Below are 72,089 nucleotides of genomic sequence, written 5' to 3' on the forward strand. Positions count from 1 at the left end.
CGACCCTGGTAACAGCACTGTGCCAATATATGCTAACATGGTGAGACCATAAGGATGATGTGTGCTTGCCACCGTTCTTGCATATGGTTGTGGAAAGAGGCAGAAGTCCCAAATGCACTGAAGCCTCATGTTCCAAATGGAATGGGCTACGTGTACATGTGTGCATGCATGTTGTAGCTAATACATAGGACTCTCTCCCTTAATACTTCCTGCCATCTCCAGCTGCTACCCCATTGTATGTTAAGCTAGTGAATTCTTAGATGCACATACCTCAAGTTGCACATGGAAATGGATCCTACCATCCCTGGTTAACAGGGGCGTTGCTAGGGGGGGGCTAAGGGGGCTATAGCCCCTGATCTTTTGGTTGTAGCCCCGGTTAGAATCTCAGGAGCTACAGCCAAAAGACTAGCTAGCCCCCAGTCCCAACAGTTCCGACATCAGCATAGCCCCGGGTCTTTTCCAGACCTAGTAACTCCCCTGCTGGTTAACCAATAAGTATTGCAAAAAAACGCAGTGTCACAGGCTGTCAGGCTGTGACACTGTGTTAGACAATGTATCTCCAGCATTAATGTATAACAGCCCCATTCTGTACAGATAAATATAGAACTACACGCCCCAGAGTTCACATTGCATTGTCGTAAACTAATTGGTTGTGATCGCATGTGTGTGATATCTCTCTCCAGGTGTTGTCTTGAACATCATAAGACTCACCTTTCACATCCACTGCCAGTCTCACCTGTTGCTTACATGTTTGTCTAACCAGGACTTTCTGCAATACGCTCACACCCAAATGTTGTAACCAATTGATCATCTGATCCTCTATTTTCATGTAATATGCAACCGAGCAAGACCTTTGAGTGCATGTACCATTGCGTGCACACCCACTGTGACCCTGACACATTGAAGCTGGGTTATTGACATAGAAACCATAATTCCATGTTCTTCTTTACACAATCCCTTGCACAAATACGTTGCACACAAATACGGCAGCGCTAGTATACATAGACCCGGTCATAATTGAGCCTCAGAAATTATACTAATCTAGTATAAAGTGTTTTATGAATGTGAAGCTGTGCCTACATTCAAAAGCTTAATTCACTGGTCAGGTTAGACAGCACGATGGATTATTTTACATTTGAGGAAAAAGCTACACATTATCCTGTTTAATGTCCTGTGAGGTCACGAGGTCCAGCATTTCATCAAAAGGATACTGTGCACTTCTGCATTTAACACGGGAAATAAAAACGGTATTTAGCATAGGGCAGAAGGTGTTGTAATAATATTTATAATGCAAAAAAAAAGCCAGAACCACATTGTCTCATATTTAAGTATTCCCATTGCAATATCAATATGCATTTACAATTGTTCATGCTTATTAGCTCAGCAAAAGTGCAGACTTGCTGTCAGATTTGCTGTGTATTGGCAATAAGAAAATTCCCCTCAACAGTTAAAACGGGGTTTTCAATATGAAAAAAGAGAAGGGTGATCTCGAAATGTCAATGTAGACACGCAATCAATTGCTTAATGTGTGCCATGCGTGCTTAGGAAAAACTGAAAGAACGGATAATCTATGTATCTCCAAATGTTACCTGCTTCTTGCCTTTCACACAAATGTTGTGTCTTGTCTAAACTCATTTGGATAAGATTCTGCATCTGTTAGTTATTAGTAATATGCTTTTGTAATGTGTGCCCTAGATAACAGCGCCTCTTTTTTCCAACTCATGTGCTATTTCTGAAATAACGTTGCCCTTCTCTTTTTCATCTTCTTTGACGTGTGTTGCTACCCTTTCCCTGCCATCAATACAAAAGTCAAAGTTGCTCTTCTCATTTGCACACTTCAAATACAATTCTGATGCATCTTTTTAGAAATGTCAACTTTCCATCTGCAAAGAAAATCCATTCATCGTCCAATTACGTTCACCATTAGTCGGGAGAATAGCAAATCACATGCGTTGGTTCAAAGAAACCCAAATGTATTTGCAATTGAACAGAAATAGCCTTTGAAATACCGTCATGGAAGAGCAAATAAAATGCAGTTGTGTTTTTACTTGTTTAGATGCTTCTTTGTCATTATCCTCAGAGTCATTTGCGGTACAAACCTTCATCTTGCACAAATAATGTAAAATGTCGGCCAATATCTATTCTTCATACAATGAGTTGGTTTAAGCCTTCACAAGTACAGCCCTGATCACGTACTGGCAATGCGCTGCAGATAACATGTCAGTGTAGCACAAACTCATACAATATTGTATTTGTAAGAATGTATTTAACAACAGGCCATTACGTTATTTACAAACATATTTTGTGCCACTATAAAACTGTATATGATTGATGTAGCACCATAATAATGGTTGAACAATAGGAATTGCAGAAAATATTCATTAAAATAAGCAAGGGTGTGTGTGATATGGCTGCTCTCAGTAGATTTATGGTCTGTGCCGAAGAGAATGCCACCACACGTATGTGTGAATACATCTCGCAGAAAACACGTACACATGCATGTGCAAGATCGGTGCTGTTTTTGAATGCTTAGTTAATATTTCATATTATTCTTATATGGTATATCAAGTATATGTATTAGGTCCAAGAAAATATATTTAACCATAAATCGGACTGTAATACAAAGCTGCCACCTATCATGCCTGCATTAGGCGACCATCAGGACTAGTTAAACAAATATACTATATGATGCAATGACATATACAACATGAAATTATTACTCAAATTATTACTCAAGTAATTGAAAATAAGTGCAAATATCAGAAAGAAAATACAATCACATAATACTTTCCTAACGTTTATATGGTGGCACGCTGAAAATCTGAATATGCAGAATAGAAAGAAGCCTCATTTAGTCCAATCAAAAGCAAGGCTTCAATGAGGTCCTAGAAATGGAAACATGTGGACTACAAAATATAGTCATGCAAACCTTAATTCCATGGTGAGGTTCTGCTAGTTTGGAATCAAACGGGAAGATTGCTGCCATGTTAATAAATATAATGTATTTTCATAAGGTTGATACGCCTGCTCACAGAAGGTTCTGTGTGACTGTCAGGACAACAACATTGTTTGGAAATGCAAAAATGGCAGCCAGTTTTAAATGTTTTTCAGAAGATATCATAAACAAGATTCTAATAATAACTGTGTGTAATGACTATGCGTAGTTCATACTGCATTCGCAATTCTGCTGAGCCAGTTTGTATCAGTAGTAGATTAATTTATTGGAATGTGTGTGGTCTGTCCCCAAATCGTTTCCTAAAAAGGTCTGGTGGTTATTTCTATTGAGGTACAGTTAGTCCATCATAGCGTCCTTTCTAAGCTTTATTTGTAAACTAGCAAAAAGTACCCATTCTTCGAACTGGATCCTGTAGGTCGCTGATCCGATTCATGTATCATTTGATGTGCTTTGCACTCTTAAGTGAACTGCACTGTGAATGGGTGTGTGTGGCTAGCTAACATACCCTGGAGCAGACGTTGGGGGAGGGTGGGAGTTGGTGTATTCTGCATACTGGGACCTTCTGTGCTCCTCACCTGTCATCTAACCCTGGCATGGTGCAGTTTCTTGCTGTGCAAAAATCTTGGAAAGTGTGCATCCTAGGGCTTTAAACCCTGGTTTTCCAGGTCCCCTAGGGACCCAGGGTTCTGTTCCTCCTGTCGAGATTGGTCCTTCTACTACCACATTCGTGTTTATCCAATTTCAGGAAATTGTCTCATGTGTGAAGGTGCAGAAAGCTGGGGAAAGGTGTGGGATCCCAACATCATGTAGCCCATAATGTCTGGAGCGCCCAACTGGTAAATATGCAAAATGTGGTACAGATTGGTGAAACGTTGTGGAATTGTATAAGGAACAACACTTCCCCAAGCCACAAACCCAGACGTTTAGAGTTTTGCTGAAATCCGGGGAAAGGGGTGGAGTGTCCAAATGTCATGCATCCCGTATTGTCCAGAGGGTCCTAGCAGGTATCTATGCACACATTGGTGCAGATTGGCGAAACAGTGTGGAATTGTATAAGGAGCAGTGCTTCACCAGGTCAGAAACCAACAAACAAATTAGAGTTTTGCAGAAATCAATGTTGCCACTTTGCTCTGTCCTTCATTCAACAGTCAGACTGTGGTATTCTTCTAATCTATCCATAGTTCTATTTCAACTTTAGTGGTTTCCTATTAGAGGCATGTATGCCTTTAAATGTGTTCATGCTCTGGCCCTGGCTCTCTGCCTTCCTTGAGTTCCCTCTATCACTCCCCACCCCCTGGTTCTTTGCTCTTCATCTCAGTTTGTTCTTTCAGGTCGTCACCCACCCTGCGCCTCATCTCACTTCCATTCCTTTCAATTACTTTGCCTAAACTATGGCATTACCTTCCTCTGGACATTCGGTCTGGTTCTAAACTTGCTCTTTTCAACAAACGTCTTAAACTACATTTCTTGCATTCTGCCTTTCCTGGTTATGTGTTTTCCTGATGGTTGGCAGTCTCATGTTTGTTCATTCTTCTTCATGTGCGAATGATCATGTTTTCATTTTTTTCCACAATGTTTTATCTTGTGTAGCACCTTGGATAAAGGTGCTAGATAAATACCATAAATGTTTTTTAAAGATAAAAATGTCATTTATAGCTGATTTCCATGTGTTGCACTTTCCACATAAGTAAAACCTACATGGATTCAGTGGTGTTGCACATTCCATGTTTGCAAAATCTACATGGCTTTTCTGCTGTTAGTGACACGTGTGTGTTTGAAGTAATTTCAGCATGGGCCCCAGGTGTTTTCTCGAATCTTTATCTTTATCAAAAAGTGATATGGGGCATTTTTTGGGGAACAAACTACAGCTCTCCTGATTACAAATAATGTATGGAGTTAATGTTCTAATTCTAAAGAATGGCACATTATCGACTTACAATTTCCTTTATCACACAGCAGAAAAACAATAATTTGGGAAAGAAAAAAACTCCTACTCCAATAATCCTGAAGTCCAGGTCCTTTTCTCTTCTCCCAAAACACAACAATCTCAATCCATGTTTAGCTAGAGATGGTCCTCTTTCAGTCAACAGTCCTTCTCCTTTCTTGCTGCTTCCACTTCCAGAACATAAGTATGGATAACCTTTTCTCCATTAGGTGGCTGTTTTTAATGTGGGCCCATGAGGGACGGGATCCTTGGTCCGTAGGCCTACAGGGTGGGTTGTCTCTACAGAGGAATCTGAAATCAACCCCCATCGAGTTTATCAATTACTCTGTTGCCTTCAGAGATTTTGTTTATTCTCTAAATCATTCCATTGATCTTTGAGAAAAGGAACCTTTGAGCTGTTCATTTTATTCAGAAGAAAAGAGGGGTAGCAAGTTCAGTGCTCCTCTTCTCTGCTGTGTGGCCCCTCAGTGATGCCTTTACCTAACTAGAAGTGTGGCTACATTTTGCATGAAAAACCTAGTGCCCACTTAACCATCTCTAAAACTATAGTCCAATATAAAAATCCTATTTATTGCAGAAAAACTGGGGGCGGGGGAATCCATCTCACAACAAACAAAATAGAGTGGAGAGAAAAACGTCCTTGAAGAAAATTGATCCAGTAGAACAGAAACCTCCCTTCTCTTCATATACTTAAATCCTTAGGTACAAATATTAACAACTCTGGTACTACTGGATCTGTCTGCTACATACAACATGGTCATTCACCATCACCTAATACAAGGACATGCGACCCATGACAAGCAACTATCTTAAAAAAACATTCTGCATTGGTGGGAATTTCAAATCCACCAGCACAATTTGATGTGCAGCCCCACAGGGCTCCATCACATTAGTGAAGTTGATCAATATTCATGGAATCTAATTGCTGGACTGAACAAATCTTTCACTACACTTTGCATTTAAATGTAGATGCCTTACAGATACTGCTAAACCTAGATAACAGCAAAATCACTAGCCAATTTAACACCAACCTTCTCTAGAAGGTTCAGGAATAGACGATACAAATGGATTCAATTGATGGGCACATCTTGACCTTTGTATAACAAGTGAAAAATATAGAAGTGATTTTGATAACCAACTCCCCTTCCAAAGCCAAATTAACTTCCTGAGCCTGATTTGCAAAACATTTTCAATGAGAATTTCCCATTGATAAATGCTTTTGTAAATCATGCCCACTATCTCAAAGGTCAAACCTCCAAATGCACATTCTAATGAAACGTGTTAGCTTGAAATGACCCGGAAACATTATGTTAGCAGAGCCTTAATACTCACACGTCAAGGCTATTGCAACAGGCTGTATTTAGGTCTAAACAAATGCCTAATGCCAGAATTAAACTGATGGGAAAAAAAAAGAAAATGACCAAACGTACTCCGTCGCTCCAAAGGTGGAAGCTTTCAAATGTCTTCCAATGGGTCATAAAGTATACTCAAAGGCCATAGGTCACATTTAACCTAAACAAACATTGCCTAAGTTATCTAAATCCCTTCATCACCAATTATGTTCTGAGGAGATCATTAAAATCATCATTGACCAATATTCTAACTCCCCCATTGTTCCAAAGACAGAGGGCCTGATTTACAAAAGCATTTTACAATGGGACAATCCCATAGAAAAAACTTTTGTACATCAGGGCCCAGAGACTCACAGAGATCCCCATTAGCCGTGGAATCTAAATGTGGGAACAGTCTCCCACCTAACCTCAAAATGGAACCCATGTACAAGAAATTTATAAGAAAACTGAAAATGTGGCCTACTAAAAGGTTATATAAAAAACCTACTTTGATATTACATACAGAACCAGACATAAATGTTCTCCCATGCACCTATCCAATAGCTACATGCACGTTCAAATCAACTTCTGTGCACTTCCAAGCACTTCTAGCTTAAACTGTTAACCAGAAATGTGCTGTCCTTTCTCTGAGAATGGTTATATGAGCTGTACCCCTGACCAGCAGTCTGCAAAATTACATCAGTTGAACTATGAAATCTGAAACCCAAATAGCCATACTTTGATCACATCGTAATTAACCCCGATCCCATGTCCTTACTCCACCACCTGTCACTATTGCTGTGCTTTATCTGATATATCAAATAAATAGTACAGTACCTCGAATTTCTTCATTCATAATTTAGAATCGATGACAGAGATAGAAAGATAAATGCCTCAAACAGGAAAGCCACAATTTGGAAAGACCTGTGTCAATTAGCCAATCATTACAATAGTTCACAATGTTGGGATCCTCAATAAGGAGGCACTTAATCTTGAAATCCTGGAGATGTAGTTTGATCCCTGACTCTCGTTATTGTTGAAGGGAACACAAAGGTGAAAAGTGCACACCATTTAACATCACTTTCTCATTTCACGTAAGTCCTCCCATTGGATCACTGTGATACACTCGGTATGGTACAAATGATCTACAGCCATTCTGTTGATTTAAAATCAAAATACCCAACACACTGAATCACTACACACACTTGCAACTTGGGACATAGCAGTTGATGCAAAAAAGAGGAATCACGCCAGCTGCCATTAACGGTAAATGCCATGAAGTAAGGAAGCTGGCATGGCTAATTCTAGATGAACAGAACCAACAGTCCTGGGGCCTGATTCACAGATGCAATTTATAATACGTGGCAGCCTGCAATATCCATATAAAAGCATGGAAATAATGTTCTTAGTGCAGTCTATTTGTGACATCACAACTGACCTGTAAATGAAAATGACATTACAACTGTTCCATCACCAGTTACTACACTTCATTTGTGATGCCACAATGCTTGCTCCTTGAGCTAGCAAAGGTCAGTGCTCCAGCTGTCACTGCAGCAGTTAATTTAAGCTCTTACAAACTTTTGAAATGCTTTGCTTGTTTAATACTTTTCTGGGACACTACATCCATTATTTGCCAAGGAACTGTTTATGGTAGAATGTTTTATGTGTGCACTGCTGAGCTTTAACACATGGGAACAAGGAGATGCCTGGTATCACTTATCTTAAAGTACCAAATTAAAACCCTTTGATGCCTTTTATTAAAATGTTTAAACTATTTTTCTGCGACACATTCAAAGCTGCACATAAGTTTTTTTTAAAATCCAAACAGATCCCACATGGATTATATAGATCAGCAAATGGAAGATTGTTTACATTAGATTAAGCAAGAGGCGAGGTATTAAAGGGGATGACAGTGGGCCTGATTTACAAATGTTTTTTACAATTGTGAAATTCCATTGGAAATCACTTTGTAAATCAGGCCCTGGGTGTGGCCATGTATTATAAGTAATACATTATCTCCTACCGTATTCAAAAAGGATATTGCATGTTAAACTGGAGTACTGTGATCATATAAAGGAACTCGACCTTCAGCCCATTATATTTGGTCAGTGATTTGCAATATCCTTATACCATATGTTAAGGGGTACTTTATGCCATACATAATACATGGCAGCCTGCAACATCCATATAAAAGCCTGGCTATAATGTCCTTATTACAGGGTAGTTGTGGCATCACAACTGATCTGTAATATGAAAATGACATCATACCCTCTGTGTAATCAGTTATTATGCTCCAATTGTGATGTCAGAATGCATGCTGCTTGAGCCAGCACAGAGCAGACCTCCAGCTGCCCCTGCAGCACTTAATTCATGTTGTGACAAGCTTTCCAAATTGCTGGCTTGTAAAATAGTTTTCTATGATACTTTGCAGACAGTAATTGACAAGGAACTGTTTATGGTAATTACTTCATTTGTGCACTTCTGGAGTTTAAAACATGATCATGAATCTGCATGGTTTTACTTATTTTAAAGCGCAAAATGAAAACATGTTTCCGATGCATTTTCTTAAACTGCTTCAACTATTGTTCTGCAACACATTAGAAGCTGCTTATTAGCTTTTTTAAATCCAAACATATTCTACAATGATTATACGGAGCAGCAAATTGAAGATCTCTTACAGTAGATTCAGCAAGAGGCCAGGCAGTAAAGGTGATGACGGAATCTGACCAGGCATTATAAGAAACAAAACACCTCTTACTGTACATAAAAATGATATTGCAGTCAACCTCAGAATTCCGTGGCCTTATAAAGGAACTCTGGCTTTTGCAACATGCCTATCTTTGGTCACGGAACTCCTCTCTGACTTGCAATATCCTTATAATGTACTGTATGGGGTACTTTAATCCCATATGTACTGGTGCAATGCCATTGGAAAACACTGTGTGAATTAAGCCCTTGTGTCTGTGTCAAGAAACTTGGTCCATATTACATAAACTTGGCATCGGTGCCATTGCAATTACCACTTTTGCCAAAGTGCAAAAGAAATATTCCTCCAATACATTTTTGCACTTCACACTAATGCTAAGACTAGAGCAAACATTGCCCTGGTGCAAACATGGGTTGGGCAATTTTTGCCCCAGTGCTTATTGCATTTACGCTGGTGCAAGATGAGTGTAATACTTCAGGTCTACAAATGCTCTAAGGAGCTCAAAAATATGCTGTTCTACCAATTATGGGCATGATTTACAAAGCATTTTGCAATGGGATTGCACCATTGACCCGCTCTGAAACACTTGTTTAAGAGCGCAATATAAATAAGGCGTTTTTAAATCAGGCCGTGTGTGTCTGCATCAGTAGTCGCTATGCAAAGTCTGACTCACTAACTATTACACATCCACCCGTGCTCCTCCCCACTCCCTTTGAAAGCCTAATGATCTAGAGCAACCTTTGTCTGCTAAGTGGGACCGACAAAAAAAACGTCAGTGAATACTTTATTATTATTTTTTAGATCAATAATGTAACTGTCTGACTATAGGAATATTTTTCGTTTCCATGAACAGATTGCTTCACCGGCACATCACAGAATAATATTGTAAACACCATTGCTGTTTTTTTTTTAAATACCCAGAAAAAGACTTGCTTTGCTGTTTGTCAACCCAGAAATTGTCTAAATTAACCTGCAGTTTTTAAAGGTAATTACAATGCGCGTATATTAATAATAGATTGGATTACTGTTTGTTTGAAAGCTGGAAGTAAAATTGAATTACCCACCCTTAATGTCATCCTTGTTACCAGTAATGTGTGCACGTTGCTAAATGTGTTATATATATTCTGCGTCTTCTAAATAATTCAAACAAATGTGAGGGACATGTCATCAAGTATCCAGTTAAATTTGATGGGATCGAAGGATGATAGTTTATGTGCTAAAAACAAAGGGATGCTGCTGACATTTGGAGGCATTGATCTAAGATGACGTATTCTTTTAGGCTTTGATTTTTTTCGTAGTCTTTTTTGTTTTTTCTTGTTCCGCAATTACTAGAGGATAGTCTGACAATACAGCATTGTTATGTATTCACTATACAGATTAAGTTAATGAATCATTGCACACTGATGGCATTTACTGTTCACATGTCTTCATCAAACTCAAGCATATTTAGTATATAATATCATGTGTGTGGTGTCTAGCTGCAACGCTGAAATATGTATCATCGACTACACATAGAAATAGTCAGTGATCCTAAAAAGCTATACGTTTTCATTGACAGAAACTCATAAAGGAAATGCTCAGAATGTGTACCTGCGCTAATGTAAATCCCTTAACCTTATTTAAAGATTGTAGGATATATTTGAGGGCTGAGTCTATTTAGATGATAATGTGGCACTTCATTTAGTTTCGGATATCATTGTGAAATGTTATTTAAAATCATTGTAGCTAGAAGTAGGTGTTTCACAATGACCATTCATATGTACACTTATTCGGTTTGTGTAATTTGTGTGTGTTAATATCCCTTGGGACATGGCACACGGGCTGTGTGTTGCATGAGAAGGGATATTTATGACTCCAAAATAATATGGTGAAAGATATGTTCCTTTTCTTAAGTTGCCATAAAGTTGACTGTGTTTGTATGAGCTATGTATTGAGCTTTTTGCTCCCAGTTCCTGATATCTGATTGGATAAAACATGTGTTTTTCCACAAAAATACAATTTAAAACGACATGCTTGTGTTGTGTCTTATTTCTGTTGACCAAAATGTAACAATTGCATTACTTTTTTTTCTTCAATCTTCACAGTTTGACTTTAGGGTGTGCTGTAATATCTTAGTGTTAACAATATTCTATATAGTACTGCTGCACATGTATGCATGATAAAAATGTATGCATGGAGGCTAATTATTTCAATTAGTAGAGAAAACAACACAATCATATAATGGGCTTTTTATTTTTGTTCAGATTATAACAGCTTTTGTTTGAAATCCCTATATGTTTTTCTCTCTACAAAATATTACATTCATGACCTGATGGTATGGCTATTTATCAAATGTCCAACAATGGGGTTAGTCGGCTGGAATTTGTGTGAAGAATTGCCCAAAACTAAAATACTGATGAGCTTAATTAACAAATGTGCTTCACTAATACGCCCTATTCTAAAATAGGAAATGTGCACTTAGTCATTATAACACTGTCAACATGTTTCAATCAGATCGTAAATTAGGTTTTCATCAGGACAAAACATGCACAATTTTTTTTCTTTTTTGGCAACCCTTGAATTTCCAGCTGGATTGCTTAATAAGGTTTATATGTTCTTACTGATGGCATTGATAATCCTGCCCCTTCATGTTCCTCTTTTTTTATTTTTTGTGGACTATTATCTATAATTACCATGCATTATTGGTTAATGTTATTTATACTTTCCCCTCCAATGCCCTTTCTTTTCATAAAAAAGGTTATACGGTGTAAATAATGTCACACTTATGAATTAAAGCATATAGTCAGACATATAAACACATTTAAAGTTACAACACATTTCTAGCAATAGAGTAGATGTCCTAACACATTTTCTTACTTTCAGTGGGCTTGCAACCTCTGGAATGGCAACAATTTCCTAGCTGTGATGATCCACTGGAGTTAAAATGTTTCTATTGTCATAAGGTTAATTCCTACTGGGCTTTAATTTTCCATGCTGCGGAAAGAAAAGATCCAACATGTTTATTGTACCTGCCGGTCTAAGTTGCAAAGTAGTAGCATCATAGCCTAGTTTGTTGACCAGTTCCCTTCTATTCTCAATCGGTGCTGTATTTTGTTGTTATTAAGATAATTATACAAAAGACCCCATATCAAAAAAGGCAATATATTCAGTGTAATTTTCAAGTGACAACTGCAAGGATGAATTTTGCTCAGTTTCCATTCCTGTTTGTTGTAAGATAATGGAAGCTTGTGATATTGGGCTGATGCAGAAATGTTTAGAATTGTGTTTGCACTGTCAGAATTGAACTTCTCGGCTTGTTTTGTTTTCATCTTTTGTAGGACCATAATTCCTGTGCCTATCATTCCACTATTGAGAAGCAAAAGATCTGGCATTCCTAATGAGCATACTTCTGCCTGAAGATGTTTGACATAGGTGGAAGGTTGAACGACATTAAATTCCTCTCTTCATGCTTTATAAAAATGTACTTTGGCGAAAATAAACTATTCACAGCATACCTTTCTGGGGAACTGTGGGCCCTGTCAGCTGTAGATTTGTAGGCCACATCATTCACAAAAAAGCAGCATTTGGAAAACCTTTGGAGGAGCAGCATCCACTTCCAAAAAGATCTTTTTTTTTATCTCCATAGTTCCCACATGTATGTCGAACCTCTACAATTTGGCACCATATATTTCTACACTTCCAATGTATGCCTGGAAAATCCCAACTATCTAGGATGAGATAGTATTCCCTGGTGTTCTTGCTATTATTTTTATGGCTTTCTCAGTCGTATCAGCCTTTTTTTACTGCAGAAAGTTCATGTGATTGCCTACGTGTGTTCACTGAAATTAAGCTAACCCTTCAACAGCAGGAATTTAATACATTGATGCATATAATTAAATAGGGCAAACTCTCATGGGCCAAATCTCTTAAGGGTTCACAGCCTACTAGAATGCCAGTGGATGCGATCAAATTGAATATCAGAGACTGGGAACAACTAGAAGTATTATTAATCAATTAAGTATTAAGATCACTGTTGATGCTAACTATTTGCAAATTGGAAATTTTTAGTCCAAACTGTTATTTTATTTTATTGTTTAAAGTGCAGACCTAGCTCAAGAGAAGCAGAGCCCTGTACAGAATGTCGGAAGCCAGAGTCTGGGATGCATTTTTTAACAGCAGTGCAATACTGTGAGTTGAGGTCTGTGCGTTGGTATGTGCACCCAATGGAATGAGTCGGGTGTTTTTGAAAAATATTTGCGAAATTGGAGAATTGTGGGGATATGCTGAGCAGACAGTGGGATTGAGTTGCAGAGGGTGGGTCAGTGACAAAAGATTGATTATTTGTGGGTCATCTCTTTGTGGATGACTTGTGATTCAAGACGTTTGGTGGATTTGCTCTGCAAGGAGTGTGTGCCACCAGATATGTGGAGCTTATCTGTAAGGTACGCTTCTGTGCTACTTGTGACTGCTTTGTAGATGATACGTACAGTCTTGAATAGTATGCTGACCTGGAGAGGAAGCCAATGTGGTTCACGAAGGACGGGGGCGATTCAGGCAAATTTCCAGGCACCTGCAAAAAGACATGCTCTAGCGTGGTGAGCTGTATTTAGGGGAGCCAAGTGATCAGCTGGGATCCCTGTGAGGAGGGCAATTCCCCCACTGATGTGCAAGACCACCAGGGCCTGCACCAAGAACCAGAGGTCCTGTGTCGGGATGACGGATTTGATTTTGCAAAGGGTGGAGTTTTGGAGTCAGGCTTTTTGGGCCTTCTTGGCTTTGTGTTTCTGGAAGGAACCGCTGCTGTAAATGGACAAGCATAAGAATGCTGCTTAGTTCGAGAGTTGTGAATCAAATCCTTCTACGGGCATAACATTGAGTGATTGTTGGATAAGTTGTTGTTTAGCAGACAGAACGATAAGGGCGAGTTTGGTCTTGAATAGGTTTAGTTTGAGGTAGGCAAACAACGTCAAGGACTGAATGATGGCTTGGTAGTTGCGCCAGTGAATGATTCCTTGCATGCTATTGACTGACATGAACAACTTTCATCCAATTATTTGTGGATGCATATATTAAGATCTTTGAGAAGAAAGCCCAGAAAGCTCCAATTCAAGGTTAACAAGGATTGGTGAGAGGATGTAGCCTTTGGGGACTCTGCCAGAGACCCGGAGTCAGTTAGAACACAACACGTTAGTCCAGACCGCCTAGTGTCTGATGAGAGGAAGGAGGTAAACAATTCAGGACGATGCCAGATATCCCTATCCTGTCAACAAGGTGGGAGAGGAGGATGCAGTGGTTGACAGTGTTGAATGCAGCCGAGAAGTCAAACGATGTAGAGGCATGAGTCACACTAATCATGATTTGGAGGGCATCATCCACCATCTGCATGGTAGCTGTCTCGACGCTACACTTTGGGCAGAAGCCTGACTGATAGTCATTTAGGAGGTGAAGTTCTATTCTGACAAGTAGTTGTGTAGCGACTACTTTTTCCAAAATGTTGCCAATAAACGTGAGGTTCATAATGGACCAGTCATCTGGATTTGGGGTTGTTTTTTCAGACGGGGTCATATCAGACCAGTCTTGATGGTGTCCGAGAATTACCCTGCTGTGTCGGAGGCATCAATGATGCTTAGGAGCACTTTGAGCACCAGATTTGTCAATTGTTTAATGATTGCAGCCTGGATGATATTGGCACAGTAATATGTAGGTTTTTAGGAGATCTGGGAGGGAGAGGAAAGATTTAGGTCCTGAGGAGAAGTGTGCTTTCTAGAGGGCAGGGGACACTGATGCTGTGGGTGGTTGATTCACAACTTTTGTCTATTTTTGCCGATTGACACATTTGTTGATTCTGTCACATTTTTCTTGATTTGCATGGTCTCTGAGTTGGGTGGGGGCTTGGTACAGTGCTTTACTGCTTCAAATAGGACTTTGCTCCTGTTAGAGGCTGCCACAGTCGTGGTAGATTAGTAAGCAGCTTTCGATAATCAGAATCAAATTGTTGGTGCAGAGAGATTTGAGCTTGGTGAGATCCCCATGGTTATGTTTTTGCACAACCATCTCTCTATTGCTACTGAGCATTTGTTCGAGATGAGCTTAGGCGTGTACAGAGGGGTGGATGGTTTGTTCTTAGCATGGCTGTTTTGAGGGGGGCATGAGTGACCACTAGTTTCATAGCAGAATTGTTGCATAGCAGACCTGAGGCATTCCCTGTGGTGGTGAAGTCTGCAAAGCTTGCTTCTAGATCATTGACCAGGAAGGATTTTAATGTGTGGCATTGAGTGAAGGGGTGTTTAGCCTGATGTGTGTGGGCCTTAGTCGAGTGAGTGACCGATAGTTGAATGGTGGCATGATCAGACCACTTGAGTGGGATAGGGTCTGCACAGGCGGTGAGGGGGATGATGTGAAGACTAAGTGTTGGATTTTGTCTTTGTTGTGCGTGGGGAGAGCATAATTTGCTTAAGGTCCATGCAACTGCTCAGTTTGAAAAGTGTGCTTCAATTGTGATTGCCAGCCTGTGACTCTGGATGTTAACATTAATGAGAAAGATATTATTAGAGTGTGCTAATTTGGCAGAGGAGAGTAGGATGAGATGTCAACAACGAGTCACTCCTCTGAGGTGGTCTGTAGATGATGTGGAAGGTGATGGAATCATTGTGTGATAAAGGGCACCAGCAGGTGAGTGATTCACACAAGCTTGTTCTGGGAGAGGTTAAGCTGGATCATGGCCAATCTCTTCTGTTTATGGTTGCCACTCCACCTCCTCCCCTTCCTGGCTGTTTGGCACGTTCGATGCAGTAGCCTTGGGGTACGTGAATGTTGAAAGCATGGAGGAGGCAGGGGTACACCATGCTTCAGTGATGAACAGGGCATCAAGGTTGATGTGTGAGATGAGGTCAGCGATCGCTGCAACATGAGCAACTGCTTAGTGAGCATTGATGAACACGGGAGTGTGTATGCATGTTGTACGTGGGTGTTGGATGGTGCAAAGGTGGTATTGATGCGGTTCACTAGGGTAGCATGCTGGTGCTCCCCAGGGTGTTTGCCTTTTGAACTCTAGTGAGGGTGCGTATGGGATGGGAGCACAAAAACACATAGTGATGTCTTTTGGCAAGTAGCAGTAGTATTGACTGCTTTGTCAGTGAAATGCAGGATAGCGGTTCTGCCCCTTGGATCTATCAGGCCCAAACAGGCACAATTAGGCAAAGTCATTGTCTTAGTCCATCATTTTCTGAGGATTCTGGTGATGAGGATACCTAATGAGGACTGGTGAAATAGGTGGTGGGTGGATCAGCTGAGTGGGAGGGCCTCATCGCGTGACCAACAATCTACTCAATGCTGTCTGCCTGGGTGTGGTGCAGTGTCTTTAACTAGAGGCCTGGAAGGCATAAAAACTGGTGTTTGGTGGAGAAGCTGAGTGGCAGGGCCTGATCATGTGACCAGTATCCTAGTTAATGCTGCCTGCCTGGTGCTGGCCAGAGTCCTTAATTAGATGCCTTGAAGTTGCATACATTGGTGTTATTCAGAGCAGCTCAGTGGCAGTGCTTGGACATGTGACCAGTTGCCTACTCTGGAGCTGGCCTGCAGTTCTTAAGTAGAGTTCTGGAAGGCGTGAAAACAGGTGGATTGAAGAGCAGCTGATTGGCAGGGCCTGGTCATGTGACCGGTGGCCTAATCAAAGTTGTCTGATTGGAGCTGGCTTAGAGTCAAGTTAAAATAATGAAACAGAAAGTATCACTTGGTCATCATATTGATATATGAAGAGAAATAGTTTTAAAATACAGGTATTCAAAGAATGGGGAGGAAAATAAACTTTATTTAAAAAATGTGAGGACGGCACTGTGCAAAGAGGTTTAGCTGTGGATTAATGTACATTAACACCAAGGGGCGATGGGGTCAGCCAATCATAACCATGTTGCTGGGAATACAAGCTTTACTCCATACGAAAGCTCATGTTCCAAGCAGACCACCTGCTTTTCTCCCCCAAAATGCCATTTCCTCTCCTTTCTGAAATGTGGTCTGAACTTGCCCTTGCTCAGTCCCCTTCCCATGTCCCCAAAACCTTCACTTCTTCCCTGTACTCCGAATCTAACCCTCACATCTTCCATGCATCCCTTTGCTTGTCCTCACACTTACCTTGCGGTTTCATCACTTGCCGGACCTGCTGTGCCCCCATGAACATAGAAAAGTGACACTTTTCTATGTGCATGGCTGCCATCTTTGTTGTTTTTTTAAAGGAATTTAGCATATTGGAGCAGCGCAAAGCAGAAATCCTTTTTTAAAATGCTATTAGCACCTTGGCTTGCCTGCCCCAGGCACTAACATGCAATTGTACCAAGGAGAGGAGATTTAAAAGCTGGTGAAGAACCAAGACTCAGGGTAAAGACTTCACTTCGCTGGGGCCTCTAACTAATCCAGAACAGGACTGCGAGACTTTTCCTTGGCCTCAAGCCCTGGGATCGTATCTCTCCAGCTCTGAAATCTCTCCATTGGCTCCCAGTGGATGCAAGAATTAAATTCAAAACCCCCTGCATTGTCCACAAGGCTTTCTGGGGCCAGGGTCCAAATACCTTCAGTTATCCCTCCGTAAATACCTCCCTTCCGGAGCTCTTCGCTCCTCTACCTCTAGGTTTCTACCTCGATTCCACTCTATCCCTCAAAAAACTAGTTAATTCCCTGGCTTCCTCCACAGCCTATAACTGCAAATTGATCAGGGCCTGCAGACCCTACTTGTCCAAAACCAATTGTATCACACTAGCCAATGCCTTAGTAATGTCCAAATTGGACTACTGTAACACCCTATACGTGGGCGCTAATAAAACTGTCATAAACAAATTGCAAATACTACAGAATAATGCTCTTAGAGCAGCCTTGGACATTCCCCGCAGAGCACACATATCCAACATCAGGAAAGACCATCATTGGTTTAAGATCAGTAACAGAGTTCTCCTTAAACACTATTGCTCACACACAAAGGACTGAACAACACTGCGCCCCCATACATCTTGGCTAGACTGACCAGAAAATCCTCTACTCACTACAGTAGAGCCTCCAACCACTCCTTACTTGAAACTCCCAGATTTAGACTAACTAAAGTGGGCGGAGCAAGCTTCCCTGTTAGAGCGGCCTGTGCCTGGAATGCTCTCCCTACTGCACAGAGAGCTAATCTACCTTACTCTAGATTCAGACGTAATGTGAAAAGCTGGCTTTTGATCAATGACAACTAACTACTTTGACTCTTCCAATACCGGACTACAAACTACCTCATTGCCCACAAGATGTGAGGGACACACATCTTGTATCTCTTGTATATTAGTATATTTGTATTGTATATATGTTAATAACACATTTAATGCATCTTCTGTATGTATCCTCGATATGTATGTAACCTAAGCTTAAGTATTCTTGCTACTGCTGTGCCCGGCTACCCCTGGGTTTTGGAGCGCATTATCAAATAATAAACTAAACTAAATTAACTCCCTCAGGGGCAGTCGTTTTTCAAAGAAACGAGCTGGGGATAGATCTTGGTCTTCGGCTGGGGCCTCCCACTTGAATAGTCTTCCTACCACTCTATAACTTGAGGAGAACCATGTCTGGTTCCAGAAGCACCTCAAGACCTTCCTCTTTGCCTCTGCCTTTGTTCCCCCTCTCCCCTGCTGATCTACTCTCTCTTGGCACTGTGCACCTGGCCACCCTTTGTCCCCAGGGCCCAGGTACCTGCTCTCCCTGCCACCCTCCTGCACAGCTGCCTGGTCCCCCTTGCACTTGGGACTGTATCTGTACCCATACAGTCCCCCCAACCCCCATTTTCTTCTTTTTCTGCACATATCAGACTTACCCAGTCTGCCGACGTAAACACAGCACTTGCCACTTGCTGGCTGCACTACCACTGTTTATTGCCTCTATTATCTATTTATTTGTATGTATTGTTATTTATCTGTGTCCACTCTGCTCCGCACTCTCCACTCTCCCCCTTCCATGCACTTTGCCCCTTTCCCTTTCCCATGCACTTGCGCGTTCTAAATGTCACTGGGCCTAATCAGATCGTTGTTGTGTTCTCCCCTGTTTCCCTCCCTTGCCTTGTCACGCTCTGAAACACTTGTGTATGAGCACAATACAAATAAAATATCATATCATATCATAACTTGGGCTCAAGGACTGTTACCAGCCGGTAAATCCCCCTTCCTCTGTACATATTGCTTAATTATTATATTATATTGCTACAATGTATTTTATTCATTTACATAGATCACAGTGTATGGCCTATTGTAGTTTTAACATACCCATTGACTCCTTATGGCAACAACACTTATGGGACAAGTTGAGAGGAATGTGTACACTTTCTGGGCTGTTAAGATTAGTGATGCGATTTTATTCTGTATCTTTGGTAAAGATCAGACGTTCTACACCTACTACCTTTCTGAGCGAAGTAAACATTTATAATTCAGTTTATCAGGATGGGTGGTGGCACCGACACTTTCCAATGTATTTGTTTTGGAACTCACAGCAGTAGCACCAATGAAGAATCAGTTGGATACACTTGGAATACGTTGTCTAATGTTGCATTTTGTTTTATTTTGATTATGTTTTGGTTTTGAAAATATCACACACTGCCAACAGACGTCTTCGGAGAAAGAAACAAGCCAAAACACAGGCAACATGAAGTTAAAACATTGGAAGCAAAGTTGTGGTGACATACAATTAGCCTACATTGCTGTTCTGTTATGATATGGGGGATGTACACATGTTTTGTTGTTACCAGATGTATAAAGGTGGAGTTTGGCGTAACATAGTTTTGGCCACAGGGTAAAACATCGTGTTTACATTGCTGTTCTGTTATGATATGGGGGATGTGCACAGCACACCTTCACCATTCACATGTTGGTGCATATTACTTAAATGCACCCACATTGTTCTATTGAACGGTGTATGGAATATCATTTACCATGTTCCGCTACGGTATCTATGCCCTCTGCGCGACAGTGCATGTATGTGTGATTTATTTCAACGGTTGGGAAAATAAGAAAGATGGAAAAAGGGAAGATGTTGTGTAATAGCGTCTCATGGCCAACCCCCATACAATTATTCATATGATTGATGTAATAAAAATTCAGAGATTACCCTTCAAGAGTAATATGTGTATTGGTCACCAAGTAAGAAATAATACAATACGTTAAGTTGGGCATGGTGGCTAACATATTGTGGCATCACTTAAGTGGACCTAACCGAGATGTCAGATACTGACGATGAGCAGCAGTGGTGCCCGGGAAAAAGCTTCTGTGGTCAATCCATGAATGGACAGAACATGTGAAACATGTCATTTCCCATTTCACGAAGTCAAATGTCGGGTGGGGAGATGTGTGGCAGGTTCCAAGTTGAAGTTGGATGTTAATGACTTTGAATGGAAATATCTCAGGATACCGAGAATAATAGTGATGCATAATGCAAACACTTGTGCTAGAATAGTGCATCTAATGCATTGCATGCTTTCATTTCTATGGTTACTTGTGAAAGCCTTAAATGCCAAAAAGGGAAAATGCAATTATAAAATGCAACACTGCCATTTAGGGAACTCTTCTGCATTGTGGACTTGATTTCTCATGCAACAAACACACATTTAAACGCTCAATTGAAGTCAAACATTGGATAGGGAAGAAAACTCGAATTGGGTTGATTTGATGAAAACTCCACTCTGAATATTAACAAAAATCCAAGCTTCTGGTACACCTTGTGAGTATGCATCACTAAATACCCAATAAAACGAAGACCGCGTAAGAGCTGGTCATGATATATTGGTGGGCACCCTGTTATTATGGATCGGGCTTTCTCAACTCTTCACGTGGGGCGTGCAGGGGATTAAAGACGCCACTTGGCCTTCTCAGGTGAGTGGAAATGCAGTGCTAAGGCCTCAGAAATATAAGAAAGTTGAAAGTGGAAAACCTCTGCCGCTGTACTGATGAACTGCAGTCATTACTACAGTGGGAATGTTACCTTCATTCAAACTTTATAGGCGAATGGATCAGTCCAATAGGACATGTTGGACCTTGATACGGTCCCCACTTATCGCCCTCCTTCCCCACTTTATCTGCACCTTTCTTCCCTATGCCCAGCCTCTTCCCAACTTACTGCTGCATACCCTTTCTTTTTAAGATATGTTTTATATTATAGACTTGTACGAATTTCTTGTTTTGGTGAAATTCTAATAAAGTTAAAAACATTTTTAAAAAAAAAGCTTACCAACATCTCAAATGCACTTAATTTTAACCAAGAAGGAAGAGTGCACCCCACCGTCAAAAATGACAGCTAGAAAAATGAGAAACCTGCAGGTGTGGTAAACATAGGCTATTTGATGGAAAGGTGTTCGGAATCTGGACTGTGTTGGTCCTATGCATTCCAAGCAGGCCCCCAAATGGGCTGAACCGATCACAGACAGGTCCAGACTAGCGTTGGCACCGGCCTATGGCCATTCTCATTGACTACTAACAATGGCTCTGCACTCCCAGGAGGAAATAAAGCATGTTCAGGTGTGGTTATAATTCAGTCCTCGAACAGGGCTGATGCGGCCAAGGGGGGGGGGGCGGCGGGGGGCATGTCTTCTGCTATGCCTTCTCACATGCAGTGAGCAAGCCGTGATTTAGATGTGTGTCCGCTGGCACCCACTGATGACACTAACCCAACTGCATGAAGAATGTGTGTAGCCGTGAACAGCATGGCACGGAGAGAGTCATATAAAATATATGCATTCAATGTAAGCGTGGCATACACTTGGGCCTGCCGCTCACCACGCCCACTCCAAATATTGCTTTTGTTTGCCAGCTTACTTGTAGTGAGGCATCTGCAACCATACTTCCCCATGTCCAGAGCTACAAAATGTCAACACACATCTGTATGTGTCTGATCTATAACCTCGTATCCTGCTTTTGGGCAACTTCTTTTTTCGCAAATGTGTAGCCTGTATGTTGTGATGTAAATATTGTATGGGCACTGCCAATGCCAGGTCCTTGTGATGAGCGAGGGAGAAGACAGCGTCTTGGAATGACCTTTTAGGCACTTGGGACCTGAATGATTTACACAAACATTTTATAATGGGAAATTCCCATTGCAAAACGCTTTGTAAATCAGGCCCTGGGTGTACTTTTTACGAGGTTAAAACGTACCTTATTGTATCAATCGCGATATACGATTTTCTAAGACACGTCAGTACAGTTGACTAAAAGGATTGGATGCAGGCTCACAACATAGGGAAGAGGTGTGAGCTCCAAACAGTGTGTGCACCATGCGCAAGAGTGCAGGCCTGAGTGCAGAGTCTGGAAGTGGGCAGGGCTCAAGTCGAGGCTACACGCGCGTGGGCGGGGTCCCTCCACTTTTTTCAGGAGTCCCACCACTTTTTTCAGAGGGCACCTTGATATGTTAAATTCTGGTGACGCCACATTCAATTGGTATGGCAATGATCCCCGCACACTTTCATTTTAGGACTACTGGTGTACTCTAAAGGGGGAGATGTGTCAAAGTGGGGGGGCTGAAGAAGGGGCGGGTGTGATATTAAATGAGGCCTTTTCTGTGGTTTCCTGGGAGGGAATATGGTTATTCCTGTCCTGTCCGCTCACTCCCCTGCCTGCATGATTTCTATTGTCTGTTTACTTCATGGAGTGACTGATCTCGGCGGATAGTTATACATCTTGTTGCCAAGAAAATATATCCCGACCCATCAAAGCACTGCCCCGAGCAAGAAGCGGCCGGCGAGCTTTCCATGCTCAAGCACCACCACAGGAGGACATCAAAAGATCCCAGCTTCTTTTCAAAATAAAACCACAATGTGCATCACAGTCAGTCAGAGACTGGACTATGTCCCAGAAACACCTCTTCTGTGCACATGGTACAGCGGGGGGGGGGGGGGGGGGGGGTTGAGGACCTGGAAGGGCGGACATGGCTGACTGGTGACGTTGTGTGTTGAAAGGCCAAGTCCTTATCACAGAAGCAATTTAGTCTCATGCATATAACTTCCTCTCTCCGAACAACAGATCGCAAGTAAGTGTTGTGAGGCTCTTGGGTGGTGAAGAGGTAACAAGTCTGAAAATATGTGCTGATAGATCTCTAAATAGGTTGGTCGATCAGAGAACTGGCAATCCATTGACCGAGTCATTGAGACCATATTAATTCCGGAGACACCCTCAGCAAATCCAATTGTCAGGTTCGGACATCCATCTGGCAGTGCGTCTAAAAAAAGTCCAAATTCGTATCGACTAGAACATGAAGAGAAGACCTCTCTAAGTTCTGAAGTCCAGCTAGCCATTAAAGACCTTTACGTGTCATCCCCTCCCCCACGCCTGTCTTTCAATAATCACTGAATCCAAACAAGAAGTGTTGTCTCCACATATGGAACAGCTCTGGTGCGAAAGCAACTCGTGTTGTTCAAAAAAATGAAACGGACCCCTGTCTGTAAATAAGGGGTGTCTCGAAATGACCACCTCCTTTCATTGGCTGCAGAGGTGCGATAAATGGTGTGCCGGTAGGGGATTAACAACATAGTAGGTCACATGTTAAGGACGCTGTAACATACGGCAGATGTGAAAGCTGGAATGATCATGCCCCTCAGTTAATCTTCCAGAACACAACCTTCCAACTCCACTTCCAGATAAAGGCACATGCTGGTCTTTACTACCCAAGCCCCACGCCCCCTCGAGCACGGTAAAACTGCCCATAAACAGTGTCTACAATGTCAATGCCAACCCCTTTCATGACTGGAGGAATATTGCTTCAGGAAAAGGCAAGCTGCAGATCTGCCGATATCTCATTGTCAGTGAAATGGGGACACGCCTAGAGCTGCCAATCATTCTATGCTGCAATAACTGCCTCCTAGGGTGCCACACATCGACCCCTAACAGAAATAACTCCTCTTTTGTAGTGGCGAGCACTATGGGTGCTGCCTTAAATAGCCCAGAGTTATTCACATCTGTGAATTTCCCCAGCGCTCGCTTTAAGGAAAGGGAGTGGGTAAACTGGATCTGGTGGCCCCCTTCCAAACACCTCCCCCACAATTGATTCCGCTGTTCACTCTCACACAGGTTTAGAGAAATCCAGTTTTAAAGTAAGACCTAGTTTAACAGTACATGATAACAGCTGTAGCTAAGCAAAAGGGTGGTATTGTTTAATAGCTTCAGAGGTCTCCCCTTAAGTGATCAAGTTAGAGGAAAGAAACATGGTATGGACGGCCCCCCACCCGCCAGCATCTCTGATCGTCAACATACACAGGCATTTTAAACATGTGACAAGCATGATTTGTTTTTATTGGTATCTCGACGTAATTCATTCCGGATCCACAGATTAAGAGAAATCGCAAATCGGCCATAAATCAGCATTGTGTCTGAAATTAACGAAACGCCATTTTAAAAGTAAAGACATTATAACAAAGCACATTGAAGAACGCGGCACGGGTCTGATCATTGACATTGGCCTTCCTTTAATGTTCCTGCATTTCAATATAACAGTACACATATTGATGAAAGCGATTCCCAGTCTTAGAGCAGGTGTGCTTTAGAACACGATGCACGTGTAGAATACATAACATGTCCTCGTGCAGTCATTTTAAAGGCAATTGCAATGCAGTTTATTTTAGAGGCGACATAAACAAATACATGACTATGCATACATCATACATACATCATTTAAAGAAAGAGAACTCCAGGTCTGCAATATGCGGCAAAGTCTACGAGGACAGATGTCCGCGAACTGCGTGCAGCCAGGGGGCGTGTGTAGCGTGAGCGGTGTGCGCGTTTGCATGGCAGTGAGTGTGGGTGCTGGTTCCTGACCGTCGGTGTAGTGCCTGGTGGTGTGTACGGGGCTTTGCCCGGCAGGTCTATCCACTGCCCCTATTGTGAGGACATTGACGTCAGATCACAGGATATATCGCCGGCCCCTGGAGGGTGCATCGGCGGGCCAGATGAAGTGAGCGCGCGCGTTGTGCACGGAGCCTTTCTGGGTTGCCCTCAGCCTGCTCTGCTGGTCTGTTTACTGGCCTGTGGGTGCTTTTCACAGACCTTCCCCATTTGAAATTAACATCACATCTGAACAGCCTACCTCAAACATTCAGTAGCATTCGACGGCCTGCATGACCCGTGTGTGGAAATAAGTACACGCAATTGTGGGCAGAACAAGGGCTGGGCGCGCTTGCTAATGCCATGGCCCTGCATAAACAGCAATGGTGACTCTAAGAACCACATTCAAAGGACCTGTATCTCCAAAGACCCCAGAAAGGAAGCTGCCCTGGGGCGTGTCGAGGTGTGATTGCGCGATCTCGTTCGACACTGCGCGCGACTTGCCCCATCACACATGATCTACGGTTCCCCGCCCATGTTGGGGTTGACCAGTGGCCTGCACGTACACGAACAAGCCCTCCACGCATCGTGTCAGAGTATTGCGGTGTCTGGGTGGGAGGCCGGCGTGGGGGCCGGAAAACGACAGGTTTGCACACCGGGAGAGTGTGCGGCTGCGCCAGAGACCGGGAACGCGAGGTAGCTGCCGGCTGCGGAGCCAACGCCCTCGTCTCCCTCTCGCGCTGCTCAAATGTCGAACCACCACTGCACGCAGTGCTTTTAAACAATACATTCTACGGGCCGTTTCCGGTCGCGGATAACTTAGAAACCTGTGCCATTGTTGCTTGCTGTGGTGTTTCTGTGTAGCAGCTGGCGGCCCTGCAGTGGGGCCGCTGACACTAGGACTGAAGAGAAACACATCGCCAATGCCGCCACATACGTCAGACAGTCCGGTTTGGGACTCTTTTTAGAGGCCTTCTGGGCGAGGGTTTGCGCCATAACACATCTTCCACTGGCAGCGTCATTGCAATGACTAACGCTCGCGGGTCTCGCCCACTGTGCATGTGTTGGCATCTGCTGTCCTGCTTGGAGTGGCAGGTCCCTAAGCGCCGTACCCTGAGCTCTCGGTCTCCCTCGCGCTGCCACCCCAGTGTGAACTTGGAAGGAAAGGTCAGGCCTTGATGATTAACGGGGTTCGTTTTCCCCAGCTGTGCCGCCACGGGGCGCCTTGCGGTGCCGGATCTCACTGGTTGTTGTTCCCTGGATCCCTGGTGCGGCGGATCTCGCCCGATCCATGACTAGACAGCCCGGAAAGCTGAGGCGTCCGCCGCAGTACCCCACATGGATTCGGAAGTAGCCATTGCTACCGGGGTTTCGAATGTGTCGCTGCATTTCCTTCCAGGGAAGCAAGGGGCGGATTGTGTGTGTGTCCGGGTCCACCCGAGACCAGCTGCCACTTCACAGGCGCCGCAGTCTTTGCGACCCCCTCTGGGTTGGCGTTCTCTGTGCACTTCAACACTTTTGATCTCGGCCCTTAGCATCTGTGGGCACCGGGCACTACAGCCGTGGAGCTGACCCGTGCTCTAGTGCGCGCCAGTTAAGTGCCTATCATGAACCTGGATACTTTCATGCCCTTATTTCGCTTTACATTGCGATGCCCGGGAGAGGTGCCACTGCAGGCCGATTGTGGGCAGGTTTCTAAGACCATCCCGGCAGAAGCCGATGTGGTGTCTAAAGTGTGTGTGGAGGGGGGGGGGGTAAAAGGCGGCCCACTTCTTGGACACCGGCCTGTTTAGAATAAGACCAGGGGTACTGTTGCGAGCAGCACACGCACTGCGACATGGCAAGCAGTCACCACTATTCTCGCGTGCCCTGTGTGGAAACAGGCTGCATTGATTATCCATAGTGGTGTTCCGGGGCAGTACTGCCCATCCACTCCGCCACCCAGGACACAGTAGCCAGGCCGTGCGCCTCAGCCACCAGCGCCCACAACTGCACGCTCACCACATGGTCTCCGCGGAAGGGGACCGCGTGTGAGCGGAAGCCAGGGGTCAGCAACGCCCCACTCGACTAGTTCTGCCTGTCTATCACCCACTGGCATTTCCTCGTGAAAGGTACACCTGTGTAAGATTCATACTCCAGATAAGCACACATCTTCACTGTGTATGTGCGTCTGATTTGTGAGTCTCTCGCCTGCACTGCGTAGGAACTCATGGTTTGCATTGCTGCGCTCACGCTGGTCACCTGGTGGCAAAGGCCGGACGCCGCTGCCAAACACAAGTCAGGACAGGCGGAGGCCTCCGGGAATTATACACGGGACTTCCGGGTGGAAGGAACAGGCACCGGAGCCAGGAGGTGGCAAGGGCTGCGAACGGGAAAGAAAAGCCATCCCCGGGTTCATTCATTCCGTCTTCTGAGTAGAAGCCCAAAGTGCCCCTAGGGGCGCCCTCGTGTCACAGGAGGGCGGTGGAGGGGATGACGCAGGCGGTATGGCGGGAGAGACACCGCCGCTTATTGGGTGCTGTCCTCAGCGCCGCACATGATATTGAAGGGTGAACCCGGCTGCAGCCTGCTTCCCACACAGCGGGTCTCCCAGGGCTCAGGGGAGGCGCCCGTCACGCCCAGATTCAGGAGACGCCATTCAGACCACGGCTACGGAATGCACGAATGCATTGTCTATGATGAGACAGCACCCTCTAAAGATACACACGCAGGTGTCATATGGGTGCACAAGAATGGTCAGTGTGAATTCACCCAGATACGCCGATGCGTGCCAATGCATGCTACAACCCTCCCACGAAGTCTAGACGGCAGCATGGGGTCTGGTTTACAAACGCCTTTTGCCAATGTCGAAAATCAGGCCCTGCCGAGGGTTCTATTCCTCAACCAATGACACGTGCACAGCAGGCGCACGCTTCACGGCCATATTGTATTTCAATATCCGTGTGTGTTGTGTGTGGGTCTAAGGTTTTGCGTTTATGTTCGAGAGCGCGTGTACCCGTGCATGTGGGCGTCTGTTTCTCTGGGTGATTGTGCGCGTTGTGCCGGTTCGCTTGTTTGATGTGAGCGGGCTTAAGGCTGGTTGCTTTGCTTATTTTCAGGCTGTACATATATCCGTTGGACAATGTGCATGTGAGGCCGGCGTGTTTGTTTCTGTGAGTGTATGGATTTGCATGCCTGGGCGTGTGGGCTGTGTATATATGTGTGGGTGTTTGGTTGTGCATGTGTGTCTCAGGGTCGGTGTGCGTGGGTTGTGTGCAGGTTGCAAGGGAATGTTTGAGTGAAGGGGTGCATTGGTGTATTGTGTGTGTGTGTGTAGGCGAGTGTGTGACTGTGGCAGTGATGGACTGGTAAGTACTACACAGACAAGAGAGCTAAGAAAGGAGCGAGTGAGGGCGTGAGAGGGAGGGCGATAGTTCACCATACACCACTGTGCACTATTTTCAATACTTTTCAACATCTTTGCAGTATACTTACATATGCACAAAATGCACCAACCTGCCGGAGCACATTGCGAGTGAGTACCCTGGTTGACATACTGTTCAGAGGCGGGTTGCTTGAAGTCGCCGGTGGGGCGCGAAGTCTGCGTGTCTGCCGCGTGCACTCTCCTCGACTACGCGTATTCTTAAGCAATAACAACGTAATCCGTATTATCCACCCAAGAATACCCGTCACCGAAGAGAGCCTAAAAACTCCTGCTCCGTCGGAAAATAATCCACAGGCGTAACCAACACAAGTATCCACGAGCCGCTGCCTTCTTCGGTCCAACCGGCACATCTGCGTCCGAGCCCTGGAACAACAAACAGAATAATGCGATTTCCCGAAATGCAGTCCGCTCCCTCAGCACACCGCTCAGATCCTTGCCTTTCACATGCTATTAAAAAGGAGGCTCATTCTTACCGGTGCGCCTGGGGTCCTTCCTCTGAAGCTGCCGACTGAAAGGTCCACACGCGCGCGCAGGCCCCCCTGATGGATTGATTGGCTGTCACCGGCAGCTGGAGGATTCTGTGGAGGAGAGGCGCGCATAGTTGAGCATACAGGTAGAGCAAACATGTTAGTTTATGCACGCAGCCTCGGGGTGAGAGCACAGATTACACTAAGAGCCTGCCCGACATGTGGGAAATGGAAACCCACGTGCCTTCACTCTGGGTGTCTGAATCCCGTCCAAGAATGCCGGTCACATAAGGTGACGGGTTCACGTCCCTGATCCTTCAATGGGGTGCGCAGCGTTGCAGAGCAGCCTCCTGCGTATGCAGGGCATTTGGTGTGTGCACGCCCCAAAACAGCCAAGACAGGGATCATAAAAAGCGCCCCACTGGCCCATCATCCACCCAAAACCAATCAAGCCATTCATCCACCTATCTACACACCCACCCATCATCCATCCATCAACCCAAAACCAATCAAGCCATCCATCCATCCACCTACCTACCCACCCACCCATCATCCATCCATCCACCTATCTACCCGCCCACCCATCATCCATCCATCAACCCAAAACCAATCAAGCCATCCATCCATCCACCTATCTACCCACCCACCCACCATCCATCCACCCACTCAAAATCAATCAAGCCATCCACCCACCTATCCAACCACCCATCATCCATCCATCCAAAACCAATCAAGCCATCCATCCATCCACCTATCTACCCACCCACCCACCATCCATCCACCCAAAATCAATCAAGCCATCTACCCACCTATCTAACCACCCATCATCCATCCATCCAAAACCAATCAAGCCATCCATCCACCTATCTACCTATCATCCATCCATCCACCCAAAACCAATCAAGCCATCCACCCACGAATCTAACCACCCATCATCCATCCATATATAAATGACTATATGGTCATTTTTTCTATTAAAGATCAGCTATGCTCCAGTGACAGAACTTAAGAGTGTCCCTTGTGTCCTGCCGCCGTTGAGATTGTACAGGGGGCGCTGGCATCTGCATTCACAGCCCACCCTCAAGAGTCTCGCGCCTTGCCCTCCTGTAATCCCCAGAAACCCTAAGGAAACCCTTGACTCACATCATGAAGACCACGAGCCCACCACAAACCCATGGGTGCCCCGAAGAGACGCAGAGTGTGCCTTGGAATGCTTCTGCGAGGTGCCCTGCTCCAGGCTCCATGCCCAGTGACTGCAGTGTGCCGGGCACATCTCTTTGGCGATGGTCCCATCTCCTACCCTCCTCAGAGAACGCGTGGCTGTGTGTCTGCGAACAGCAACATAACGTGCCTAAGAGCAAACGGGCCATCTTACTGGAGTTCAGCCCCCGGGATCAGCTCCGACCTCCAGGCGCCATGGACCATCTGCAATCCGCTTGGCGCCCTTTACATATAGAGCCTAGTCCTTAATGAAGATGGTGTGGCTGCTGCCAGTACCTGTTCACGTATGAAGCATACTGCGTTGTCAAGGTAACGCTTGATATTGGATTTATTTCGGGGAGCACCCGACCTAACCTTTCATCGAATTTGAGAGTGCTCATTGAACCCGGTGAACTGGCAGGTGCACAATACAACCGGTCTTGGCCTGGCGCGAAATGAGGGTTTATATTATATTATAGTGTATTATATTCCGACAGCCAGTTTGTAGGAATTCATTGTACAGGAAACAGAGTTCTTAAAAGTCTGATGCTGTTCTCTGAACAGGAGAGACGGGTGTATAATTCGTCGGATATCAGATAAAAGGCCACAGCTTTCCCTTCAGCTCGGACTGTAGATCCGCCGTCTCAGAGACAGGCCATCTGATGTGGGATAATTAAAGGAGGCCACTGTAGGACACACCAGCGCTTCTGACACTCCCCTCCCCCAATGGTCGGATGCGGACCCTGCGCCTTAATCATCCGAGGATGTTACTGCTTAAAGCCCAGACCCCACTACATGGCGGAATCCATGCATGTCACAACGGTACATCACAGGAGCATTGCGGACCCCCTCTCCCCAACCCTCTCCCCAACACACACACACTCCCCGTGCACGAATACCCAGCGGGAGACGCACTAGAAATGAGGAAAGTTGTGCAGCGCTGCCGCCCTCGCTGCTAACGCGGGCAGTCATTTCAGCACCTAGACTAGTGGACAGCGCTCTGCCGGGTCCCAGCTTAAAATAACCATAAAAACGCCAGCACACGCCCGTGCAGGTCACACACACCAGCACTTTTCATCAATTCACATGAAAATAGACACCCTGGGCCTGATTTACAAAAGCGTTTTTCGGTGGGAAAATCCCTATGAAAAACGCGTTGTAAATTAGGCCCCCTGTATTGGTACACTTCACAGGCACTCGCAAATACTGCCTTTTCGCAGGCCTGATCGCCCACCTGGGCGACTTTAGCTGGCTGTGATGCTGTTCAAGGTATATTTACGCACCGTTCACGCCAATGCATTGGTGGGATCCGTCTCCCTGCCTGCTGGCTTCCCCGCACACCAAAGACACAAATCACAGAACCCGTGGACACCCAGCCTCGTGAACATGATGAATGCATGGGCTGGGTTTACCGGGGCGTAGAACGTCGACCCAAGCTCCCCCCCCCTCCTATAGAGGCAGATGTCCCCCTTTCTCCTGGCTGGAATTACCGCCACCATTGTCCAGTGTGGACATGTATCCTTCGCCTATTGGGAATGCAACCTGTGTAAGGGACACCAGGCTGCCAGGTGCGCTGCGCATTACAGTGTCTCTGCACAACACCCGCTCGTAAATAAGAACCGTGCTTGTGTCATGTACCCCCCCCCCCACCCTCCTAATAATGGCATTCTTGTTCCCCCACCACCAGTGAGGCTTTCAGAGACACAAGGAGGCATGAGTTCCGATCAGAAACAAACTCACAGCAGAGCAGCGGAATGCATACCACACATTACACATATATGTACACGACCCTTTCATATCGCCTCAAACATGGAAGAAAAAAAATCAATACCATTTTAACCATCTTCAGTCGATACTGATTTGTTTCTATGGTTACCAGCAACCCCCCAGAAAATATGAATATGCATATAATATATAAAATGATTTTCAGCCTTAAAATAAGAGGCGCGTAGCCCGTGGCTGAAGTTTCTGCTCTGGGGAGCCTTTGTGAGCGCCAACCTCTTACCATCTCACTTCGAGGCGCCGTGTGGGTCTGAGGGTACTGGATCCGCCGGCCTCCTCCAACTGCCAGGTTCCCCCATGGCTCGGCCCCCGGGCTGGGGAGAGGTTGAAGTCCCAAACGCCCAGCAGTTCCGCTGCAGGTGCCCGCGGGATCCACCACGCCCGCCGGCGGCAGCTCCCCCAGCCGGCAAACCGGAGACGAAGAAAGGGAAGGGGAGCCAGCGCGAGCGCGAGCGCATCGACCCGATCTGCACCATCTGCCTCGTGCCACTAAAGCCCAGCCCTCGCCTGTGCGAATGGCACAGCCTGACAGCTCGCGGGCTGGGCTGCTGAGAGTTCATTGCTTTTCCGGCGCAGTGTAATTGGCTCTGGACATCGCAGAGTCACCGAAACTGCTTCTCCCCGTCCAGTGGAGGATCTCGCGTGCCCTAATGGTGGAATCATTGGGGGTGGGGGGAGGGGGGCGCCGAGGCGCGAGCTTCCTGGGCTCATATTCATGACTTCCCGATGGGAAGCGACCAATGCCTGCTGGGACTATAAGAGCACGCAGGCAGCGGCTGCTGGGGAGGACGCTCCTGTGCGCGCCGGCCTTCTTTCTGATGACAAATAGACAAGGACCAGAAATGTTGAGCATATTGGGAAATTATGACATTTTCCAGGGTGGGGGGAGGCGGAGGGGGTGGAGATAGCACAACCCATTAGCTGCAAAGCCAACAAGTGTATGTAGATGCCTCTGGGTGGGAATATAGTTAGGCGTGGATAGGTTGCTAGATATATGGATAGATGGATTGATAGATAGACAGATAGATAGAGAGAGAGAGAGAGATAGATAGATATTCAAATTTCGGATGTTAAAACCGTCACACACGTTTTATTTGCACGCGTTCTGTTTGCAGGAGGCCTTCAGTTTCTGGAAAAGCCTCCATTGAGAGAGTTTGCCATTCACTAAACTGCGTCCAGTTTCTTAAAGAAGAACGCCCCTCGTGTGCTCTCTTGTTACAAGGGTTGCGATGAACACCTCGCGCTATTGGGAAGTGCTGCCATGGGCGCGGTCATAGCCTGCCCAGCCTGCCGGGCTAGGCTTTCAACCAGAGCAATAAGGCGACCCGGGTAAAAGGCGTCTTCACAAAGCCAGACGGTTGAGCGTGACAGCAGCACGAATGCGATGACAACCCAGATGTTTTGCAAATGGGCCAGGACAGTTCATGGCAATCAGCCTCGACTTCCGGGACAGCACACGCGGGAGAACCTTTAAAAGGGAACGTACGCGTACCGGTCCGCGTGTTTGGTGCTGAAAAGACGAAGGCGGGTGTGCAGTGCAGAACTAGTTCCAGGCGGGGCAAGGATGCAGATAAAGCTGTTAGCGGATGGAATTGGCCACCGGCACCATGTTACATGGGCAGGGCATGAACGACGTGCAGTGTATTAGCAGTCCTGCTATTAAGATTGGGGATCGGGTTAGTGCATTCGGAAAACATAAACACGATAGTTTGAAAAAATCGAGGGTTTCTAAACGTTCCACTAACCTGCTGAAGTGCTAGTAATTATGTTTAGCATACTGGTTGACTTTGGCCAGGGCCAGCACAGGCAGTAGTAGTAAGCGATATCGTTTGCTGCAGGTTACTAGAATGTTAAGGATCCCCACCTTTAAAATTAAGCCTGAAATTGTAATCAGTTCTTTGGGAGAAACCCAAGAATTAGGTTTAGGATTGCATGCACTATATGGCATAAAACAATCCAAATACGTTACCGTATATTTTGTTTCATAACACAGTAATTAACCACTGTTTTCTTACAAGAATACATTCCCGGCTAACGGTGCAGACATGCTCTTAAACCAACCCAACAAGCCCAGCTGCGCACTTTGCTTCTCGTGTCGAGCTACTGCGCCCTGTTGGCGGAACTGTGAATAGCAGGCGGCAAAGACCGCTTCCGATTCCATGGTAATTTATCACACAGGCGGCATTCTGGTGATAAATACATCAACATTAAAATAGCTAGAGATTGTCGACCTTAGATTAGGGTGCACCATAATGTGAGCGTTTGCATAGGGTTTAGGCGGCCAGGCGTGCACATTGGCCCGTGCCGGTGTTACGCCTTGTTTTGCAGCAGGTCAAGGATGTCGTCTCTGCCAGAACCTCCTCCATAATCGAGCTTTCTTGCGGGACACAGACATTCAGCGTAGGCCCCTGGTGGTGTCAGTGAAAGATACATGTGGCTTGGACCTCGGACACTCACGCCATTTACAACGGGGGGGGGGGTCCAGTCCACTCATATTTCACTTGACAGAAATGTGCAGGCCGTGTTTGTGTTATTGAGTTTTTTGCGGTAGTTTCAGTTCTGCTGGCAAAATCGACCGCACGCCAAGAACAGCAAACAAACTATGAGCAATGACCATGCCAAAAAAGGGGTTCTTAGCAATTGCAACTCCAACACCTACGCATAACCACGAGCAGGGTGTGGGCAGGCCGGCCGGCAGCTGACCAAGCAGCACCGAACCCACAGACGCACAACACCACTGACACTGCAAGGCACGCCTCCCTCTCTCTCGCTCTCTCTCTCTCTCACACACACACACACACACATACAAACGCACACACATAATAAACATGCGGCACACTCACAGACTAGCATATAATAACCCGAACATATATATCTTGGAAACAAGAGCACTAAACGGGCATGATCATTCAGAAACCAAGCAATGAGTATGAGGGGGCGTGGGGTCACGCATGCACAAAAAGACGAATGTCCCGTGCACACACGGGGTTGCTGGACTGCTATTTCGCTGGCTGTGTGGAGTGTGTTTGTGCTTGAGAGAGACAGAGGAAACGGGAGAGAGACAAGTCGAGGTGTGTGAAGGCGGGCAGTGTTAAACCGAATGTGAAGAGGATACGATCTGCACCTTGAAGCTGGTGCCCCCACGTGCACACCGTGTGAATGAAGGCACGCAACCGTGTGTTCGATTTTCCACTCGTCTTCCCCTTCCGCCAGAGACCGGGTTTATTTTAGGTAATGTCGTATTTTTAAGTGTCAATGTATACAGCACGCACATGTTCGTTACTCAGCAGCTGCCAGATATGGCGCAACGCATGTGGTTCCTTGTAGCACGCCAATGAAATCATGGGTAAACTGACGCACAGGCACCACATTCGGGCAGGGCCTTGGGGAACGGAGAGGAGCTTTGCTGCACGCACCCTACGCGGACCATCTCCGCAGTCCCCACACGTCTCCCCTCCCGTCACGCTCCCCTGACCTCCCCGACAACCGCCAGCACTGCCGCCCCCGCTGCCCGCGCAAACACTCGCTCATCCATAACACCCCGCCCCGGAGCCCCGCAGAAGTAATGGCAGAGAGGGCAGAGTTCAGCTCCACCTTGAGCGATTAAGCGAAAGGCCACGCAGCGGTGATCACCGGGATGAGTAACGACCCTGCGGGCGCCGCGCCATCTTCCATCACTCGGCGCTCGCTGGCGAGGCCCCCCCCCCCCACCCGCACCTCCACCCCCCAGCCAGCACGCACGCCTTGACAGTCTAATCTGGGCGAAAGTGGGGAAATTAACAGGCCTGCCACTCTTGAGCAGGGATGGTTCAGAAAAGCACCAAACAGTATTGCGGACCCCAAGCGTCGAGGCAGCTCACACGCCCCAAACATCAGCAAATGTCCAATTGCATTGCCAGCACGTGCTATGCAACGCTCTGCACAATCTAATGTCGACACTCGCGCCCCTTGCTGCACAATAAACCAACACAATCCAAGTTGCACTGCCTTCTCACAGCAGGCACTTTAAATAATGAACACTGTTTCTCTCACGCGGTGGGTGCTTCCTGTTCCCTCCACGCCAATTGATTTTCTCCAGCAATATGATTAAAGCTTTGCCCGGGAACTGCTGCTCACACCTGCGGGCGTGGCTCGCTGATTCATCAGCTTCCAGTGGGTATTACAGGGGCATACAGAATTTCGGCTGCGCCTTCGTGGGCATCGCCGCAACGCACAATGCATTTTTTAAAAAAGAACCCTCGTAGACATACATCTTCGAAATGCACTTTTAATTGCAATGTAATGGCTGATGGCAGAAGCACGTCGTGGGAACACGCGGGAAGTTACAACAGTTCTGGCAAAGGTGTACACGAAATCATCTGATGTGGACATTGTCATGTGTTGCCGGGCAAATCACTGCAATGCATACAGGGTGCCCGGGGTCTGGCCTATAGGTGGGTGCACGCTGGAGAGCGTCAACTGGGCTCTTCTGTCACAGCCATTACAACAGTCTGGAGCGCGGCGATAGGTTTTCGATGGAACGAAGGCGCCCCCTAGCGGGCAGGCAAGCGGAGACACAGAGGCGATGTTTTCTGCTACATTCAGAAGCCGGAGGGAACGCTCGAGTTTCACCTACGGGGGGGGGGGGGGGACACAGACGCTGAAAAAGACAATCCTCATAGATCACGTGTATTTCATTTTCCAATCGAATCTTAAAATGCAGTTAACATTTTCGAGAGAGGTCCCGCAGGATTGAAAAATTGCCCTTTTCTGATTGGTTAATGTTATTGATCGGCTAAGTGTCCTCAGGGGCGGGTCTAGGGCTCAACCCACATAAATTGCAGTGGTTCCATGCAGTTTTGCAACAGTGCTATTCAAGTTACCACAGAAAGGCGCAAAGACCAATGGCGGCTTGGTTTGTTTTCCACTTGCCAGGCGGTACAAAGGATGGTGGGTCATGCACTCGTCGTGTGCCATCCTCCTATTTCAGAGTTTTAGTAGGTATTGATATTGATATTTTAGAGCGCGACAAGGCAAGGGAGGGGAACATGGGAGAACAAAACAACGATCTTACTAGGCCCAGGGACATTGAGAATGAGCAAGTTTATGGGAGAGGGGGAGGGGAAAAGTGCATGGAAGGGGGAGAAGTGTAGTGTGCGGATCAAAAAAGAAACAGATAAATAATAAATAAATAAATAATAAAGGCAACAAACAGTGGTAGTGCAGCCTGCAACTGGCAAGTGCTGGGTTTAAAGCAGCTGACAGGGTAGGTCTGATAAGTGCCGGAAGAAAAAAATGGTGGGGGCTGTATGGGTACAGATACAGAGCCCAGTATAAGGGGTGGCCCGGAGGCAATGTGGGAGGGTGGCAGGGTGAGAAGGTATCTGGGCTTAAAGGACAGAGGGTGGCCAGGTGCACGGGGCCAAGAGAGAACAGATCAGCAGAGGAGAGGTGGAGCAAAGGAAGATGCAAAGAGGAAGGTGTTGAGGTGCTTCCGGAACCGGAGATGGTTCTCCTCAAGTGTTAGAATGGCAGGGAGGCTGTTCCAGGTGTGAAAGTGCCCCCCCACTCGGGCATAATTGCAGCCCCTGTTGCCTTTTATCAGTCTGGTCTAGGAGCTAGTGATACGTCCCTGTATGGGGCTCGCAAGGACTTGGTTCTCTCTAGGGGTGACATTTTCAAGGCCTCGTGTACACTGGTATCAGTCAATAATCAGGTCAAGTGAGTTTTTGAGAAGATTCCTGTTCACCCGAGCACTGGAATACGGATAGCAGAGGTTATGCTTTGGCATAACCCATCACCCATAACTCCCATGTTGCATGTCATACTCTAATAACATAGGCATGCCACTGTTGTAAAATATGCAACTGTACTACTGTATATATTGTATGTATATTGCATTCCTGTAAATGGTAACTATATAACTGTATATACCTATATGTAAATTGCATTGTCTCTGTATGTATGCTCCACTAAGAACTGTTCATTCTTGTAATGTATGTAACCATTTCAACTACAGTATGCACCCAGATGCCTACGGGCCCGGATGCGCTATACAAATAAAACAAATATTAATACAAATGCATGGTATGCCTGGCAATAACTGAGGAGTCTTGCCACTTGTTTCTAAGGTATGACAGTGATTTATTACACACTGAAGGCCAAGTTGACACATGTTTCCACCCAACAAGGCTCTTTTTCAAGGGGTGTGTGCGTGAGAATGTGGTTGTTGGAGCTCTTAAGTAAGGGCTCTGGTTTGATGACCTGATAGGCCTGGGGGACCTCAGCACTAAGATGAGCGGTCACAGGGATCTTGCCATGCCGTGACCGCTCATCTTAGTGATGAGCTCCCCCAGGCCTATCAGCTTATCGCACCAGAGCACTTACTTAAGAGCTCCACTAACGAAATTTACACGCACAAACACAGGCCTTGAAAAAGACCCATGTTAGGTCGAAACATGTGCTGACTTCACTTTAAGTGGTTAATAAATCACTGTCATACCTTAGAAACAAGTGACAAGACTCCTCAGTTATTGCCAGGCAAATCATGCCAAAGCATAACCGCTGCTATCAGCATTCCAGTGCCCGGTTGAACAGGGCTCTTCTCAAAACACACTTCTAATTTACTAAGACGGAAGATCGCAGCCTAAAGAGCCTCTCACTGGCAGCAGGACCCACCCTAATTACCATGATCAGCGCAGTGATCTGCATATTCTAGTGCTCTAACCCCTTTCCTAGTTATCAGGTACAGTCAGTGGACACTGAGGGCTATTGTCGATATCTCTCAAATAGGCTTATTAACAAGTGTGTGGGCACGCGCTCGCACGTGCCATCCGGAGAATGCTGGAAAAGTCAATTGAACCGTGACTATATCCCAAGCAGCCTATTTAGAGCCGTCCATACGAGTGATGTCGCCGAGATATTGCTGAATAGGAGTGTAACCTTGGGGGGATAGGGGGGAGGTGGGCGCAGCTTCCTTTGCACGCAAAAGCAATGCACTCAGCCAGGCTTCTTGGAATCTGCGTGTTGCCCACGCCTGTAACCTTGGCGTCTCGCTCGTAGGGGGCATGCATTAGAAGTGACCTCGCCTTGATTTCAATTGCTACTGCACGTGTACACAATGCAGCCAAATGTTCAGCACGTCGACTGGCATGGCATCCAGCAACTGCTTGATTCAAATCATACCCGTTTGCAGGCCAAGCGCGACCCTGCTATTAGCCAGCAGGTCATATGATGACAGCGCCCTGGCTGTGCACAGTCGGAAGGGAACTTGGCCATTTCATCCCTACTCCCATAGCCCAGGCACTCACATGTCAGACACTGCTCTGCCGCTGGAAGACACTTCTCCAGGACGCAACCTAGAAAACAGACAACCCAGACACATTACGTTGATCATGGCGGTGTGTTGAGCCAGAGAACCGTCCGTATAAACCGGAAGTGAAACCTCTTCCGGAAACCCCTTTGGACGTACCCGAGAGTTCGCCGGGAGCGTTTTCCTCACGGGTGCCGGCCTCCGCCCTTTTGCTGAAGAACGCTGCAAGACATGAAACATGCAAGTAGTGGGTGATGGGGCGCGTCTCAGATCAGCACACAACAGGAGCGCCGGCCATGTGCCCCGGCTTCACAGTCCCTCCCTCGGGGGTTTCATGGAACCCTCCCAGCTTCGCTGCCTGCACAATGCATCGTCACACCCATAGCCTTTGACAAGAAGTGAAAACAGCACGACAACAATTGCTTTAATGAACAATGTCGGACATTTAGAGACCGCAAAAGTAAGAGAGGCGTGCAGGGTGATAATATTTAATGGTTTCATATACTAACTGCGCGTAGTCTCAGCATGACGAGTCCCCCTACCACCAATGTCCGGAATTGTTCGTTTTTTTCTTCAGATATAGAGAGATAAAGTTTCAGTGCGTTTGCTTTTTTACGGGTGAAAGGGGGGCTTTGCTGCATTTCGTCCCGCCCCCGTTCAAAGCTAGTGGAATGTCTGTTCTGCATGGCCCCCGAGTGAAACGCGCTTACATGTACCTTTATACAAGGTTCGTGGGTTTGGGGTGTTCTCAATTTTTTTTGTTGCCAAAGAGCTACGATCTCAGAAAAAATGGCTGGGGTGGGAGGGGGGGGGTGCAGAGGGATGCAGTCACGGAGTGGAAGGGGAGAAAGATGAGATAGCCAGTAAGGGAGACGGGTAGATAGAGGGGAAGGAGGGAGCGAAGGGGGGAGATAGGGGTAGAAAGAGGAATGCATGAAAGCAAGGAGAGATAGGGAGAAAGCGAGAGAGCGAGAGCGCATTGGAAGAAAACACTAGGGGCCTCATTACAAGGTTGGAGTTAGCCATGGCGCTGTTAGCGCCATTGCTACCCCCTTACGGCATACCGGTCCGGGTTCCCTGAATGGGGAAATGCCGGACCATTCCAACCTTGGAGGGCCCGGTATTTCACTATTCAGTGACCCATTCCCATTCGAGCCCTGATAGGGCTCAATGGGAATGGGGACCATGCTAACAACGGGCCCATTGTTAGCATGCTGGTCCTTTAGAGGCTCCCACTAAGGGAGCCTGCAAAAACCAGCCGCCCTTAGCGGGACCCGCTAAAGGACCTCGTAATGTGGCGGTAAGGAGTTAACGGCACCGGCACCCTTACCGGTGCCGTTAACCCCTTACCGCCAGGGTCGTAATGAGGCCCCTAGAACTTGAAACAAATTGCCAGAGCTAGGAATGTGGAGACGGAAACACGTTAAAGTGTGCATGTTTTTTGTGAAACTGGAGGGATAGAGAGAGAGAGAGAGAGGAAGAGAGAGAGAGAAAGAGAAGAGCTAGGAATATAACAACACAGAGGGAAGAGAGAGAATGAGGTACTGGGAGGCAATACAAACAAGGGGGAGCGTTTAAGGGAATGGAAGGAGTCAAGTCTGGGCGAGCGTTTGGACAATCTCTGTGGAGATGGGAGAACCAGACCAAGAGATATAGAGAAGGGGGGGTGAGTAGGTGGGGGATCCCAGGGAGCGCGAAAGAGTGACACAGGGAGAAGGAGAGATTGCCTGCAAGCAGCGAGAGTGGGAAAATAGGTATGGGAGTGGGAGCGGAACATGGTGTGTGGCGTAGACAGGGTAGGCCTGAGCGGGCAAGGCCCACCCACAATCTGTAAATGCCCACCCAGCAGCGCTATTTAAAGATGTTAATGTCACTGCACTGGGCCCAGCGACATTAGTTTCAGGCCCCACTAGTTATACAATTCTGGCTGCACCTGAGGAGGGAGCAAGAAGGAGGGAGTGAAACAGCATGGAAGTGACAAGTCAATACAAGGTGTGGGGGCATGTTTTTGGAGGCAGTGACAGACAGGAATCATTTAAACAGATAATGTGAACACGTGGGTTTGAGTGAGAAGGGGAAGGAGAGCGAGAGAGAAAGCTACAGAAAGTAAAACAAGGGCAGTTAGAAGAGGCGTACATGCGGGGGAGAAACGGTAAGAGTGCAAGCTAGGAACAGTGAGAGAGAAAGAGCCAGAGAAGTAAAGGGAAAGTGACTGAGAGAAAGAGACAGAGAAGTAAAGGGAAAGTGACTGAGAGAAAGAGACAGAACATCGACACATTGCAAAAGGAGCCGTGAAGAAGGTAGGGAGGTGTGAAGGCGCTGATCCGAGACAGCGCGAGGGAGATGGATGTGCACATGCGCAGCAGAGCCAGTGGGAAAAATGCACCTGGCTTCAAAGCGATGCAGCTAGACATCACGCCCGCTACTATGATAAGGAAGACATACAGAAAAGTGACAATAAACCGGCGGGCATAATTACATAAGTGGTATGGTCAAAGAAAGAGAGACAAGGGCAAGAAAGCGGCATGTTTGAAAAATAGATGGCAAGAGAACAAGAAAGTAAAAGGAAAAAGGGAAGAAAGAAAGAAACAAACAAACAAACAAACAAACAGAAAGAAAAAAAGGAAAGCAACAAAGAAGATAGAAAGAAAAAAAGAAAGACATCAATGAAGAAGAAAGAAGAGAACGAAAGAAAAAGAGAGAGAGAGAGAGAGCGAGAGAGAGCGCGAGAGAGAGCGTTTGTTTATACAGAATGGGAGTAGAGAAATGCAAAGCAGCCCGCAGAGGGCTGCTGGGAGACAGATCATCGGCGATGCACCCAGGAAACGGCGTGAAGAAGGGAAGGCGTGCTGCAGGCAGCCCCCGCGGTGGGCACTCCCTGAGCACTGCGCCGTGCGTGCCGTTCCCGGGGCAGACACCGCGTGGCTCGTCCCCCAGAAAGGCTGCTCCACAGCCCCCGAGCATGGCCTGCTTCACGGGATTGGATTGACTCGGTCTCTTATTCTCACTGCAATACATTACATAGGAGCCGAGCCCCTCTCTGCCTGGGCCCGCAGACCCGCACAACGCGCTGCCCGGTGCAAGAGGAGTGGCAGCAATGCACCCAGGAAGCCAGTCCATCACTCGATCTGTCAGAAGGAAACGTACTATCAAAAGTTAATGTTGGATCCAGGGGGTGGAAAGGAACTAACACGTCACCCCAGTGTCGGCAGTGTGTGATGGTGTGCCTCCGGATGTACACACCTGCGCATGTTGCTGTTCTTGGTGAAATGTATTTTAAATAGACGTGACCGTCTTTAACCTACACTCTGTCCATGCCGTTCAAGATGTTTTACTTCAAATTAAAATTAAAATGGCAAACGTTTCTGCTTAGTATTACAGTTCCATGCTTGACACCTAACTAGCATATTTTGTCTTTCCTCCTTCGTTTGGTTTCCTTGTAGATAGCTCGAGTTGCGGGGACAGATTACAATGTGACGGGGGTGGCTGTGGGCACGCATTTGCAAATCAGCCTGTGATGAATCCCAGCGAGCACAGGCCCACATCCCAGCGAGCACAGGCCCACATCCCAGCGAGCACAGGACCACATCCCAGCGAGCACAGGCCCACATCCCAGCGAGCACAGGACCACATCCCAGCGAGCACAGGCCCACATCCCAGCGAGCACAGGCCCACATCCCAGCGAGCACAGGCCCACATCCCAGCGAGCACAGGACCACATCCCAGCGAGCACAGGCCCACATCCCAGCGAGCACAGGCCCACATCCCAGCGAGCACAGGCCCACAGCGTCATAGTTTGGAAAGAGTGAGATTAGTAGTCGCGCCAAAAAGCAGGCTGGTTTCTTTCTGGGGCATGCAAAGAATGTTCTTGCAAAGTAACGCCTGACCAGTTGTGATAGCAGGCTCAGAGGGTTTGCAGGGGGGAGTGTAGAGTATTGTGTCCACATGTGGCACAGTCAGATGACGGGTGTGGGTGGTGAGAGGAGTGGGTGGTGTGGCTTCATGGAGCGTTTTAACTCAACAGCACTTGACAGAGAATGCTATTTATTGCCTGATATTGTGTATGTACACTTAGAGAAAATTGCAGCTTGCATGAAACCTACTTACAATACGCTGTATTCTGCAATCTTAATTCATTGTATCACATTGTAAGAGGATTCAATTCAACACTACAGCTAAGTCAACGCCTAGTCTATAATACTGAATGAAAACCCTTATTGATATATCTTTATGTCCAGTTCATGCGTTCTGGATGACTACCCCTATATAACACCCCTCTCTTAGAATCCCCCTGACCCCACTGAGCCAAGAAGTAGTTCTGTTTTGCAAGTTAAAAGGTTTAATTGATAATTTAAACAATAGATATATATATCAGACTTTATAATAAATTAATAATTGAATAGCACACTTAATCTGATATGATAAAGATTACAACGGAGAATCTGGCACTAGCAAACTTCTTGATAATCACTAAGGAGTTGACATGAAATGGATAAGATAGCAACAATACTTTTATGGTTTGAAATGGATGCAATGTGGAATGAAATGCAGTACAGAAAATAACTTGATAGGATTTCAGCAAAAGACAATGTAATCACTTTCTTGGACAATTCACCCCCCCTTTTATGCAATGCAGGGAAATGGAAGGAGGGCACACAATTCTCAGAAATGCAATTCAAATGTAATTCAGTTCACCCAGCAACTTAGACTACAGAAGTTGAAAACACAGGCAAAATGCTTTGATATGTGCTGGCAATGTAGAAAAAAATATGCTAAAATGCTTTTAATTCCCTCTAGAGGTTCAGGTGAGTGGTATCTAGTTAATATTAGTCCAGGCTCACACTAGCAATGATTCAGGGATGATTAGCAGGTTAAACGAATTTTTCTTTAACGGAAGGCAAGCAGCAGCAGATTTTTACACGTGGAGAAACTTGCAAATCGCGGCAAAATGTCAAATCGCGGCAGATTTTTTCGAGTGCGCCGGGCGCGGTTACAGAGGAACTACAAGGACTATCACTATCGTTTTGGGGTCCTAGGAAAGCCTAGGATCTCAGCTTCCAGATGAAAGTTACTGCAAGTCTCTAGCACAAACGGTCGCAGAGATATGAGCGATTTTGTGAAGGTCGTTTTTCAGATTTGAAATTTTAAAGTTAAAAAAAAAGACAAGTGCAGCTTGCAACTAGAAAATGACAGGTGACAGCTTTACAAATGACAGGTTACAGTTAGGAGACAGTTCTACTTAGATTAAAATAGCTTGGATTATATTATTTTAACTAAGAGATTGGTTCTGCACAGTTTTCTAGGTACTCACACTATATTCTTGAGTTAAATGGCCTCGCCACGGATCTGGTCAGGTTTTAGACTGGACTCTGGTCTCTGCACTTCACAGTGATCTGGGTCAGCTCTCTCTGGTTCTGCTAACAGGTCAGCTCTACTCTGCTGGTCTGGTCTGGGTCTCTGAAGGTTGATGGAGGTAAAGTATGGAATTTTGGCAGAGCTTCCAGCTGCAAGTGGAAAATGAAGGTCCCTATCTGTCCTGTCTCTCTGCTTTTATGTGTTTTTAAAATGGGTGTGTGTGAGCAGCATCACTAGCCAGCCCCTCTCCACTTATCATTGGCCAAGCTTTCATTTCTCCCCTGAGTGGGGGAGCTAAGTTGTGTCAGAGTGATGTCAATTTACAGCCTGCAGAAAGTCCACTCCTCCTGTCAACTTGCACACAAATCTAGATTTGAACCAAATACATATTTCATAGCTACACAGTGGTTTGAAATTATATGCACCCATCACATATCACAGGAGGTATCCCCTGTTCCAACTCTGCTCTTCCTGGGGGCTTGCATTCAGAAATGGCAATATTTTGCACTTTTTAACTGGTTTGCAATACCGGACATTACCCCAAATTTACACACATGTGCGCAAGGAGTATGGACATTAGTTGATGAAGTGTCAGATTTTTCACATGCACACATTTTGAGTAATATCCTCTTTTCCGCTAAAACCCCCCTGAACATGCCACCGGTTCTAAAAACCTCTTAAAATGTGGGCAGAAAAATCACAAGAATTATGGTGTCATTTAAATAATTTTCACAAGTCCGTACTATGAGTTATTCATCTTTTTAGAGTTATGTTCTGGCCCCAAAGGGGTGTGGTTTTCCCCCAGCACAAGGTTGAATTTCTGGTTTTTCCAGTTCTGCCAAGCCAGCTTGCTCTCACAGGCAGTGCCCCTCCTTTGTCCTTCCAGGAGGAAGCTACATTTACGACATCTGCAATAAACCATCTGCCTGGGTCAGGACAGGGCTTTGCTCAGAGCTCCTGTATTCTGTGGGGGCTCCCCTTAATTCAATTATCAGAGAGATGGCATATCCTTAGTGTGGCCAGCAAAAGGCAGATAGGCCTGGGACCACAGCTGTGACTCAAGTTTCACTCCTGATGGGGGGTAGTTGCCAGGCAAAATTGGAATCTCTTTAAGCCAGTTTTTAGCTACATGTCATTTCTGTTCCCCAGTTTAAGTCAAGACATTTTTTTACATATGCAGCTAGGATGCTGATTCTAAGTTTAAAACTATGACATTTAAACAATTGCAACCTATGTGACACTCAAAGTAGGTCACTCAGTCAATTTAAACATTTAGATTTGTAGTGTCTTTCAGTCCAAATTTACTTAAACTGCTGAAATCCACAGCTCAGCCAGTCTTGCTATAAACCTTCAAGTCACTTCAGAATATAACTTTACATTGGATCCACCTCTCAGTAAGTCTTTCTTTGGCTTGCTTTGGGTTCATTTATTCAGTTTTCTACAAAATCTGGTGGTTTTAAAACGCCGGCTTTTGGATAGTGGTGAGTACTGGTACTGCACCCCTTTTTGGGATTTAAGAAAATGAATTCCCAACAGTTATGGGTTTGCTTTTGGCAATCAGCATTGCCACTCCCAATGGTTTCAGACTACTGTGTGGGTAGTCCAATGGTGGTTTTAGGCAGCGTCCTTCTGTGCCCATAACATCGGCAAAAATGAGTGGCAGCCTATTCTTCATGCATTTCCCTGTGCATTTTCTGGGAAGCTCTGGCCATCATGATGTTTTCCATGTCAGAACGGCACAGTTTTGAGGTAGGGCTCGGATGCATGGGTAAATACATCCCACAACATAGAAAGAGAGCCTCCTATTTTCCAGATGTTTTAAAACACGTGCTGGGAATAATATGCATGAGTACATGTCATGTACCCATGACAATTACAGCATCCGGCAAATAACCTTCCAGCATGGCCCAACAAGATTTAGCCATGCGCAGTGGGCCGGGCATTAAACACACTAGGCCTGCACCTCGAGGGCCAGCAGCATGAAAGCCTCCAGAGATGGCCCCTTGATGGGTGAGGGCTGGTTCCTTCTATATGACCATTACGCCAAGGGCTGCTCCAGAGACAGCGTCATTGAAACACCCCTTGGCATTACTAAAGGGTCAATGAGACTTTCTGCCGCACCTTCCGCCGGCACAGTCATCACAGTAAAGGGCTGCTCAATAGTCAGCCGCATCGCAACAGCCCATGTTCACCGGCAGGACAGGTAGATCGCTGTGTTAGGTGCTGGCTGTAACTGTGGTCTGTGCTCACACCGTAGGTTACCTGCCCAAGGCCTGGAAGGGACAAATCACTTGCTCTTTTTGAGTTTCGTAATAATGTGTATTGGAATGTACGCACACCTGTGCTGTGGTAAGACGCTCTACATAAAACACAGTGTCATCAGTTGCATCTGTGTTTGTATGGCAGGAACAAGTTACTTTTTTTTTGTTTTAACTGGGCTGGAGTTCAATATTGCCATGGGCCACTGGTGGTTGTGTAAGAGGATTCAATTCAACACTACAGCTAAGTCAACGCCTAGTCTGGAATACTGAATGGAAACCCTTATTAATATATCTTTATGTCCAGTTCATACGTTCTGGATGACTACCCCTATATAACACCCCTCTCTTGGAATCCTCCTGACCCCACTGAGCCAAGAAGTAGTTCTGTTTTGCAAGTTAAAAGGTTTATTTGAAAATTTAAACAACAGATATATATATATCACACTTTATAATAATTTAATAATTGAATATCACACCTAATCTGAGCAGTAATCAATAATGGATAGTCTGGCACTAGCACACTTGTGAATAGGATCAGAAGAATAAGGTGATAGAGAATGCTTTATATAAGTTCAGATGGATGTAATGTTGAATGAAAAATGCAATACAGAAAATACTCAATATGATTTCAACAAAACAATGTAATCACTTTTCTCTGGCAATCCCCTCCCCCTTTATGCAATGCAAGGAAATGGAAGGAAAGCACACAGTTCTCAGAAATGCAATCAAATGTAATTCAGTTCACCCCAGCAAGTTTAGACTACAGAAGTTGGAAACACAGGCCCAAAATGCTTTTATATGTGCTGGCAATGAAGTGAAAAATATGCTAAAATGCTTTTAATTCCCTCTAGAGGTTCAGGGTGAGTGGTGTCAAGTTAATATTAGTCCAGGCTCACTTTAGCAAGGATTTAGGGTGTAACTAGCAGGTTAAACGAATTTTTGGCAAATGAAAGCAAGAAAACTGCTGTTTTCACACGTGAAGAAATTTAGCAAATCGCGGCAAATTTTTCCGAGTGCGCCGGGCGCGATTACAGAGGAACTACAAGGACTATCAATATCGTTTTGGGGTCCTAGGACAGCCTAGCATCTCAGCTTCCAGATGAAAGTCACTGCAAGTCTCTACGATAAACGGTTACGGAGATATGAGCGATTAAATAAAGGTCGTTTTTCAGATTTGAAATTTTAAAGTTCAAAAAGACAAGTGCAGCTTGCAACTAGAAAATGACAGGTGACAGCTTTACAAATGACAGGTGACAGTTAGGAGGCAGTTCTACTTAGATTAAATAGATTGAATTATATTATTTTAACTAAGAGATTGGTTCTGCACAGTTCTGCTAGGTACTCACACTATATTCTTGAATTAAATGGGCCTCGCCACGGATCTGGTCAGGTTTTGGACTGGACTCTGGTCTCTGCACTTCACAGTGATCTGGGTCAGCTCTCTCTGGTTCTGCTAACAGCGGTCTGGTCTGGGTCTCTGAAGGTGGATAGATTGAAGTCTCTATGTTAGCTCTCTGGAGGTTGATGGAGGTAAAGTATGGATTTTCCAGCAGAGCTTCCAGCTGCAAATGGATTTGAAGGTCCCTATCTGTCCTGTCTGTCTGCTTTTATCTGTTTTTAAAATGGGTGTGTGTGCAGCATCACTAGACCCTACCCCTCTCCACTTGCCATTGGTCAAATTTCCATTTCTCACTTGATTGGGGAAGGAACTGTGAGTCAGAGCGATGTCATTTTATGGCTTGCAGAGAGGACACTCCCCTGTCAAATTGCACACAATCTATATTTGATAAAAAAAACATATTTGCACAGGTACACATTTGTTTAAAATTACATGCACCCCTCACATATCACAGGAGGTATCCCCTGTTCAAACTCTGCTCTTCCTGGGGGCTTGCATTCAGAAATGGCACATATTTCACTTTTTAACTGATTTTGCAATGTCGGACATTAACCCAAATTTACTCACATGTGCGCAAGGAGTATGGACATTAATTGATGAAGTGTCAGATTTTTCACATGCATACATTTTGAGTAATATCCTCTTTTCCGCTAAAACCCCCCTGAACATACCACCGGGTCCTAACACGTCTTAAAATGTGGGCAGAAAAATCACAAGAATTATGGTATCATTTAAATAATTTTCACAAGTCCGTACTATGATTTATTCATCTTTTTCTAAAACCATATTCTGGCTGGCAGGGGTGTGTCTTTTCAGGTCACATGGTACAGAAACCAGTCTTTCCAGTTTCTGCCAAGCTCAGAGACCCTGCCCCTCCCAGCTTCTGCCAAGAGGAAGCTGTTTTACGACATCTGCAATAAACCATCTGCCTGGGTGAAGGGGGTTGCATTGTTCAGAGCTCCTGTATTCTGTGGGGGCTCCCCTTAATTCAATTATCAGAGAGATGGCATATCCTTAGTGTGGCCAGCAAAAGGCAGATAGGCCTGGGAACACAGCTGTGACTCAAGTTTCACTCCTGATGGGGGTAGTTGCCAGGCAAAATTGGAATCTCTTTAAGCCAGTTTTTAGCTACATGTCATTTCTGTTCCCCATTTTTCTGCATTCAAATAACTAACAATTTTTTTAAATATGCAGCTAGAATGCTGATTCTAAGTTTAAAACTATGACATTTAAACAATTGCAGCCTATGTGACACTCAAAAGTAGGTCACTCATTTCTTTTAAACATTTGGATTTTTAGTGTCTTTCAGTCCAAATTTACTTAAACTGCTGAAATCCACAGCTCAGCCAGTCTTGTTATAAACCTTCAAGTCACTTCAGAATATAACTTTACATTGGATCCACCTCTCAGTAAGTCTTTCTTTGGCTTGCTTTGGGTTCATTTATTCAGTTTTACACAAAAAAAGTAAAATCTGGTGTTGTTTTAAAACGCCGGCTTTTTGATAGTGGTGAGTACTGGTACTGCACCCCTTTTTGGGATTTAAGAAAATGAATTCCCAACAGTTATGGGTTTGCTTTTGGCAATCAGCATTGCCATTCCCAATGGTTTCAGACTACTGTGTGGTTAGTCCAATGGTGGTTTTAGGCAGTGTCCGTCTGTGCCCATAACATCGGCAAAAATGAGTGGCAGCCTATGCTTCATGCATTTCCCTGTGCATTTTCTGGGAAGCTCTGGCCATCATGATGTTTTCCATGTCAGTACTGCACAGTTTTAAGGTAGGGCTTGGATGCGTGGATAAAAACATCCCACAAGCCCCCCTCTTGCGATGGCCATTCTATTTCACTAATGGGACTCGCAAGACCTGGGATGTTTCCTCATCTTCTTCCAATAGATGGCACAGTTCAGCATCTTTTCCTCCATCCGGTATTGATCGATCGGTTCTCCTCGCCGGTCCTGATGGGAATATTGGGCGGTACACGGGGCCCCTTGCGTCTCTGCTCCCGGTCCCCGGATCGTCCTCCTTGGCCCGTCTCCAGGTTTTCTTTCTCCTAGGACGACGAAGGAAGAGCGGCAATACCTATTCATGGACATTTCTTCCACCACTGTTGAGATAGTGGGGCAGCATATGCATTTCATCATAACGAAACATTACATTCTTATTTTGAAAAAAAAACAGTATAACTAAGAGACAGTTTCATGCAAATCACAATATTTTAGAGACTAGATGTGGTATGTTTTATGGTTGGAACTGAATTAGTCTGAGACAGTACCCGCTAGGATTCCAGAGGATTCCTCCAGTTGTTGCAGAGTGTGCCTGGGATGGCAACATTTCAACTGGTTTATGTGGACCCACTTGTCTTCCCCCGCTGCCAAAGGACCTTTGGGGATGTGGATTTTGTAGGCCACAGGGGAGATCTTGTCGATGATCTCAAAGGGTCCCTTCCATGTAGGCAAGAATTTCCGCTGTTTTGCCTGGTTTCTTTGGAAGTTGTATAGATAGACCCGGTCCCCCACCTGATATTCCTTCCTGGAAGTCTTCAGGTCATAGTGGGTCTTCATGCTATCAGCTGATCTTTCTAGATTCCGCTGAGCATAAGCAAAAGCATGTTGAAGGTGTTTCCTTAAATTCTCCACATACTCATGAGTGGTGGAGGCATTTATCAGTGTCTGCTCTTGGGTCCTGTAGAGCAAATGCTGAGGAAGCACCATCTTGCGTCCAGTCATCAACTCAAATGGTGACATTTTGGTTGCAGATGAAGGGGTAGATCTGATGGCCATTAGGACCAGAGGTAATCGGATATCCCAACTTGGCCCAGAATCTGCCACAAACTTTTTTAAGATGCTCACAATTGTCCGGTTGTAGCGCTCCACTGCTCCAGAAGAAGCTGGCCGGTAAGCAATATGCAACTTCCTTTTGACCCCCAGTATCTCCCACATCTTTGTCATCACTTCACTGGTGAAGTGGCTACCTCTGTCTGACTCAATCCTTTGAGGTAGACCAAAACGGGAAAAGATGTGGTTGATCATCAGGGCAGCTGCTGTTTCTGCCTTGCAATTTGGGGCTGGGAGACATTCCACCCACTTGGTAAACAAGCATGTCACAGTCAACATGTACTTATTCCCCCTAGCAGAGCGAATCACGGGGCCTACAAAGTCGATTTGTAAATCTGACCATGGCAGTGTCATCCCCCGCTTTTGGAGAGGCGCACGGTGCGTGAGGGATGATGGCTGAAATTTTGCACACACAAGACACCCCTTCAAGTATTGGTCAAGGTCCTGCCCCATGTGTGGCCAGTATGCAACCTCTCTTAAGATTTTCAATGTTGTGTGAAACCCCCTATGACCGGCGGTGGCCGCATCATGGGCGTGACTTAACATCAGGCTTCGGAATGAGGTAGGAAACACACACTGATCGTGGCCAGCTTTGGATTTCCTTACCAACAAACCGTCTTGGATCCGGAACATTTTTGGACATTTCATCAACACTCTTAGGTCCTCTTTCCCAATGTAATCGGTATCCGTCAGGGGAAAGTTCTCAGGGTCCTCAAGGTGTTGGTAAAACTTACCAATAATTGGATCCCCCTTCTGAGCTGTAATCAAATCAGCATCAGGGGTCTCCTTGCTCCATTGTGCAATTGAGAGGTCATTGTGAGCATTTGTCTGGGACCTAGTGATAGCAGTGACCTGGATTTCCCCCAACAGGGACTCAATCTCAATTAGATCCCCTTGGATGGCCCCGGTTTTGGCCAGCTGATCAGCTAAGTCGTTTCCAGTTTTGTCTGGTCCCTCTACTTTGGAATGACCCTTGATCTTTTTCCAATAGATGGTCATCTCATTCGAGGTGACCAGATCATCAATGTTTTGGATCAACTTCCCATGTTTCAAGGGTTTGTTGTTAGCACATAACATGCCTCTGGTTTTCCAATTAACCAGGTGCTCCACGAACCCGTTCCGTACATAATCCGAATCTGTGATTATGACCAGTTCGCGGAGTTGATGCTGGACAGCAGTGAGGATGGCCTGATGCACAGCCATCAATTCTGCCACCTGACTACTTCGGGGACCAATTTTGTATCCAGCGGAGGGTTCTGGGAACTCCTTCACCCATGCATTCCCTACGCCAGCCACCAGTTCTTTCTCCCCGTTGTTGTCAACATGGTAAGAGCATCCATCCACATAGACAGTGGGCATTCCCTCACACTTGTCCTCTTCAAAGACTTTGTGTGGGGAATTAAGGTATGCTTCCATGTTGTCCTTGATTTTTAGACTTTCGTCCTCGAGACAGTTTTCTCTGGCACAATCATGCCAGTCAGCCAGACCTTGCGCGAGGGGACTCTTCTTGTTTTGGCCATATCTGACCTCCACAGGAAAGCCTTGCATTGACAGAATCCAGGAAGTAATTCGGGAATTACTCACATTTCCGGCCCGGATTCTGTCACTGTGGAGATATTGCAGAGGCTGGTGTGGAGTCTCCACTATGATGTGTTCCCCCTGGATAAACAGGCGGTAATTCTTCAATGCCCACACCGTTGCCAGGAGTGCCTTCTCACAATCGTTGAATTTTTCCTCCACAGAGGATAAAGTTTTGCTCACATAGGAGATTACTTTATTGACCTTGTCATGTTTTTGGTATAATACCGCCGTCAAGCACGTATTAGAGAACCCCGTCTCCAGGAAGAACTCCTTGTTTTTGACAGGGTACGCTAGGCAAGGCGCTTGTGAGAGGCTTCTTTTGAGTTGTTTTACTGCCTCGGCTTGTTCTGGACCCCATTCCCACTTGACCCCCCCTTCAAGAGATGAATCAGGGGTCTGGTGATCTCTGCGTAGCCCTCAATGAACTTTCTGCTGTAATTAGTCAGTCCAAGGAGGCTCCTTAGTTCCCGCAGAGTTGTGGGGTCTTTAAGTTTCTGAAGTGCTTCCACTTTCTTTTCCTGGGGACAGAGACCCTGAGGAGTAATCTCATGCCCCAAGAAATTAACACGGGTTCTACACCACTGTGCTTTCTGAAAGGAAAGTTTTGCTCCGGCGGCCCTCAACTGCGTCAGAACATAACGGATCTCCGCTATGTGTTCCTCCACAGATGAACTTTTGATGAGGACATCATCTACATAAGCCAGGTTACCCCTCGCACCCAGGTCGGGCATGGCCTTATGTAGGAAAATGTTGAATTCATTGCCGGAGTTGAGGTATCCGAAGGGAGTCCGGGTCCATGTGTATTGCTGGCCCCCAAAGGTAAAAGCCAGTTTGTATTGGTCCTCCCTACTGACCGGCACGGTCCAGTATCCATTGGTCAGGTCTATTGCAGTGAATACCTGTGACCCCTGAATCAGTGCCAGCCCTTGGTCAATGTAGGGCAGAGGCCATCGGGAAGTATGGACCCGTTTGTTGAGCTCCCTGAGGTCGGCACAGAGTCTCCACTGGCCGTTTGGCTTCAATATTCCCAGCACCGGATTATTGAAGGTGCTGTGGACTGGACGGATTATTCCCCGGGACTCAAGGTTCTTAATTATTTCAGTAAGGGACTCCATTGATGCGAGGGGCAAGCGATATTGCTTCACAAACACAGGAGTCATGCCAGGGTCCGTGGGGATTGTTGTTGTGTGGATGTCAGTGCGACCACAGTCATATGAGTCTACCGCAAAGAGATCTTGGAAATCCAAGAAAACTTGTTTCAACTTTTGCTTCTGTTCCAGAGTCACACAGGCGTCAGCTAGGTTGACTCTCTCTTCCACCATCTGCCTGAAGCCTGGAAAGACTTCTGGTTTGGCTATTTCAGCGGCCTCCTCCAGCTGGGTGGAGAAGTCCCTGGTCAGAGTGCTGATTTGGACTGGAGGCTTCAGGTGGGACAGGCAGCCCTCATGGACCTGGAAAATCACCTCATCCCTCCTGAAGTCACAAGTCACATCTTCCTTACCATAGGGGCAGGAAGTGTACACCAGGAAGTTCCCCCCATGCCGGGTAAAAATCCTGTCTTGTGTTGTATTGTCATCACTGTCACTGTCAAAGCAGTCCTTGGGGATTGGCCCTAACAGTTCATTACCTAAATCTAAGGAAAAATGTCGTTCATCAACCGCCATTCCAATAATGGTGCCTGCGGCTAGAGTAATACTCTTTAAGTCGCTGTTATCCACCTCTATTGGAATGGTGTCATGTTCTATGTTGACTAATGGAGTTGGGTTTACCCCCAACCCTTGCTGTTGGAGAGAAGCATTTAGATGTATGTAAGCATCAGGGTTTTGCAAATATTGTCCTCTTTTAACTTTCACTTCCAGGGAGAATTGTCGGGTCCTTTCTGGGATGGTGACTTCCTCTTTGATCTGAATTTCAACTGCATAAGGTAGAAATTGAGCTGACCTAAATGCTTTTTCTGGATCATCAAAGCCCATGGGATTATCCGCTAATCGGGACCAAGCTTTGAGGTTTATTAGGTCCAAACTAATGGCAAAGCGATTGAGAATGTCACTGCCTAAGTAAAAGGCGGCAGGGACGTCTCGCACGACCCAACAATTATGGACTATGCTCTTGTTGCCAATGGAGATTTTGAGCATACACCTGCTTGGCAGGGGCTGTTTGGAATTAGGTGCTTCCAGGTCCATTTCCCATTTGTCTATCAGTTTGAATGTGGGAATGGCTGGATCTTTTGGGAGTTGGCGAAACATGGCTTCGTTGATGAAGCTCTTACCATTGTTCACGCACACTCGAGCGAGAACAGAGTCCTTCCCCTCATTTAACTGAACAGGGATGAACAACTGCTCTCCAATTTGCTGAATATCAGCCAGGCTCTGAGCTGATTTCACATCTTTCTGAACTATAGGAGTGGGAGTTTCTGATTGTGGATTGGTAAAGAATTTCAGGGTGTTTCCTTCCAGTGTGGAGTACCACTTTAGGCTGGAAGGAAGGTTGATTTTCAGAAATAGAGAGGACCCCCCATCACCAGTCTGTTGTCCTACTGCTATAACTGTCACGTCTGGAATTTGGCTATTCTGGAAGTGAAATTCTACTTGGTCAGGTCTTTGTTCAACCATGTGGCAGGTGCCGTTTAAACTAACATGGTTGACACTCTGTTTTAATTTTATTGGTCGGCTAGTCTGGGTCCAGAGGACCTTGTTTACACAATCTATTAGGGGTGACAACCTTCTCAGGAGGTCATTCCCCATTAAACAAGGGGTGCCCTCTGGAGTCACTACTATGACCGGGTGTTTCACCTTGTGTCGCCCGATCTTAATGTCCAAGTCTGCAGTCCCCTCAACGGGAATTTCCTTCCCGTCAAAGTTCTGCAGTTGTCCAGGAAGAGAGGTGAGAGGAATTTGGTAATTCTCTCCTCTTCCTGCATTCAGTTCATCAAAGGCCCTTCTGGACAGAAGGGTTGCTTGAGATCCCGTGTCCACCAGCGCTGAAATCGTACCCTGCCCCGGTACTTGTACCGGGGCATAGTATCTTCCCTCATTCTCCTCAAGGGGGCACAGATAATGTACATTATTGGACAACTGGTGGGCTAATTTTCTGGTTTTGGACATCGCTAGCAAAGAGATTTGGGCGGAATTCTGTGGAGAGCCTTGGGAATCTGAAAGAAAAAGTTGGCAACTGGAGATCAGAGCCATTGTGGGTTCCCCTGGTTCCAGTTCTGGGCCCCCCCCCCCCTTTTTGGAGGCAGTCACCAGGATGGGTTTGAACCAGGGGATTTTCTTGCTGTTGGTTCTGGGATGAGATGGTGGGCGGCGGTAGCTCAGTCTCCACATCTCCCCAGTCTGGATTTGCATCCCTAGGGACCCATTTTTCTTTGGGAGGAGTTCCCCCCTCTCTGAAGGAGAAGATCCTTTTCCCAGGATCCTCTGAGGATCCCTCTCCCTCAAATTGGAAGATCTGTACCTCCTCCTCAAACTGAGTCTGTTTGGGTCTTTTGTTTCTCCTACCCCCCCTCTGCTCCTTAGGAGGCAGACTTTCAGGGGCAAGAGATTTTGTTTCCGGTTCCTGGGTTTCCAGGGGCTGTTTACAAGTGAGGAAGGAAGCTTCCTCCAAGGCTTTACACCCCCCTTCCCTTTGTGCCTCCTCCCTGGGAACCAGTGAGTTATCGGGGTGCTGCCCCCGTCATTGTTCTGGAGCACCAGGTCCAGAGTTGGGTGCGTTCTGCGCCGGCATGCCGATCTGAGGGTTCTGCTGAGCCCTCAGTATGTGACCCAGATCCCGCGCCATGTTTTGAACCGGGCGCTCTAACTGGGAAACCCGCTCAGGCTGATACAGGGCCCTGTTTTCCCCCCTGGGCTGATCCCGGGAAGGGTAGCTATCCCTTCTTTGGTAGGACCCCTGGTTGGGAAGATTTTGATACCCCTCCACCCTTGGCCTCCCCTCTCCCGGATTCGGTTGTCTGGGCTCAGGGAATTGGGGAAAGAAGGGTGGAGGATTTTGGGGCTGGAAATTGGGTGGATACCTGGGGAAAAGGTTCTGCCCAGGATTTGGAGAATTTCTGCCCTCCGGTGGGAAGTTAGGAGGGAAGTTCCCCGGGTTAGGTGCTTGGCTGGATCCCCCCCCTTTGGCTGGAGGAGTCCACACATAACCCAGGATGGGTCGATTACCCTTGTAACGGGGACTTACATAGTCAGGAGAGTGAGGGACCCCATTTGTGGGACTACCTCCTTGACTCCCTGTTTGTGACTGGCCCGAGGACCTTCTGGGCCTAGCATTATTAGGTGCAGGTAGGTTTTTAGGCCCCCCCATCTCCAAATCCAAAACGGGGGTGACCTTTACCTCTGCCACCTTGGCAGCAGCAGGGGTGCAGTTGGCTTTGGGGTTTTTGGGCGCATTATTTTTATTTTCTATTGGCTTCTGCACCTCATAGATCCGGGTCGCCTGTTCAATGACCCAGTCTAAAGATCTTTTCTCGTGAAAATCCCTCACGAGCTGGGTCATTATGTATTTGGGCAAGGCATGGAAAAATGTATTAATAAATTCTCTGCTATCCGTGCGCACCCTTCTTGTGGTCTGTGCAAAAGCACGCTTTAACTCCTGCACAAATTCTTGTGGGGCCTGATCCTCCCCACATTGTAAATTGTAGGGTTCATAGTGATAATATCGAATTCACAAATCTCGAAAACCAAAATCTCGAATACAAAAGGCCGAAAAATAAAATATCGAATTTTTTTTTCAATGTGTTTTTTTTTTAAATGGGGGGGTTCCCCCCCCAACCCCCCTTTTTTTTCATTTTTTTTTTATTTTACCCCTTTTTTTTACTTACCTGACCCCAAAAACATATATAAATAAATAAATAAAAAATTCGATATTTTTTTTTTCGATATTTTTTTTTTCGGTCTTTTTGTATTCGATATTTTGTTTTCGAGATTTTGACTGACTACCAAATTGTAGGCTGCCTTGCGAGCCTCTTGAGGATTTCTATGAGTAGAAAAAGTTTCAGGATGGCCGCCTTATAGGTGGACCATCTTAAATGATTTTGGTCCTCCAGCCCCGCAAAGAAACTGGAGTATTCCGGGGAGAAGATCCACTTTACATATTGAATACAGCTTTGGCTGTCCTTCAAATGGAAAGTCTCCATCATTTGCTCAAACAACTCTAAGTGCTCCCAAACAGAATACTTGGCATTCTTATGATACGGCGTGATGACGCTCCTGATTGCCTTAATCTGCTTTAAGGGGTCCTTAAGCAAGGCCCTTTTTGTCTTATTGGCCCTTTTGGTCCGGGTAACCCTGGTCCATTCATCTTCTGACTCAGAAGCACTGCTCCCAGAGGTTCCCGTCTGTTCTTCCAGGTTTTCCCGGATTCTGCGAGCCTGGGAATGGCTGGCAGAATGTGCGGACCTGGTCTCCTGTGTCCTGTACCGCTCAGAGGAGTCTTCAGATCCCTCCTTGCTGCCAGGATTTGATGGGTACCCCCCCACTGACCTAACTGGGCAGAGGTTTTCAGGATGCCCTTAATGGGCCTACTCTCCTGGGGTTCCCCACTAAATTGCACTGTGCTTGGGTGCCCATACTCGGATGCCCGCCCCTCCATTCCTGGGTGGTACTGGCCTATGAGCCCCATGCTTCTGGCTGGATAGTAATCTGCCATCCCTGTGGCCCTGTGCTCATGTGCGCCAGGGGACATGGGGGTGGCAGAGTCCAGGGACTGAGAGAGATAAAGGCCTCTGGTAGTAGAGCTCCTGAGGTTATGCTCAGGAGTTTCCCTTTCCCAGCGAACTTGGTCTCTATCCGCCCCGGCTCCCTGTTGCAATGCAAGAGCCTGCGCCTTCAGTTCCTCAGTTAAGGCCTTACTAGACTCTATCAGTCTCTCCTGCATCGCTACATGTTGTTGGAGCCTATCATTGTGCTGGCAGAGAGCCTCATTCTCTCTCGGCGTTTCCTGATTGGTCCTGGAGCACTGGGCCAGTCTTTGCTGCAGGAGGGTTACCTCCTGAGCTGTGTCCCTATTGGCCTGCTCCTGTCTTGCCAGAGCCTCCTCCACCCTCCTGGTGTGCTCTAGCCAGTCCTGGTGTTCTTTTTGGAGGTCACCCAGTCCCTGGTGGGCCAGGTGATTTTCTTCTGTTTTTCTTTTTAAATGGCAGACTTCCTGGCCTAAGGCGTCTCTTTCCTGGCTAAGAGCCTGCATTTGTGCCGCCAGGTCGTCCCTCTGCCTTTGAAAGGCACCAGCTTTCTGGCGTTCTTCATCAAACTCTGCCTGGGTATCCAGGTCTTTCAAAATCAGCTTGTTGCTCTCTGCCTTCACTCTATCTAGATGACTTTGCAGGGTGGCTACCTGCTCTGTGCATGCCCTGTTAAAGTCTAATTGTTGCTCCAGCTTTTTCTGGCTCTGCAGCAGGGAGTCCAAACCTTCTTGGTACTCCTTCTGCAAGGCCAGAAATCTGGTATCCTGGTCAGCCTTTTCCTGTTGCAGGATGTCCATATCCCTCTTTATTTTAATGATGTGCTGTCTACTCTCATTTTCTGACTCCTGGCTCCCCTGCAGCCTCTGCTCAGATGAGACCAGGTCAGATTGGACCTTCTCTAACGCCATCTGTCGCTTATTCGCCAGATCTTGGCTTTCAGTACATTTATCCTGCATGTCTCCCATATATAGGTACAGGTATGCGGCTATCCTAACCATCTTGTCTTGTTCATCCTTAGCTTTAGGAGCCATGTATAGTTCACTCAGGGCCACATGTAGGGGACCCTGATCTCCCCATTTTTCTGACCCTGTTTCAGTGACCTGTTGCGTGATGGCCTGCAACCAGACCGTGCGGTCCTGGTGAGTCCACTCACCTCTCACAAATAACTTATGTAAGAAGTGCTCTCTGGCTATTTTCATGTCTACTAAGGTCGTCATTCTAGAGATTGGTCTCTGTCCTGACTTACAGAAATTAGTATTTTATTTTTGCAAAACAGACCTTTTCCTAAGAGCGTTCCTTTGAGGAGTGCTTTACAGCGTAACACAGCGTGGTGATCCGACCGGATATGTGTATCTGGTCAGCTGGCACGCTGTATTAATCTGCACAAGTGATAGATCTAACCCAAACGTCCGGCACGAGCCCCCAATTTGTAAGAGGATTCAATTCAACACTACAGCTAAGTCAACGCCTAGTCTGGAATACTGAATGGAAACCCTTATTAATATATCTTTATGTTCAGTTCATACGTTCTGGATGACTACCCCTATATAACACCCCTCTCTTGGAATCCTCCTGACCCCACTGAGCCAAGAAGTAGTTCTGTTTTGCAAGTTAAAAGGTTTATTTGATAATTTAAACAAGAGATATATATATCACACTTTATAATAATTTAATAATTGAATATCACACCTAATCTGAGCAGTAATCAATAATGGATAGTCTGGCACTAGCACACTTGTGAATAGGATCAGAAGAATAAGGTGATAGAGAATGCTTTATATAAGTTCAGATGGATGTAATGTTGAATGAAAAATGCAATACAGAAAATACTCAATATGATTTCAACAAAACAATGTAATCACTTTTCTCTGGCAATCCCCTCCCCCCTTTATGCAATGCAAGGAAATGGAAGGAAAGCACACAGTTCTCAGAAATGCAATCAAATGTAATTCAGTTCACCCCAGTAAGTTTAGACTACAGAAGTTGGAAACACAGGCCCAAAATGCTTTTATATGTGCTGGCAATGAAGTGAAAAATATGCTAAAATGCTTTTAATTCCCTCTAGAGGTTCAGGGTGAGTGGTGTCAAGTTAATATTAGTCCAGGCTCACTTTAGCAAGGATCTAGGGTGTAACTAGCAGGTTAAACGAATTTTTGGCAAATGAAAGCAAGAAAACTGCTGTTTTCACACGTGAAGAAATTTTGCAAATCGCGGCAAATTTTTCTGAGTGCGCCGGGCGCGATTACAGAGGAACTACAAGGACTATCAATATCGTTTTGGGGTCCTAGGACAGCCTAGGATCTCAGCTTCCAGATGAAAGTCACTTCAAGTCTCTACGACAAACGGTTACGGAGATATGAACGATTAAATAAAGGTCGTTTTTCAGATTTGAAATTTTAAAGTTCAAAAAGACAAGTGCAGCTTGCAACTAGAAAATGACAGGTGACAGCTTTTCAAATGACAGGTGACAGTTAGGAGGCAGTTCTACTTAGATTAAATAGATTGAATTATATTATTTTAACTAAGAGATTGGTTCTGCACAGTTCTGCTAGGTACTCACACTATATTCTTGAATTAAATGGGCCTCGCCACGGATCTGGTCAGGTTTTGGACTGGACTCTGGTCTCTGCACTTCACAGTGATCTGGGTCAGCTCTCTCTGGTTCTGCGGTCTGGTCTGGGTCTCTGAAGGTGGATAGATTGAAGTCTCTATGTTAGCTCTCTGGAGGTTGATGGAGGTAAAGTATGGATTTTCCGGCAGAGCTTCCAGCTGCAAATGGATTTGAAGGTCCCTATCTGTCCTGGCTGTCTGCTTTTATCTGTTTTTAAAATGGGTGTGTGTGCAGCATCACTAGACCCTACCCCTCTCCACTTGCCATTGGTCAAATTTCCATTTCTCACTTGATTGGGGAAGGAACTGTGAGTCAGAGCGATGTCATTTTATGGCTTGAAGAGAGGACACTCCCCTGTCAAATTGCACACAATCTATATTTGATAAAAAAAACATATTTGCACAGGTACACATTTGTTTAAAATTACATGCACCCCTCACATATCACAGGAGGTATCCCCTGTTCAAACTCTGCTCTTCCTGGGGGCTTGCATTCAGAAATGGCACATATTTCACTTTTTAACTGATTTTGCAATGTCGGACATTAACCCAAATTTACACACATGTGCGCAAGGAGTATGGACATTAATTGATGAAGTGTCAGATTTTTCACATGCATACATTTTGAGTAATATCCTCTTTTCCGCTAAAACCCCCCTGAACATACCACCGGGTCCTAACACGTCTTAAAATGTGGGCAGAAAAATCACAAGAATTATGGTATCATTTAAATAATTTTCACAAGTCCGTACTATGAGTTATTCATCTTTTTCTAAAACCATATTCTGGCTGGCAGGGGTGTGTCTTTTCAGGTCACATGGTACAGAAACCAGTCTTTCCAGTTTCTGCCAAGCTCAGAGACCCTGCCCCTCCCAGCTTCTGCCAAGAGGAAGCTGTTTTACGACATCTGCAATAAACCATCTGCCTGGGTGAAGGGGGTTGCATTGTTCAGAGCTCCTGTATTCTGTGGGGGCTCCCCTTAATTCAATTATCAGAGAGATGGCATATCCTTAGTGTGGCCAGCAAAAGGCAGATAGGCCTGGGAACACAGCTGTGATTCAAGTTTCACTCCTGATGGGGGTAGTTGCCAGGCAAAATTGGAATCTCTTTAAGCCAGTTTTTAGCTACATGTCATTTCTGTTCCCCATTTTTCTGCATTCAAATAACTAACAATTTTTTTACATATGCAGCTAGAATGCTGATTCTAAGTTTAAAACTATGACATTTAAACAATTGCAGCCTATGTGACACTCAAAAGTAGGTCACTCATTTCTTTTAAACATTTAGATTTTTAGTGTCTTTCAGTCCAAATTTACTTAAACTGCTGAAATCCACAGCTCAGCCAGTCTTGTTATAAACCTTCAAGTCACTTCAGAATATAACTTTACATTGGATCCACCTCTCAGTAAGTCTTTCTTTGGCTTGCTTTGGGTTCATTTATTCAGTATTACACAAAAAAAGTAAAATCTGGTGTTGTTTTAAAACGCCGGCTTTTTGATAGTGGTGAGTACTGGTACTGCACCCCTTTTTGGGATTTAAGAAAATGAATTCCCAACAGTTATGGGTTTGCTTTTGGCAATCAGCATTGCCATTCCCAATGGTTTCAGACTACTGTGTGGTTAGTCCAATGGTGGTTTTAGCAGTGTCCTTCTGTGCCCATAACATCGGCAAAAATGAGTGGCAGCCTATTCTTCATGCATTTCCCTGTGCATTTTCTGGGAAGCTCTGGCCATCATGATGTTTTCCATGTCAGTACTGCACAGTTTTGAGGTAGGGCTTGGATGCGTGGATAAAAACATCCCACAGTTGACCAGACTGTCCATGGACATACCCATTTTGGCAAATGTCCATAGTCACAAATGCAACACAAACTCTTCTGGCAAAAATCAATCAAGTCACAACAATGCTCGTTTGGCGATGAATAAACATGAGAGGTTGTCAAACTTTCTTAAGTCACTCATCAAACCACACACACACCTTACCTCGTGGAATAAGGGGTGTCTTAAGCAACTTTTAATTTGTAAAAACCTTGCTAGCTTTCTCAACAAAAAAGGTCTGACACTAGATTAAAACTGTGCACGTCACCTGAGGTGAACCTAGAGTTATTCCTAAAAGAAATAAAACAATAGAAAACGAGACTGTGGGATTGCTTCAATAATCAGCATTTGCTGGCAAAAAAGAAATTGGAGAATGTGTTTATGCTCTTTGTTCCAAAATACTGTTTCCTATGCCTTAAATTAGCATATTTCCAAATAAATATGTTAGATTTCTTTACCTGAATTTTAGATTTAACCTTCTTGAGTCACTAGAGGTCTTGGGCCCCAGCAATAAACTAACCACAGATGAGAAGTGATGTAGAGTGTGTCACTTACTGGGGAATATTGACACTACTAAGCACTGGGTCACTGGCTGTGAGGCTCTAAATGTTAAATCGTGAATGCATTTTAATCGCCTTGTAATGCTAGTTGGTTTGGTAGTAATCAAAGCGGTATATGATGGGCGTCAGGTTGCATTATGTATTGCACTTTGGAACTATGCAATGGTGGTGTTGAATTTGAAATAACTATTTTAATGAACGGTTGATTGGAAAAATGAATTGATGGTATGGTGAGATGTAAGTTTGATATGTTCTTAGTGAAATTCATATTTGTTTAAGATTATCGGCAAATCAAATTATAATAAAATAAATAGTAAAAATAACATACCTCTTTTACTCATTGAGGGCGAGTCTGAGTTCTGTCTCCTCCTGGAGCTGACTCTATCTACAAGGTTGAAAGGTCAACTAACATCAATGAATTCATCCAACCAAATACATGCATATCATGCATGTGTGCAAGAAGCACTGTGAGCAATGGAATTACACTGGGGCCGTGAGGTGGGGTTGGGGGGAGGGGCAGACATTACAAGCACCGCAACAGACGTGTACTGCCATAAACCAACCAATACTAATATAAGTGTGTTGACCTCATCCAACGTGCATGCCATTAAACGACTCGGTAAACAGAGCATTTACACAGCACGGCTGCATAATGACAGGCAGCTGAGCGAGTTACGCGATTGGTGAGGTGAAAGAAAGGGATGGAAGACGAGAAATAGAGGGAAGCCAAGAGAGAAAGAGAACGTGCAAGGGAGAGGTAGATACACATAGATTAAGAGATTCAGACAGTTTTAGATATTGTTCATAGAATGTACACTTACATTGACATATGGTGGTGGCGTAGATCGACAGACATGCAGGGATAGATAGAGAGAAATATAACTATATAGGCAGACAGACAGACACACAAGGTAGATTTATAGACAGACAGACATAAAGATAGACATGAAGATAGATATAGATAGATAGATAGATAGATAGATAGATAGATAGATAGATAGATAGATAGATAGATAGATAGATAGAGATGCACACGACTACACTTACCACCCATGGAACCTAGAGCAAGCATTGTGCAAATCAGAAAAAGCAAAGCTTTGTTCATGGTGATCAAGTAGTTTATGGACCGGTTAACAGGAAAGCATTAGGATGGCCTATTTCTCGGGGAGCTGACCGCTATCTATATTGTTGCACTGTGCGAAGCTTCACAATTTAGGCGTAAATAATTTGTAAAAAGGGACACATAATGATTGTCAACAAATACGGCTCGGAAATATTGATCCTAACGTCGACTGATGTGTAAAATGTGTCTGAATCTGACAGGTGGACTTCCATGGTTTATGATTGATCCTAAACCTTTCATGCGCTTTTCGTAAATCCAGCAAGTGGCGTGGAAGGAGCTAGATTATGTCATAGAAGCCATGGCTCTCACAGGAAATGGTGTAGAAGCGACTGCGGTGAAGTCGCATTTGCTGTGGCCTTGTACACCAGGGTCTTATCATTCACAACACTCGAAATGTTAGTCATACTATTAGGTGTTGCGTGTTCTGTAGCATAAATTACATGCCCTGTGATAGGCATCATGAACCTTGTATGTTCTTCCACCAATTGCACTATTTTAGGTAAACAAAAATCAAACGTAAGCCATTTCTCGCATTTGATGCACGAATGAGTCTCCTCATTGCTAGATGGATTTTCCTAGACACAACGTTTGGGTTCAGTAAGGTCAATCGACAATTCAGTCCCAGGGCTTCTCCATATATGGCCTCTCCCTCCAGGGGATACATATGGCACGTGGGATAAGAAATATAGTGGCCGATTCATAGAATTCAGCGCAGAAGTAGTGCACACACCTGACGCAGAGAGGGAGTGTGCGCCATGCGTGCACCTAGCTCAGTGCAAAAGAGCATCATGGCGCACCGTGTAGTCATGGATTTACTGAGCCATTTGCAACCGTGACGCAACAAAAATCCTGCAGCGGCAGTATCTCCCCCAAGAATGCCCCTTGCGGCAGAAAAATCCATAGAAATCCCCAATACGGCACAAAGGGCTGCGCTAACCCTGGACCAGCATACAGCCCCCCTACACCGTTTTCACGTGAAAAACAGCACGTAGCCCGCTCGTGGCAGCCAAATTGCATGAAAAGGGCTTTGCGAAACCCTGCGAAATTTCTTTCCAGGCTCGTGCCAGCAAAATCATGTGGAAATCTGCTCGCGCACCCCCTTGAATACGCGTACCCCGATCGCGCCAGCCAAAACGCATGAAACTCTACCCGCGCACCTCCTTGAAAACCGGTACCCCGCTCGTGCCATCCAAATTGCGTGAAAACTCCACGAGCACCCCCTTGAATAGGCGTACCCCGGTCATGCCAGCCAAATCACATGAAAAGGGCCTACCGTAACCCGGCGAATATGCTTACACTGCTCACGCCAGCCAAATCGCGTGAAAACTCCTTGCGCACCCCCTTGAATATGCTTACCCCGCTCGCGCCACCCAAATCGCATGAAAAGGGCCTTCAGTAACCCCGCGAATATGCATACCCCGCTCCCACAAGCCAAAAGATGTGAAAATCTACCTAGCACACCCCCTTGAATACAAGTACCCCGCTTGCGCAAGCCAAATCACGTGAAAAGGCCCTCCCATAACCCCTTGAATACGCGTACCCTGTTGCGCCAGCCAAAACGCGTGAAAATATACCAGCGCATCCCCTTGAATATGCCTACCCTGATCGCGCCAGCCAAAATGCGTGAAAATCTACCCACGCACCCCCTTGAATACGCGTACCATGCTCGCACAAACAAAATCGCGTGAAAAATACCTTGCATGCTGGCAGCACCCACAAACACACCCTGCAGGCAGCCCACACCACAAGGGATCCCCCATCACCCGTGACCATGCCTGCAGCAGCCCACACCACAAAGGACCCCTCATGACCCGTGCCCATGCCTGCAGGCAGCCCACACCACAAGGGAGACCTCCATCACCCTTGACCATGCCGGCAGGCAGCCCACATGGCACCATACACCACATGCCGGTCCCGACTCATGTCCCCCCACCCCACCATTGACGGCAACCTGCAGGCAGGCCCCGACTCATGTCCCCCCATCAGTGACAGAACCTGCAAGCAGGCCCCAACTCATGTTCCCCCACCAGTGACGGGAACCTGCAAGCAGGCCCGGATTTATGTCCCCCCACCCGACCAGTGATGGCAACCTGCAGGCAGGCCTGACTTATGTGCCCCCACCAGTGACGGGAACCTGCAGGAAGGCCCCGACTCATGTCAACCCACCCCACCAGTGATGGGAACCTTCAGGCAGGCACAGACTCATGTCCCCTCACCAGTGATGGAACCTGCAGGCAGGCCCCGACTCATGTCCCCCCACCAGTCACGGGAACCTGCAAGCAGGCCTGACTCATGTGCTCCCACCCCACAAGTGACAGCAACCTGCAGGCAGGCCCCAACTCATGTCCTCCCACCAGTGACGGGAACCTTCAAGCAGGCCCGGACTTATGTCCCCCCACCCCACCAGTGACAGCAACCTGCAGGCAGTCTCGATTTATGTGCCCCCACCAGTGACGGGAACCTGCAGACATGCCCGACTCATGTCACCCCACCCCACCAGTGACAGGAACCTGCAGGCAGGCCCAGACTCATGTCCCACCAGTGACGGGAACCTGCAGGCAGGCCCTGACTCATGTCCCCCCACCAGTGACGGCAACCTGCAGGCAGGCCCTGACTCATGTCCCCCCACCAGTGATGGAATCCTGCAGGCAGGCCCCGAGTCATGTCCCCTCACCAGTGACGGGAACCTGCAAGCAGGCCCTGACTGCAAGCAGGCCCCGACTGATGTCCCCCCACCCCACCAGTGACAGCAACCTGCAGGCAGGCCCCTGTTACATTTGTTTGTCCTGCTCTCCCCTAGACTAGTGTAAATTCAGCTTCCTCACACCATCTCAGGCATTCCAGCCAGAAGTTTGGGTGTAAAAGTGCTGTAATGTTAACACACACACTAGGCTCTGGAGGGCTGCATCGACTCTGCCCCCTCCCAGGCCTGGCTCATACTTATGTACAATGGAAAGCTACATATTAATCTCCTCTTATTCGCCGTACATATTCATAACAACAGGTCATTTCGCCGAAGAGAGGGATTTAAGTACATTTCAGATTGTCTTTGCAAGGCAGGCACTAATCGACCTCCAAACTTCAGCCAGCAGCTTCAGAACTCTGCTGTGTACGTTCTCGAAGAGGGAGGGCTATGGATACCCATCTCTGAGGCCTGGCTGGCAGGCATTCCATAGCTAGCTCGGCTGGTTGTGCTCTGGTGGTTCTCTGCAACATCTGCTTTCATGGCAGTTAGATGTTTAGGCCAGTCCTTATGCCAAATCATTAGGCCAGTCTTCCTGCTTCAGATGTGATGTATCTCAAACCAAAAGAAAAAGCACAATCGTTAATGTGCCAGGTAACATGTGCCCACTTATTTTTCATCTCTTCTCATTTTATCTATGAATCGCTAACCAAAACCCTTGAACTACTTCCACATAAGCACATTGCAATAAAAACTATTCTTACCCAACAAGGAAGCACCAAAACTAAAAAATTAAAACATTACCAAACTAAGACAGCTTCTTTATGTCTTTTCTCATTAAAGCCATTCACTCTACTGTATTGCATAAAGAACACCACCTATTAGCATTAGCCAAAATCTAGGGTACATCTAAAACACCCAAAACAGGCATAACTACATGTCCCGCCCTTTCTAGCTCTGAGCATCCCTGTCGCTCTCACATTCAGCATCACCCCATTCATGTGTCTGTCATGTTTGTTTGCACTGTCTAAGTCAAAGCCTCCCTTACTTTCCAGTATACAGTAACCCTCCAGTACCTCCCAGTCCCTAGGTGCACCCACAGTCAGTGTTAGCAGCAACTTGTCAGTGCTTGTCATACTTTTCCCAAGTAGCATCTTGCATGATGAATACCTGCTCGCTAAAAACTCTCTCAGCAGTCCATGGAGAACAAATGACAACCATTCTTCCCTCTGTGTGTCTTTCACTTCTATCTGTTTGAACTGCTCCTTTTTGGCACCTCTTTCTGTTTTTTCTTCCAATGAGTCACACAAATGTACGTATGATCATGCCAACCTTCTTTTGCCGTGGGCCACCAGGCCATCTCTATCAGGAACTGAAATGCATTGTATTGCCCTTTCTCTGCATTGATATGCTGAATCATTTCTTCATTTTCCCCTTTACAAATGGCCAAGAGGCGATCACATTTCCTTTGATCCTTCTTCTTGCTCTTCTGTAGGATAACCTCCATCAAATGACATTTCTTATCTTCTATGGATGCTATTTTCTCTGCCTGTGGATCATTGTCAGGGGTCACAGCCACTCTCGCTCAGATGCAGATATCATCTTTCTTCCCAGTGCCAGCACCACTGATTGTGCTTCACCATGTTGTGCTCTTTTCCCCCCAAACACTATTAAGTCACGCTGACACTGACCACAAACGTCATATGTGGGCCTGTCAATGTCCTTCTCCAGTGCACGTGCCCTGAACGCGTCCTGTTGTGATTTGATATTCTCTGAAATGTATTTGCTTGACACTACACCTTTCATTAGCATCTTGTTCACTTCCTCGTCTAAGGTGCACACTCCACAGTCGCCCGTCCTTCTGAACTCCAGTTTATTTATTGCCACTTTGTCCGGACATGCCTACTCCCATTCTGTCAGGACCCCATTTGCCAAATCCATCATTGCATCTCTTTTTTCCAAAATGTCCTCCCTCCCCTCTGTTGCACACAATTGCCTCCTCCGGTATCTTCCCCCACTTCCTCTTCCTCCCCTTCCTCAAAAATACATAGAGCCACCCCCACGGCTTTGTGCTTCATCCACCCCAACCCCCACAGGCACTGGTGCTGGCACCTCAAATTCCTGCCCCTCTGTGTGTCCTCTCTCCTCCCACTCCTTCACTGACACTGCTTTTTTCATTCTCAGCCATGCGCCATCCGCTGTATTCAGAATGTCTGCCCACCCCTGGGCAGATCTCAACCTTTCCTCCACGTTCCCTTCCACCACCCTCCTTATCTCGTCTGGCAACAACTGCCATATTGTGCCCCTCATGAAAATCTGTGTAAGCATTACTTCAAAATCTGAGCGTCTCTGATCACTCTGTACCTCCATCCCCTTTTTTGATATATTTGTGCTTGGTTTGTGATTCAGCACTTTCTCCCTTGTCCATTCCCTGCAGTACCCTTTGTGGGATGTTTTTACCCACACATCCAAGCCCTACCACAAAACTGTGCATTACTGGCATTGAAAACATCATGATGGCCAGAACTCCCCAGAAAGTGCACAGGGAAAACATGAAAAATAGGTTGCCATCCATTTTTGCCTCTGTTAATGTTAATACAAGAGACCATGGCCAGGCCCTATCCTTGGCTACACACAGAGCAAAAACCAGTGCAAAGAAATATGGTGCTGTTCAAAATCCGAAATGTATTAATTCAAGACAGCTCCCAAAAATGGGTGCAGTGCAATTACAAGCCACTGACCAGCGCTGGCGCTCTATACATCCTGACAGGAGAGATGTCTTGCAGAACTGTGCAGTGAACAGAAGGGGGTCTTATGTAATTAAAAGTTCAAAAGACTTGCTTTTCCTGAGAACCATTAACACCTCAGAGACACACACAACAGCCCAGGATATCACATGGCCCTGTTGATTGAGAGGGAGGAGTTTCCCCTGCAGCCTGCAGGACACAACACAATAGACCCTTTCAATTGAATGGGGTATGCTGATTTTGGGTGTGGATTGTAAACAGCCTTCTGGAGGAAGGAGAGGCCTGTGATCTCTGACTCACCAAGCTTCTGGGGGCGGGCCAGACTGGATTGTGGATTCATATTGCAGCAAATATATGTTTAAGTTAAATGCTTCTGAAATATTGTATTAAACTTACAAAAATGTACAATTTGGAGTTCCTTAATCTGAGAAATGTACCCACAATTTGAGACCAGACTCAACTATGTACCATGTTCTGAGGCAAAACCCCATGAATTATGGAGATTGCAGACACGGGGTTTATGCTATAAAAATGAAAATTTACTGGGATATGTGTAGAGAGGCGGCATACATCTGTGTAATTTTTGGTAAAAATCCAATATTGGTTAACCAACCAAAAAATGAAAAATGTTGGCATTTTTGAACCCTAGCTCTTAGGAAGATCAGGGTTAGGCAAGAATATACCCTAAGCAATCCGTCATGCAATTTAGGTAATATTAACAAGTGGGGTATATAGCAAATGAGGGTTTTATGAAAAAGAAGATATGTTGCACGGACACAAAGGGGCGTTTCTTCAATAGATTGTAAAATGATGACTCACTCGGACTCACTCTGACACACTATCCCTTCTCAAATCAGATCACAGAGAATCCTTGACCTATCAAATCATGAGAGGGTTGGGCATGCAGAATGAGCCGACCCACCCACTTTCAAAAAGACATAAAAAGAGCAACTGAAAGCCAGACAGAGAAATTCACTTTCCACTTTCTTGCGAAGCATTTTGCCAGACCAGACAATATCCAGAAGAACCATCTCCAGAACTTAGAATCCAGACTTCAGAACATTTTTCTAGCAGGCCTCAAAATCTTTTGCAAATTATTCAAGCAGCCGGGCTGAGCTGTTTGATTCTGGCCAGAACCATATCCAGACCCAGAAAGCAGAGCTGTATCTAGAACTGGTAGCAGACCCAGACCAAATCTCTGTGAGCAGAACCGGTACTAAAGACTATCCGTGGCGAGAGAACCGCAGCCAACCTGACCAGACCCTGATGGCCTATTTCAAATTTATAGTGTGAGTACTCAGCTAGAACTATGCCAGAACCAATCTCTTAGTTTAAAATAATCTGATTCAAAACATTTGAACCTGTCCAGAACTGCATCATAGGAATCGGGTCTTCATTCTGTCATTTCAAAGCTGTAAGAGTGTCATTTTGTCATTCTGAAGTTTACTTTAATTTCGAGAAACTACCTTCACTAAATTGTTCGCATCTTTTGAATCGCGTGTCCTAGGAATGAGAGTTTACTTTAATTTTAAAGCTAAGATCCCCAGACTTCCAACAAGCTCTAAAACGATTTGCTACTCCTTATAGTTTCTCCGTAATCGCGATCAACGCACTCAAAGAAAGTGCAGCGAATTGACATTTTGCTTCATTTCAACCACGTGTAAAAATATCTGTCTTTTGCTCCGAATTCCGTTTTTAACCTGATAACCATCCCTGAATCATTGATAGTACTGACCTGAACTAATTCAAAGTAGCTATCACCTACCCTGAACCTCCTACAGGGAATTAAAATCATTTTTAGCATATTTTTTCCCTTCATTGCATACCACATTAAAAGTATTTTGCCTGTGTTTTAAAATCATCCCTGTGATCTAAGCTTGCTAGGGGGGAGCTGAAATTCGTATTGTATTGTGTTTGTATTCCTGAAAACCGTGTGCTTCACTTCCATCTCCTTATATTGCATAGGCGGGGGGAGTGAATTGCCACCAGGGGAAAAGTGAACATATTATCTCTTGTGAAACCCTATCAGTTATTTCTGTACTGCATTCTTTCCATCATTGTTTTTCCTTGAAACCATAAAAGCATTCTCAGTCACCTTATCCTCCCTATGCTAACTCTTAAGTAATTAAATCAGTGTGCTAGTGTAACATCATCCATTGTTGATCACTGTCATATGCCTAAGTGTGCTATCAAATATTGATTTATTATAAAAGTGTGATATATATATATATATATTGTTTAATTTTTCCAATAAATCTTTCAAATTGCAAAACAAACCTACTTCTTGGCTCAGTGAGGTCAGGGGGATTCAAAGAGAGGGGCGTTATATAAGGGTTTATCATCCAGAGTATAACTTGTCATAAAAATATATAAATAAGGGCTTCCCTTGGGCGTCCCAGACGAGGCACTGACTTAGTGGGATTGCTGAGTTGAAGTCACTTAACAGAGTGGGGGCTCGAGCCGGGGATTCTGGATTAGAGCTATCACTTGTGCAGATTAATACAGTGTGCTAACTGACAGGATATATAAATCCTGTTGGATCACCGCACC

General features: G+C 45.8%; 1 long non-coding RNA gene across 1 annotated transcript; it reads right to left on the minus strand.

Annotated features, from left to right (window-relative positions):
- Nucleotides 1-24,178: 24,178 nt before the first annotated feature.
- Nucleotides 24,179-32,527, minus strand: LOC138538483 (uncharacterized). The gene is made up of 3 exons (XR_011286586.1): nucleotides 31,824-32,527; nucleotides 28,625-28,729; nucleotides 24,179-28,514 (listed from the first exon to the last, which is right to left on the minus strand). It is a non-coding gene; the product is annotated as an uncharacterized lncRNA (long non-coding RNA).
- Nucleotides 32,528-72,089: the final 39,562 nt, after the last annotated feature.

This window comes from Ambystoma mexicanum, chromosome 1q, assembly GCF_040938575.1.
Source record: "Ambystoma mexicanum isolate Mex_15411 chromosome 1q, UKY_AmexF1_1, whole genome shotgun sequence".
In the NCBI taxonomy this organism is placed as follows: Eukaryota; Metazoa; Chordata; class Amphibia; order Caudata; family Ambystomatidae; genus Ambystoma; species Ambystoma mexicanum.